The sequence below is a fragment of the Lepidochelys kempii genome, chromosome 8, assembly GCF_965140285.1.
Source record: "Lepidochelys kempii isolate rLepKem1 chromosome 8, rLepKem1.hap1, whole genome shotgun sequence".
Lineage (NCBI taxonomy): Eukaryota > Metazoa > Chordata > Testudines > Cheloniidae > Lepidochelys > Lepidochelys kempii.
The window spans coordinates 103,048,506-103,119,653 of NC_136387.1; the positions used below are offsets into that span (position 1 = coordinate 103,048,506).

The following is a 71,148-nucleotide window of genomic DNA, read 5'->3' on the forward strand; positions in this document are numbered from 1 at the left end:
GTGTCACTGAATGCTGCAGGGGAAACAGCGCACTTGCCCGGGAAGTGATGGAGAGCTTTATTTTCAAAGGCTTTGCTTTGAACTGATTGGGTCCGGTGTAAACCAGCTGAACTCTGCTGAAATCAATGTAGGGCAGTAGTGCCCAGAGCCCACAATCCCCAGGGTGTAATTGACTATCCTGGATGTTTCAGAGTAACAGCCGTGTTAGCCTGTATTCGCAAAAAGAAAAGGAGGACTTGTGGCACCTTAGAGACTAACCAATTTATTTGAGCATGAGCTTTCGTGAGCTGTGTAATTGACTTTGGAGCACAAGGGGATCATTAGATCCCAGGACTTCTGCAGAGGTGGATGGTCTGTTTCCCTCACCTCTGATTGGCTGACCGATCAATATCATGGCAACCACAAAAGCCAAACAGCTGGGTGAAACAATGACTTTAGTAAATCTTTTAATTAATGAAGCAAGGCAGGCGTGCCAGTGGGAGGTCGTACCGCAGTCCCAGGGTGGGGTGTGTGTCTGAGACACACTGGGATAAAAAAGAGAGACAAATAGCTCCAGGATTGAAAGCAGGCATTGAAAGGGGCTGGAGGGATGGTGTTTAAGAAACAGGAATGGTGGATTTTAGAAAGATGTGCTGCCATTTGCCTCTCCTGCTGAAGAGCCCAGAGCAGAGGACCCTGGAGACTGGGGGAAAGAGAGAACTCCGAGAGGGAGTTCCCCAACTCATTCTTGGAATGGGGAGCATTTCATGGAGAGCCTGGCCAAGCTGCAGAAGACTGACCAATCTGTGTTGAGACCCTAGGTCTGAGTTTCAAAGTCTTTAGGTGCCTAAAAACACAGAAAAATCAGTCCCTCTGTGCTTTCTCCACCAGGTCTGAGGGACACTTCTCATCCCTCACCCTGCCCCCACAGCTCTCAAAAACTATGGCAAATCATGTGGCAATCTGAATCAATAGCAGGGTGCACGCACTTCGGATATGAAAAGGAGTTCTTGTGGCACCTTAGAGACTAACCAATTTATTTGAGCATAAGCTTTCGTGAGCTACAGCTCACTTCATCGGATGCATCCGATGAAGTGAGCTGTAGCTCACGAAAGCTTATGGCTCAGATAAATTGGTTAGTCTCTAAGGTGCCACAAGTCCTCCTTTTCTTTTTGAGAATACAGACTAACACGGCTGTTACTTCGGATATGGAGACCCTCCTGCTAGCCACTGGGTAGGAAGGGTGACCTAGTGAACAGTATGCTGGACTGGGATTCAGGAAGTCTGGGTTCAGTTTCTGACTCAGCCACAGGTTCTCTTGGGCAAGTCACTTAACTCTACCCCATGCCTCAGTTCCCATCTGTAAAATGGGCATAACTGATTTAAGGCCACATGGGACCATTAGATCATCGAGCCCAGCGATTCTCAAACTTCATTGCACCGTGACACCCCCTTCTGACAACAAAAATTACTACATGACCCCAGGCAGGGGATGGAGGGGCAGAGCCCAAGCCCAGCCACCCCGGGGTGAAGCCCTTTGGCTTCAGCCCTGGGCCCCAGCGAATCCAATGCTGGCCCTGGCAACCCCATTAAAATGGGGTCACAGCACACTTTTTGGGATCCTGACCCACAGTTTGAGAACTGCTGATCTAGTCTGACCTCCTGCATAGTGCAGGCCAGAGAGTTTTACCCTGCTACCCCTGTATTGAGCCTACTCATTTGTGTTTGATTAAAACATAGCTTCAAGAAAGGCATCTTGTCTTATGGTACTTCCCTGTCTCCCGGACAAAACGGTTGTGAGGCATTCAGATGGTACACTGATAAAGGCCATAGGAGTACCAAGGGAGACAGAAAGGTCATTTCCTGTGGATTCTCAGTACAGCCTTGGCTTTATGTGGGTGTACCCAGTTGGCGTATATATAATAGCCTTTCAACCAAAGAGGTGAGGTGGTTGAATATTTGTTCCCCATTGAATAAGTGTTTGTCCAGCACACTGAGGCTGTGATCCCTGACTGGAACCTGTCGTTACTAGGGTGATTTAGAGCAACGTTATTAGAAGCATTGATCAGTTATGTCTGAATGCATTCATTTCTAAAGTCGTGATTTTGTTTCTCCTGGATCGACCCATTTCCTGCTTGAGGAACTCCACTAAAAATAATCGTTGAAAAATGAATCCAGGATCTTTTTTATTTATTTATGTTCATAGATAGCAATATATGGATTTCTTATATAAAATTTCCTTTCCACCCCCACACACCCCGTAAACAGACAGGGCTCAGTCCCGCTGCAATTACTGGGGCTAAACTCCCAGTGAAATCCAATTCTGAGGGGAGATCAAACGAATTTCAGGTGTGTGATCCAAATCGCTTTAAACTCAGTACAACTGACTGACTGCAGGGGGCGTTGCACCAGGCCCTCCCCACCACATGCCGCCTGTTCCAGGACTGGAAGGCATTTTAGCCAAATCCTGCGGTCCTCTCTCAGGCAAGACACCCACTGTCATCAGGTGAAACTTCCCAACGAGGGGGAAGGCAGTGGAAGACCTGCCTGGGTGAGGACTGCAGAAATTCAACCTAAAGGCTTCCAGTGGGGGGATTTATGTCTCTTCTTCCCCCAGTAACTGCAGTTCAGTTCCTCCCAGGATTACAGCATGCAGACAAAGGATTTCCGGGGGGGGAGAATCTGACACAGGGTTAGTTTTCTCCCGACAAGAAGCAGGATCTGCGCTTGTAAAGGTCTGACCCTCGGGATCCTGCTGGAATATGATCAACAGGAACACACCCACAAGTGCTAGCCTCTCTTCCCCCAGGTTTCCCAAATGATCCTCCCTACAGGAGCAGGGTTTCATTCCCTTCAAACAGAGCCAGCGTCTAGGTGCCTTTCCAGAGCTATGCATGTGCTGTGACATTGAAAGGGTTTATCTGGAGGGGAGAAGAGAGAGAAGGAAGCTGCTCATATGCCACGGATATTTATCCCCTGGCTTAAGAACCCTGGCTTGTGGGGGGGGCAGGGGTTATTCTGTCGACATCACCAAATCTCCTGGTGGCTCCGTTAAGCCTCCGAAAGGCATTCTGCTCACTGGACAGCTATATTGCCACCCGGAGCTGCTTGGCTTGGAAAAGCAACTGGAATTGTTAGAAGAAGAGCCAGAAGCAGAAAGAGAGAGAGACACACACTAGACAGCACCAGGGAATCAAATGTTATTCACAGGGACATCTGTAGGGATAGACGTGCTAAATAAAACAAGCAGGAACGCTGGATGCTTAGAAGCAGCAGGTCAGTCCCCCTGGACAAACCCGTAAAGCAAAATTGGGAGACCTATCCTCCTTCAGTTTGGTGGAGGGGCTTCCTGGTCTTTTATATAGAAGCTGGACCATGCTGTGTGTGTTTTCATTTCAGGACCACCTCCTCTGGCTGATTTTATTTAAAAAAAAAGGAATCTGGGGAGAGATTCTGCTGGAAGAAGTTGATGAAATGTTTGCAGAGTGATAACACACCTGCAATGGAGTAGACCTGCATATGTGGATATTTTTTGGAGCTCAAAGTGATCTGCTGAATTTTCCTGCTTTTGTATATTTTGTTTCCCTTTTGAGGTCAATCTCTGGGATGTGCCTATTTTGAAACTGGGGCTAAGAATGACTGTGTGGATTGTGGGAAGAGGCAGTGTTGGCTGCTGAAATGCCAAAGCTGAGTCCGGGGAACTAGAAAAAAGCGACAATCCCTGGCAATTTTTGTTCTCACGAAGGAGGGTCACCTGCTAAAAGAAGCTGGAGAAGGGGAACTTATCTTTCCTTTCCAGATGACTGAAAATATCAGGAGAATTCTCTCCTTCCAGTTTTCATCTGCTGGGAGCATCCGAGAGAAACAGTTGCGAAACAGTAATGATACAGGTCAGGTTTACTCCAGCACCTACTTCTCAGTAAGGAACTTCACAACCTCAGGATCTGACTCGGTGCATTTCATAATGTAAAGCAAGTGTGTGTCCATTTGTGTGTGGGCATGTGACTGCGCGCATGTGTGTGATCATGTAAGAACCTGCATGGTGAGTCCAGCCCAGAGAGACTTTCTCCCACCAGTTTGAGTGTATGGTTCACCGAAAGCCCATTGACTCTACCCCGGGTCACTACCTTTTTACATCTCTTGGGTTTGGAGGCTTCTCTCTCCTTTGCAATTATGATCATTTGCAACATCAGCGCAATCAAAGATTGGAGCACTTTCCTCTCGCAGATCCTCCCCAGCATCAACAAGACCCTCAGCTTAGTTCAGCAGGTGGAAGCCAGCACCAGCTCGGTGGTGAGTGTCCTGCAGGACCCAAAGCAAGAGAACTACCTGTCCGACAGCCCGTCCATGAATTCCAGCAACTTCACCACTGACCTGGACCACTTATTCCAGTATTCGTACTCGGAAAATGACCAGCTCTACAAGGAGTACAAGCCTCCTGCCCGGGATGCTATCCCTTTGCCCAAGGCGGTGCTCTACCTTCTCATGGCCGCACTGGTGGTGGTCGCGGTGGCATACGCCATTGTCGGCCACCTCATCAAGGACCTCGTTCACGATTTGATCGGTGAGTGTTGGAGTGACACGCTCACAATGCTGAGTTTAGTGCCCTGTGCCGGGTGATGTGAGTGGCCTGTGATCTACGGGATGATTTTACGGGGTCCCTTCTAGCCTTAAACTTTGACTTGAAGCCCAAAGGCCCCATTCCAAAACGCAATGAAGTTGATGGGAGTTTTTCCACTGACCTCAATGGGCTTTGGACCAGGCCCTAATTCCCCACTAGTCGAAGCATTTAGTACAGGTATCTGAGATTGTAGACAGTGAGCTCCCTGGAAGACAGATTCTCTGTGTTTGTACAGTACCTAGCAGAATGGGGTCCTGATCAAGGATCGGGGTCCTGAGGCTGCTGCCACAATAGAAAGAAAAGAATGGTGCAGAAGAGCTGTATGTTTCTAAAGAAGCTAAGCACTGCCCTTTCGTGCCTGTGAAATGCCCGCGCTTTAAACACTCTATGAAGACGATGCTATGCTCGCTAACAAGACAGCAATTCCCCTAATCCTGCTGAAAGGTTCCTTCGGAGGAGAGGTTAGATTTGGCAGCGAGCACTTGACAAAGGATCAATAAGTTATCAGGAGGGAGTTAGCTGGAAGAAAGTCACAAGTAGTGGGGACACATGCATCCCTTGGAGTCAGTGGGGTTTCCACCAGGGATGGAGTTCATTTTCTTGAAGTCCTGCTCCCCTACTATTTTTGTCTGAAGTCCTAAAGGTTCATTCTCTGGGCTGAATTAGGCAGGCAAGACAATCGCAGGGGTCCCTTCTGGCTTTGAAGCCTGCAAATTAGCCCACAATATTTTCTGATGTAACATTTTCCTGCTCATTCAATATTGTATACAAGCTCCTGGACAATATAATAAGAATATTGCCTTGCTCTTATTGAATGCTTTTCATCAGCAGATCTCAAAGTGCTTTACAAATAAGAGCTGTATCATTACTCCCATTATACAGATGGGGAAACTGAGGCACATAGCGGAAAGTAACTTGCCCAAGGTCACTCAGCAGGCCAGTGGCATAGCTGGGAATAGACTCCAAGTCTCCCATCTTAGCCCACTGCTCTAAGCATCAGGCCACACTGCCTCCTTTATTTGCCCCCCCCTCCCCCTTATTTCCTATACTGAGCAATCAGAGTGGCAATATTGCCTCTGAGGTGGGCAAGTGATGTCCCCGTTGGGCTTCACTCAAGTGACCACCAAAAGAACGGACTTTAAAGAGCCATCTTTACACTTAATGAGTACATGGGGCTGCTGTTCTGTTGCCTCGCTCCCGGATTGCTGAGTTGACACTGGTTTTCTCAGAAGCCTGCTGCAGCATTTAAAAAATATTCTGGACCTGAGCTGCTCAAAGTCACTGCATCAGCCCACATTAGTGCAGTGCCCAAAGGGTCCCATCAAGATTGGAACCTTGTTGTCCAAGGTGTGGTACTGCCCCAGATAGGCCCTGGGGAGCTCAGTCTAGAAAGCCCTTACTCAGCAAAGCACTTAAGTATGTGCTTAAAGGTGAAAGATGCAGGAGGTCAGACTAGATGATCACGCTGGTCCCTCATGCTGGGTAAAGAATGGTGTCCCTAGCCTCTGCTTGTCAGAGAGTGGAGATGGATGGCAGGAGAGAGATCACTTGATCATTACCTGTTAGGTTCACTCCCTCTGGGGCACCTGGCATTGGCCACTGTCGGCAGACAGGATACTGGGCTGGGTGGCCCTTTGGTCTGACCCAGTCTGGCCGTTCTGATGTTCTTATGCCTTAAAGGCTACGAGCCTAGGAGGCGGTGGTATGGTCAGAGGAGAGAACACCGGGCTGGCAGCCAGGAGACTGGGGTTCTGTGGCTCTTTTGTGACCTTGTAAAAGGCACTTCAGCTCTGTGTGCTTCGCTTCCCCAATCAGCATAGCCACCGTTACTTGCTTTGCAAAGGACTGTGTGACCTCTGGGTGCAAAGCCCTGGAGCAGAGCTAAGCATTATTGTTGTTGTTAAAAGCCCAGCCCAGGCCAGCAAAGCACGTGCTTAACTTTAAGCTTGCGCTCAAGTGCGCTGTTGAATTGGGGCCCAAAGCATCCTGGATCTTGGACAGTTATGTCAGTGCTATCAGAGGCAGCGAAATCTTTCCAGACCCTGTTAAAAATGCAGCTGCGTGCCCAGATTTCCCAAAATAGCATCCAGACATTCATCTTGTCAGACCCAGAGCTCGGCCGGGCTGCAGCTCCGAAGAGAAGATCTTTTACAGGCTTTAGGGTCAGACAAAAAATATGCAAGTTTCAGCCACATGCAGATGGAAATCCCCTCCAGAATCTAATACACCCCCCCACGGTAGAACGGTAGCCGAAGCTCCTACTCCTTATCACTCTGTGCACGTCTTCTCACCATTTATACACTTGAAATTATCGAATCCTTCGGGGAGAGAGGCTGAGATGGTTAACCTTGTCAAGCACATCATCCTCTAAAGAGCAGGCTTCATTTGAATGAGTTTGCATAAAAGGACTTCGGGGATTTGGGAAGGAGGAGGAATGGTAAATAAGGCTGGGTTGTATTAGCACATTTTGCACAATAACTGCTGAATTGGAATTCATTTGCAAATTGGATACAATTAACTTAGGCTTGAATAGAGACTGGGAGTGACTAAGTCATTATGCAAGGTAACCTATTTCCCCTTGCTTTTTCCTAACCCTCCTTCCCCCCCCAGATGTTCTTGTTAAACCCTGGATTTGTGCTGGAAATGGCCCACCTTGATTATCATACACATTGTAAGGAGAGTGATCACTTTAGATAAGCTATTGCCAGCTAGAGAGAGTGGGGTGGGGGGAGGTATTTTTTCATGCTTTGTGTGTATAAAAGATCTTCTACACTTTCCACAGCATGCACCCGATGAAGTGAGCTGTAGCTTATGCTCAAATAAATTGGTTAGTCTCTAAGGTGCCACTAGTACTCCTTTTCTTTTTGCGAATACAGACTAACACGGCTGCTACTCTGAATAACTGTATTGATACCCCAAGCAACAGTGCAACCTTTCCCTACCGGAGCTTCTGGGCTAATCATATTTATAACGGGGCAGATAAGGAATAAAATAATACCCAGCGAGCTGCAGTGTGGCTGGATGAGATTAAAGTATGAATAGTTAATTGCTACTTTAAATGTGCATTAAGATACAGAGGATACATTTGCCTCCTAAATACCAGCACATAAGAGAGACTCACGTACAGCTGCGTACACTCACGCATCTATCTGATGGCTTATTTTGGTTTTAAGCATGATTTAAGCTTTCCAGGGTACAAATGAGTTGTCTGGTGTGCTATGGCGCCTGTTAACAGTGCATCTTTTATAACAAACCACTGTGTCTATGAAGGAAGGAAACAGCAATCAGAAAGGGCACTAGTGACAAAAGAACTGGAACTTTAAAAGAATTCATTTACAGGGTGTTCTGGAGCTACCAGACGATAGGAAACCCAGGGAGAGAGATGAATGACTTTGGGTGGTCCAAGAAGGCGGGGGGAGGATGAAACTGGAGAACTCGGATGTTGAATACGGCGGGGGGGGGAATAGTAAGAGTGAGGGTTAGTAGAAGAAAAGTCCCCAAGAGAGAGGCTGGGAGTTCTGTCGCTTAACTCATTTCAGAGCAGACTGGACAAAGCACTCAAGAATATACGGTAAAGGACAGTTCTGAAGGGGCAGATATTATAGTCCTTACTACACTCCGCCCTGGGGAGTTTGCCTGAGAAATGACTGCAGGACGGGGTCTAAAATACCCCACTTTCTCTTGGCCAGCTCTGATTTCTATCGTCCTATTCTTACTCTGAGGGTTGGGGTTTAGTGCATCCCGTGTTTCATATTTTAACCCCTGGCATGCCCATCAGAATAAAGGCCTGTCCCACAAACCCTTGCCCAGATGAGTAGTGTGGTTTCAGTGGGATTGCTCGTGGAGTAGAGTACTTCTGAGCCTGAGTGCGGATATCCGAATGGGGCCCTATGCGGAGGCTGCCACTAAAGTCAACACGCCTGCTCACCTGAGTAAGTCCAACTTGTGTGAGTCACAGCTGGCAGGACTGGATCCCTGTGCAAGGGCAGAGCACTTGTTTGTTCACTTTAGGGTGTTCCGCTGGGCATCACAGGTCTCTGCACAATGCTGATCCCATCTGTAGAGCTCAAAGCACTTTACAAAGGAAGTAAGCATCATTATGCCCATTTTACAGATGGGAAACTGAGGCACGGGGGAGGCAGAGGAATGAGGCAAGATGCTAGAGAAAACTGTAACTTGGTGCTAAGCTATATTTAATGATGGAGAAACACTCCATTCAGCTTGAAAAGGGCAGTGCAATCAGGAAATGAAGCATGATTTTAGCATTAAAATAAGATTGCGTTTTCCTTTGTTGGACTGGGGTAACGTACCACTGTATACATTATAAATACTGCGAGGCATTCAATAGCTCCGAGCCTGATCCGAAATCATTTGAAGCCAGTGGAAAAACCTCCCCCTGACTTTAATGGACTTTGGATCAGGCCCATATCTGTTAAGGAAAATCAAGTGGTAACATTTTGAAAGAAGCTCACTTGCACTCTGGAGTAATATCAACAGAGGCTGTTGCAGATCAGATTCAGCTTTGCATATTACAAGCCTGTCTCCAACATATGAAGAATTTAATTATTGAAATCCTCAGGAACATGCTTCCCCCTCTCCCCCCGCAGATCGCCTTTATTAACAAACTAATAAAGTTTGACTTGGCACAGCAAAATGAGAGAATAGCCCAGTTACCATGGAGATACTAGTGTGTGAGAGTCCCGGCATGGAGAGAATCCCATCTAGGTGCATCACACAAAAAGGGATCTCACTGTTTGTGTCTGTGGCTTGCAGGGGATATTGCTTTCCCTGGCGTAGCAGGAACAATTGTCCTAGGGATGCAGTGGGGTCTCCATCCTGTGCAAGTCAAGGCTGGATGCCTTTCTAAAACATTTCCCTAGCTCAAACACAAGTTACTGGTCTGGATGCAGGAATCACTGCGGGAGGTTCTCTGGCCTGCTATGCAGGAGATCAGGCTTGATGATCTGATGGTCTTTTCTGGGCTTAAAAATCTGTTACACAGACCTCACCTGACATCCTCCCATGGCACCTATGGGTCAGATCGTGGGGGGGGTCCAACAAAGTCAATTTACACCAGCTGCAGTTCTGGCCTGTGAACTGTGAGACTGAAGCAGTTCTCTGAATGGAATACCACTTCTGCTTGCCCTTTTGACCTGCTCCGTGTGTTTTTATTTTTCCGGCTTCTCTCCGTACACCACATTTCAGTTGGCTGTTCGGGAATCTTCTCTTTAAAGAAAAGAATTGTGAATGGATTTAGTGCTCCAGAAAATAAGTAACTGATAGACCCTCACTCAGTCAGGGACTGCCTTAGTCAGCCCCCATTCTGAGCCACCACACCCTGGTGATGATTCAGTCCTGGGGTTTGGTCAGGGAAAGACTGCCAATTGCGCCAGGTTGGGAAGAGAGAAACATTCTGTTCTGATCTGTTCTGTCCCTTATACTGCGCCAGTCACTGTGATATCTAGGCTTGGAAGGATCAGATTTTTGTCGGTAAATGTCAATTTCACCGTACACACACAAACCAATGAAAAAATATTTTCATTGATGATCGGTGAAATTTACAGCATTTTTCTTACTTTGCCTGAGAACTTCTTAGAGTTTGATTTAAGGATATGTACTTTGTATATTTGGATGTGTGATGTTGACAATTTTTATTTTAATGGTTATAAAGCTTTGACTTGATTCTCTAAGACTCCAATCGTTAAATAATTATCTTTCCCACGCCTGTGAAAATTTAAACAGAAAAAAATTACAAATTCCTCAAACCCATAATTCTGTGCAACTGTGAAAAATGTCAATCAATAATAATAAAAAGTGCTTCATGATAAACATTGATATTATCTGTTGAAATTCTCTCTTTTTCTCTCTCTCTCTATCTATATAAACACAAATTCTGCCAAGCCTAGTGGTATGTGATCACCTTCTAGAGTTAAATATAAAACCATAGGAGATGCTTAAATTTAAGTTTCCTTTCTGTTTCTCCCCCAGTCGTGGAGTGTGAGTTACATTTTGCATTTGCACCTGAATAATAATAATTAATAATAATACATAGCTCTTATGTAATGATCATAGAATCATAGAATATCAGGGTTGGAAGGGACCTCAGGAGGTCATCTAGTCCAACCCCCTGCTCAAAGCAGGACCAATCCCCAATTAAATCATCCCAGCCAGGGCTTTGTCAAGCCTGACCTTAAAAACTTCTAAGGAAGGAGATTCTACCACCTCCCTAGGTAACGCATTCCAGTGTTTCACCACCCTCCTAGTGAAAAAGTTTTTCCTAATATCCAACCTAAACCTCCCCCACTGCAACTTGAGACCATTACTCCTTGTCCTGTCATTCTTATGGCATGCACTGGGCAGAAATCTACAAGATTCTGGCTCCTAAATCATCAACAGAGAGTACGCTACGAGGAGGATTTGAAAATGTTCTGCCATCCTAAATGAACTTCCTGCAGATATGACTGGATTATACACAGAGTGCAAAGGCAAGCATGGGGTCACTGTTGTTAGAATGCCCCCAAGAGGTCGTTGATGGATGAAAATGACATTTCCATTTTAAAATGGCATCCTACGAAGTTTTGAGGCACCACATCAACCCTGAATTCTGCTCAGGAGCCAGGACCTAGCCCAGAGCCATTCAAAAATGCTTGCTTAGCCCCCAGTGCCTTTTGGGCCTAAACTGGCTCCCGCTGACTTCATTGGAGCCATGCTGTTGCTTGCTTTGCCAACCGGGTGACCATACAGATAAGATGGTTGCTTATGAATCCTGGTCCATCCACTGATTCTTTTCTGCCTCTTTAAATATATCGGTCATCTTACAGCACTGTCTGCTAGTCATCCAGCCATCAGTGATGCCCTTCAGGGTCCACATCCTTTGGGAGAACACTCGGGAAGTTACCTCTCCAGAGTTCTGCAACTGTTCTACATTCTGCGGCACTGACCATCCTCCCAGAGGAGAGGTTGGTGAGGCAGGGGCCATCCACGCTCCAGATGACACAGCCTCCCTAGGGGTGATTTCCCCTTGGATCTCTATTTCCCATCTCATCCCAGGCCGGACAATACAGCTCTTGTCCCTGCCAAGCCGCCACTGGCTCCCTGCCAACCAGCCTCACAGCTAAGCCCCCTGTATCCACTACGGAGAAGAGTTTGCTGAGGTCCCCAGAAGCAGCAGCTGCTGTTTCCGCGTTCCAAAGGTCCCGAAGCAGCCGGTGAGCACAGGGCCCAGGCCCAGGTAGGACTGGAAGGGACCATGAGAGGTCAGCTAATCTGGTCTCCTGCATGGTGTGTGTCTTTGGAATCTCTCTTTCACACAGATCACAGTCAAACTTTCTTTACAGAAAATGTAGATAAATCTTCTTCTCTAAACCCGAATAGAATTAAAAAAAAATTGAGGCCTACTTAAATTATATATACATATACATTATTTTTAAAAGAACATTCAATAGATCCAGATTGGCTTTAAAGTTGTCAGCCGCTTTAAGGACCTAATTTATGAACGTGTGAGAAGCTCATAGATGCAAGAGAGAGGAAACACGGTGTCAGATTAAAGGGACGCTGATAACGTGCAATATGGATGACTGTTTTCGGAGCGTAGCAGGGTCCCTCGAAGCATTCAGATTTAATGCTTCTTCCGTATCACTTTTGAAGTTCCCGTAAGGACATTTATGATGGTGACAGGCCTGGATTATCTCTCTACCTGTCAATTTGGAAAGCAGGTTTTTTTAAACATTTATAAAGCAGCTCACGCTTCTCTTTAGCAGGGCCTCTCATATTAAGACAGCACAGCTGATTTGGGAGCTCTGTTCTAAAGAGGAAAGGAGACAGCCACCTTTGATTGCCAGTCGTTTAGAAAAGATCGGGGATCTAAGAGGACAAACGGCTGCTCTGGGTAGCAGGCAATTACCGTTCGAGTGGTTGAAAATGTCCCGGAGAAAATGGGTTTCCATCAGAAAACGATGATTTGACAAAATCAAAACATTTCACAAGAAGGTGTTGGGCGCGTTGAAACTTTTATCAGAATGTTTTGTTTTGATGTCAATGTTTTGCCTCACTATAATTAATTGAAATGATAAAGTTGACACAAAATCTCATGGAGAAGGTTGAAAGGAAATATGCTCAGAATATTTCATCTTTTTGCAAGAAAAATCTTAGATTTCAACTTTTTTGCCCTAATTCAGGATAAAACCAAATTTTTTAATCTCAGAATTTCCTCTGGGATGGAAAATTCTGAATTTTGACCAGCCTCATGCCATGGAATGTAGGAAATATTGACTAATTCCTCCAGCGTTCAAGGGCTTTTACTCTAGAGTGAGCAACCAGCTCAGAGCCAAATAAAATCTTCAGCTGTGTTATTGCATAGAAAGGGGCACAAGAGGTTTGGACCTGAGTGGCGGTGGTGGCATTTTTTTCCAAGTCCCAGCTCCAGGAGTCATGGGATGACGTGAGACTCAGCTGTCATTTAAAAGAGTATGTTCCGAGCCATCCCAGTTGCAGGGAAAAGCTTGTAAACCTGACCTGAGTGCACCAGAAGTCACAGAAAAAATACTCCAGGGTTATTTTTTTTTTAAATCTTGTGATTTTTTTTTAAGCCAATCTCATGATTTTGGGGCGTGATTTCGTAAAGCTTGAGCCTGACGATACTGCCCAGATGTCCTGGTGCCCAGCCCTGTGTGTCATAACCACGGACCCATCCGTTCTCCCAGCTGCCGAGATTGCGTCCTCATGCTGTTTTGCATTAGCTAATGCAGCGGATCAGAGAGCCCCATCAAATTCTGTCTCCATGTCTCTCGCTAGCCTCCTTCCCGCTAGATGCTGGCAGCATCCATAAGATCGCCCTGGGCCATGCCGGCTTTGGTCTGAATGCAGCTGGAAGGGGCAGGCCTTTGCTGCCATAGTGAAGCAGGTGTCCTCCACACCTGCCCCAGTGGGGCGCTTCCCACCCCCCTGCCCCCCGCCAGTGGTGGCTGAGCCGCTGTCACTGATTGCAGTCAGGCTCTGGCCTACCTGTGACAGGCTCTGCTAGGGAGAATCAGCCAGCTGGGCAGTAGTTAGTTAATTAAGGACCACCCCCTCCCCCCTGGGGCCTTATAAAGGATTATGGGGACTCAGGGAGGAAGCGCCTGGGGAAAGAAGCTAGGAAGCTACTCCCGGTGTGCATGTGGTGGGGGGAAACAGAGCGGGCCCCGTTACCTTCCTCAGGAGGGCTCTCAGAACAACTTGGCCATCAGTGGACTCAAATAATATGTAATTGGGTAATTACTTCACTCCTTACTTACACAGTAAAATCAGAAAGTCCTTGCAGTAAACACCTGCTAACAATCTCCTAATTACATCTGCCTGTAGATTACCAGCTAATTACATCCAGTGGTGGGGGCTCCCAAAATAATTCCCATGGAAACTGTGGTGCAGATTAGTATGTGCAGGAATTAACCCGGCCTGTGTTTACTCTATAATTAGCCAGGGATTCTGTTATGTAACTTCCCACCAGGCTCTCACAGATGCTGCGTCTCCCTGAAATTAATTCCCAGCTCTAAATGGTGCGGGAAGGTGCGATGCAGACCTTGCAACACGGGATTGCATCTTCAGACCCTCCAACTCAGTGGTGGGGAACTGGCCAGCCGGGGGTCCCATAATAGCTAACCTCACGTTTCCCTTTGTTAATATCATGCCGTTGTTCCTTGTCTCTTGTGTCTTTTGCTTTTTACACAATATGAAGAAACCACATAGGAGGGCAGTTCAGTGTGTCCATTTGCTACCTAGCCACAAACACGCAGAGCTGCGCTGGCTGGTTTCTGGTGCCTTCCAAAACAAAGAACACGGTGAGCACCACGAGAAAGCTCCCACACCACTTAAAAGGCTATTACCCAGTTCCTATACACTACACTTACTATCCTGTGAGGCCGGAAATAGTTCTTCCTCCATTTTGGACCTGCCCCCGCATCCACTGGCATTTTATCACTGACGTCAAAGGGATCATGCCAAGTCCTTTAATAGGATTTATAGGGGGTGTCTCTTATTACTCCGACCTTCACCCTCACTTCCTTTCTACTGCCCATCACTCTCACTTATTGCATCTGATCTTAGATTGTAAATTCTTCAGGCCCCAAATGGCCTATGTCTGGATGTTTGGACAGTGCCTTGCAAAATAGGGCCTCGTTGCCCCTTGGGCCACATGGCAGTGAACCAACACATAATAATGCAAATCAGCTGCTCATAATCATCTCCTGTGCCTGGCTCTTCCTTTTCCTGGACCGTTGGAGCTCGACCAGCACCCTGGCATGCAGCGTGGCAGACAGTGCAAACACTGAGCACAGTAGCTAAAAATTAAGATATCTTGGACTTGACTTGTGCATCCTGCATCCTGGGTGGCAAGGAGAGAAGCCGGTTACAGAGGCAGAAAATAAATGTCACCTTTTTCCCCCTCTCTCTTCTGCATTTCCATTTCCTGATCCTGTTGTTCTCCCCCCCCCAATTTATTGAGGAGCTCCGTTTAGCCAACCCCGCAGATAAACTCTGAGTGTTGCAGTCCTTGTGTGACTGAATAGACCAAACTGGCTGCGTTAGGGGCAGTCCCCAGCTAGATCTTTACAAGTTTCTGTCACAGTTAAGGCTGGTTGAAAATTTGCCATCAAAACTGGGGTCGGGGGAGGGGGAATGGAAAATCGGGGCTTTTTGACGCAATTAAATGTTTCACAAAAAGTACCGGCTTTCCCTGGGAACGTTTAACTTTTCATTAAAAACCGAAACAAAACGAAACAGCACCTGCGATAGTAGAAACAGCTCATCCGGAAACTGGACTAGTTCAATTTGGAAATGCTGACGCAGTGACGCCGAGTTGCAGGTCAGGTGCTCCATGAGCCCATTCTCCCCTATGGGTCAGGCTCCAGGGCCAGACTACGTCTCCCATGGTGCACCACTAAAACGGATCATTATGGACAGGTCCAGCATAGGCACTGGGCGCTTTCCAGATTCGAATCTTTCAAGAGCTTCTCATTCTGTGCGGAGAACAGGTCAGGTGCATGAACGATTCAAATCCCATCCAGCTAGGTGTCTGAAGGAAGGATGCTCTTGGGTTTAACATACAAAACGAGGAATCAGGAGATGTAGGTTTCTGTTCGTGGCGCCGCCAGACTTCCCACATGACCGTAGCCAGGTCACTTAAGATCTCCGTGCCTCAGTTTCTCCATTTGTAACTATAATATAATACCTCTCTACCTCTTAGGCACTGGGATACCATCAGCCTTTGTTGTCTATCAAGTACTTTGAGACCTTCAGAGAGAAGCTGGTATATATTATTTGATCACACTAGAGAAAAGGGAACAATTAGTGGACTTCTGTGTTTTCGCATCTAGGTGGATGGGAGAGCTAAATGGGACTGGGTGAAATTGGCTCAGACTCTGTTAGGAATGCAGTGTGTTAATCCACCCTGCTTTCCACTGAGAAACTAAGATGCCATGTGCTTGCCATAAACGAGTCATCTGGTGATCTCATCACTGCCTCTTTTGGCCTTCCTCAAACTCACATGTACAGCTTGTGACTTGCCACAAGAGTGACTTGGAAAATGGTAACGATGCTCTTTGAACCATTTAGAAAGAAGTGGACATGTTCCGGGGTTCCAGAAAGTCACACATTTTCCAGTTTCTTTGCCAAAAAGCCCCAAACCAGGGGGAGGAGTGGTTAAAATGTTCAGTTTTCACATTTTTGGTTGAAGAAAACTGGAAAATGTTGAAAGAGATGAAAAATGTTCATGTTGACAAAGTGTTGCCAGGACTAAATGTCGCTCGGTTTGAGGTGTTACCCTTGCTCTTGGGTCCTGTGTGAAATCCACAGCCTCTCTGAGGCTGTGACATCCTTTCACTGTCCTTGGAGTGAGCAGGACAACTGGGGGGACAATAATACCGCACCGCAGAGGGCATGCGTTACTTTGAGCCGAGCTATGCTACGCTGTTCACTGCTAGGCAGCCAGGCCATTGAGTGCTATGGAATTACTGAGACGCCCTCCTTCGTGTTCTTGTAAAGAGCTGCACAAATGAAGCCATTTGCAGTGCACATCCAGTGTGATTGGTCCTACAAAATCCAGGAATTATGGTGCATATTTTTGAGCGCCATCCACTGGCAACTGATCGATTAACCCAGTGGTTTTCAAACTTTTTTTTTTTTCCCGCGGACCACTTGAAAATTGCTGAAGGGCTCGGCGGACCACTGAATGATCTTCCCAAATGTTCTTTGTACCGATAGCTAACTCTGGTAAAATGCTGTGGAGAAAAGCGTTATATGAAAAAAGCTTAATAATAATTAACGGTTTTTTGTTCTACAAATAAAACCACACAACTCACATTTTAATATCAGTAGCCTTACCTTTCTAATGCGATGGATGTGCCCTCTCTCCCCCGCCATGGCAGCCCCTGAGCTGGGGCTGGGAAAGAGGGGGGTCTCTCCCCTGCCGTGGCAGCCCCCGAGCTGGGGAAAGTCAACTCTTTCTCTGGCCACCGCAGCCCTGCACCTCCCAAATTCCTCCCCCTCTTCTCACCCCACTGCCCCCTCCCACCTGCCCCCTATTCCCCCCAACGCCACCTCTTCACCTTACATGTGCATCTTCTCCAGGGTCCAAGCACTTAATTAGTGGAACCACGTCTGCCTGGCTCCACTAATTAGGTGGCTCTTCATTCTCTCATGAGCGGCCACCCAGGTGCGCACCTTGGAGGGAACTATCCCTGGACCACCTGAACGGTGTAGTCCACGGACCACAGTTTGAGAACCTCTGTGCTACCCCATCTACAGACGTAGCGCACTCCCTTAAAGGAGACAGCCAATAAAGAATCTACCTCCAGGTTATCCGCAAGCCCCAGAGCATGCTGGGTTAGATCTCTGGGAGTTTGGACTCACTACCCCAGAGCCGAGTTGAGTTGGGAAACTTTCTGTTCTGTTTACTGCGGTTGAACAGCTGCCCTCTTGCTTTGATTGCGTTCACTGGCCCTGCACTCTACCACCTCACAGCGGATTTGCAATTGAGAACTTCCAAAGGGCTGTAAGAGATGTAAAAGGCCATGAAATAGCCAGCGCCATCGAAGAGAGGGATGTTGTGTCTGGGGAGTGATGTCGTTTCAAACAGCAAACGTTCCCCAGAAGAAAAGAAAACAGGCTTGTTCTGTTTGTGTGGCTCTCGATAGTGATCTCAGCTTTATTTCATTAGCCAGGATTTCCCTTATCTGCAGCTTCCTTCTATTTCCCCAATTGCCATGGTAGCACGGTCCTGGGTTCTGTTACGGCCCATTGGATTCAGAAATAGGTCAGACTATCCTTAAGAAAAGCTAATTATAACACTCTTCGGGCTCCCACACGCTCCATGGTCCATCCTCTCTGCCGCCCGTGGCACAAAATGATTTTAAAAAAGTGTGTGTGTGTGTGGGGGGGAGACAGAGAGTGATTACAAAGCTGCAGCACTGATGCCAAAATTGCAGATCCAGCGCACCACTTAAAGCCACCCCCCATCGCCAGTTGCATCCCCTCTGGTGTCAAAAAGGCCTGTCTGCTGTGATAAGGTCTGGCCAAGGGGCTGGTGCCCAGGCACAGAGCATAAACACCAGCAGCGTGAAATTCCCCCTGCTGGTTTCCATTCTTTACTTTGAGAGTCTTGACGTCTCTTTGAGAACCAACAGAAAGCTTTGGAGGAAAATAGTCCCCAGCTAAATCCATCCCCGGTCTAAATCCATTGGCTTCGCTCCAGATAAATCTGGCCCTCCAGTTAGAGACCATTCTGCCCACGGACAGTGTGTGCTGGGGTCTCCTCTACCATCGTCATCCCCTTGAGTTCAGTGGGCTTTGGATCCGGCCCCTGGTTCTTCATCAGGCCCATATGTGAAAGAACTGTGGATGCTTGGGAAGCCACGTGCTTATTCCCGCACCTTGTTTGTGTCATAATTCTCCAGGATGTTTGCAACTCGCAGGTAACCCCCTGCCCGCCATAGCAACAGAGCTTGTTTCCGTGCAAATGTTCCAAGCAATAGAAAGGGAAAGAGAAATACATGCTCCAGCAGGAGGGTTTTCCCTACGCAGAATGTCCTTCAAGGATTTGCAAGTGGCGTCGGCATGCCTCCAACGCGCCACTTGATGAGCACGACGACAGAGCTTTCTCCCAAAGCCAAATCTGGGCTCCTTGTGGCTCTCATCATCTCTGCTCCACACTCCCCGAGCTTCCCCTTCCAGCTCATTGCAACGCCTGGTTCCATGTGCTCCCAAACCAGGGACAGAAGCTCGCTGGGGCATTTCCCTGGGAAGACAGTGGCGCAGCCCATTTAGTTTTGCGTCCACTGCTGCTGTGACCACGATTGTCAGGGCTGGGGCTAGGGATTCACTACACGGCTTGGTCTGCAATTAGTAATGTGTGCTCCTCGGTAATTGGCCCCGCTGTGCTCTGGATGTTTTCTTTCCTATCTGATTGTGATGTGTGTTGAGATTCTTCTTGCAATTCCGTTCATCTCCCCGCCCCCTCCCCAACACACACACACACAGTCTGTGCATTTAAACTCCCTCTTGGTTTTGTCTTAAAACCCTATGTGTGAAAGAACCTGTCTGAATGGGGCAGGGTGCTTTGCCCCTTTAAGAGCCAGCGGCCTGGGCTCAGCCAGTGCTGTTCCATGATGGACCCAGCTGGGAAGGGGGTCAAGTGTCTGCTATACAGATGTCATAAAAATAAAGGGAAGGGTAACCATCTTTCTGTATACAGTGCTATAAAATCCCTCCTGGCCAGAGGCAAAACCCTTTCACCTGTACAGGGTTAAGAAGCTAAGGTAACCTCGCTGGCACCTGATCAAAATGACCAATGAGGGGACAAGATACTTTCAAAGCTGGAGCGGGGGGAAACAAAGGGTCTATCTGTCTGTGTGATGCTTTTGCCGGGAACAGATCAGGAATGCAGTCTCAAAAACTCTGTTAAGTTAGTAAGTCATCTAGCTAGAAATGCGTTAGATTTCCTTTTGTTAAATGTCTGGTAAAATAAGCTGTGCTGAATGGAATGGATATTCCTGTCTTTGTGACTTTTTGTAACTTAAGGTTTTGCCTAGAGGGATTCTCTATGTTTTGAATCAGATGACCCTGTAAAGGTATTTACCATCCTGATTTTACAGAGGTGATTCTTTTACCTTTTCTTTAATTAAACTTTTTCTTTTAAGAACCTGATTGATTTTTCATTGTTCTTAAGATCCAAGGGTTTGGGTCTGTGTTCACCTGTACCAATTGGTGAGGATTCTTATCAAACCTTCCCCAGGAAAGGGGGTGTAGGGCTTGGGGAGATTATTTTGGGGGAAGTCGTCTCCAAGTGGGCTCTTTCCCTGTTCTTTGTTTAACACACTTGGTGGTGGCAGCATAGGGTTCAAGGACAAGGCAAAATTTGTACATTGGGGAAGTTTTTAACCTAAACTGGTCAGAATAAGCTTAGGGGGTCTTTCATGCAGGTCCCCACATCTGTACCTTAGAGTTCAGAGTGGGGAAGGAACCTTGACAACAGGGCTGACAGCTCGGGAAGCTGCAGGAGGCAGACTTGTCCACCCAAGAGGGACTGGCCCTGGAGCGAAAACACCTGCCTTGGCCAGGAAAACGGTTTTGTTTTGGGTCACTTTGCAAGGTGTGATTTACTCAATCCTTCCCCAAGGGAAGGGTCTGAAAGAGATCTGGGGGTGGAGTTCATCCTTCCTGGGCTGGAGAAACAGCCCAATGGTGAACTTGCTGCTGGATTTCCGAAGGCTCGGCGCTCACAGCCAGGTGTCCGAGAGAGCTCATCTCATTTCGATACCTAACTAACTAAAGGCCAGATTTTCCCAGCACCAGGCAAGATCTTCAACAGAGCCCCGCACCCAATGCACTGAGCTCCTTGGAAAAGCTGGCCAAGATTTTGATCCATTTTCAATTTGTCAGCAATGGCCATTGTTTGGGGGGGACACGACTTGCCTGCTTTGGAACTCACCTCATAAAGAGCCTTGGCAAGAAACCAACGGATTCTGCCATGTGTTTTTGAGAAGATTTTTATTTACTATGAAGTTCTGGACCCTCACAGAACTTCCTAGCCTCGTATTTATTCTTCTTCCACCTGCCTTGAACCAGGCAGGCAGATAAATGGCTGGAAAGGTTGTTTCATTTCGTTGCCACTTCTGTAAGATCTGCTGTCTCCTCTGTAGTGCAGGGCCATTTTAGTAACTTCCCAAAGTGATGTCCTCTGTCAGTTATCCCTGGTGCCCCCAGGGCCTTCTATGGCGAAAGAACAGGGGAAATATTCTTCCATTGTGTCGATTATTGGTATTGTAGTCCTGCCTCAGGACCCCAACCTAGATGCAGGTCCCATTGTACTAGGCACTGTGTGGACACAGAATGACAGAGGCTCTGTCCCAAAGAACTTATGATCAAGACAAAGGAAGGATTGTTATCCGGGTTTCACTAGGGAACAAAACACAGAGAGCTGAAGTGTTGAGACATCTGTGGGCTGTAGGGAAGCGGGGTTGGTTGGGTGCGTGCGCCCTACCAGCCCCCAATTTCTCTTTCAGAGGGTCATGCTCTGCCGCTTTGTTCCAACTCACCTTTGCTGTCCAACTTCGTTCCAGGGGATGTAGCCGACTTCGGCGTGACATCCCCAGTCAGAACAACTTCCAGCAGAGGCGCCTGAATGGCTGCCAGACTGCTGCGGAGCTTGATGCATCTGGGCAGCTCCCTCTCGGTTTGTCAGGAGCCTTAACCCCAGTGGTTGCGGTCAATGAATCAGAAGTACTGCAGGGCTCACCGCGTGGCTGTCAGTGGTTCAGATGCACATGTGCATCCTTCGGGGGATGTTCTCCCCTGTCATGTTCGATGCTTCCACCTTTTAATGGCTACGGAGGTGATATCTAGCCGCACTTCACGTTTTGGAGCTGAGGTCAGAGGCTGCAGTTTCTTTAGCGGGCAGACTGGATTTCCCCAACCCGGTCCTCTGATGTAGGCTCCAGCTATCCTGGTGCTATCTGTGAGCATCGTGGGTCCTAGTACTAACACAATATGGACCAGCTGGTCACCTCTTGCATTGGGTGAAGGCATCTGTCTTCATGGCACCCCAGAGTTGAGAGTTACCAGTTGTAAAGGCAGAAGGGGCACTTGGCTGGAGCTGGAGGACATGCCTAGAATATTGGGGAGTCAAGGGCAGATCGGGGGGAAAGCTGGCAGCCGGCTCAGATGGAGAAGGAATGAGTGTGGGGCATTTACAGCTGTGGGGATGGAAACAGGAGGAAAAAATGCCCCATGTGGATAATTTTGGGCTGTGTTGTGACCTTTTGGGCTTAACCGAGTCTTTGAGGGCCTTGGCGTGCACGGTGTTCCCGCCAGCTCCAGACTAAGGACAGAGAGTTCGAGACTGAGGCCTAGAACGGCAGGGAAGGTGCGGGATGTGACGGAGTTCGAGACTGAGGCCTAGAACGGCAGGGCAGGTGCGGGGTGAGATAGCCGAGCTGTCTGGAAGAAGGGGAAGAATCCCGTGCAAGCTTTGCCTTCCCTCTGCCTGCCTTTAGCCTGTGCAACTGACTCGCTTCCAGCAGCACAAAGTCCCCCCAGATTGAGACTGGAAAATAAATCACTGATGTTTGGGAAGGGGAGGTGTGAGCGCTTATTGCCTGTCAGGGACAGGGCTTAGGTCCTGCCATGCGGGGGGTGTGGGGTGGGGTGGAAATCATCTCCAGCCATAATGTTTGTTTGCGCCATGACCACGCTGCTGGTGGCAACTTATTCCACTTCACTCTAGCATCCCTGAGAAACCGGGTTGAGGATCCATGTGTGTCCTTGGCACGTAGGGGGATGAGAGGCGGGGGGGGGAGGGGGGATGTACATGCCTTAATGCCTGTGTTTGTGTGTCAGAACATGTGAGCGACGCATAATTTCAAACCTATTACCTGCTTCTCAGGAGCCCTTTCCAGATTTGCTCCTTATCCGCAGGGCACAGATCCAGTTTAGCTCTCTGTGGCTCGCTCCTCAGCCGCATTTCGAACGCTGCAGCCTGCCGCTGCCCCAGCTCTGAGTGGAGCGGGATTACGTCGGCGGGAGGGAGGATTCTCCTGGCTGGCTGCGCCTGCTTCTTTCGCTGGCTTTCCCGTCTCGTCTCCCCACCTGTCTAGTGTCTGGGGTTCTCCCCTTCCAGGGCAGAGAGATTAGGTGGCTTGTCTGGCCCTACGAGGGGAGTGGGACTTAGGAGTTCCTGGGCCGGGCCCGAGTCACTAGGCTCACTGCTCTCATGCTGGGAGCTGAGACCTGCGACCACAGACAAACACAGGGCTAGACTGTAACTTTGCCGACTTCACTGTGATTGGGAGATTGCCAGCTCTGCCCTGCTCCTGGCTTGCTCTGGATGAGGAGTAAGGCCCAGCTTCCCAAATGAATGGGAGTTAGGTGCCTCAGTGACTTTACCACTTTCCATGCAGCAGCTCGCTCCCCAAGAGCTCCGGCCTCTCCTGCTTACCGAGCGGTATCCTCGATCTCCCCAAAGCAGAACTGTGACGAGAGCCATATGGTTTCACCGAGCATCAGAAAGAGCAGGACGGAGCCCTCCAGGAACGTGGGGAACAGACCGGAGTGGGACCACACACTGCAGAATTAAGGAGGCTGAACAAATTAGTTTATTGAAAAAAAAAATCTGTGGAAGGAAATAGTCACCTTATTCTGAAATTTTGCTGTTGGACATAAGAACAGCCACCCTGGATCAGACCAAGGTCCATCTAGCCCCATCTCCCGTCTTCCAACAGTGGCCGGTGCCAGATGCCTCAGAGGGAATGAGCAGAACAGGGCAATTCCGCAGTGATCCATCCCATGTCGTCCAGTCCTAGCTTCTGTCAGTCAGAGGCTTAGGTATACCCAGAGCACGGACTTGCCTCCCTGACCATCTTGGCTAATAGCCATTGGTGGACCTATTCTCCATGACCTTATCTAGTTCTTTTTTGAACCCAGTTAGACTTTTGGCCTTCACAACATCCCTCCTCCTCCGGTTGAGTGAAGAAATGCTTCCTTTTGTTTGTTTTAAACCTACTGCCTGTTAATTTCAGTGGGTGACCCCTGGTTCTTGTGTTATGGGAAGGGCTAAATAACACTTCCCTATTCGCGTTCTCCACCCCAGTCGTGATTTTATAGACCTCTGTCATATCCCCCCTTAGTCGTCCATTTTCTAAAGGGAACAATCCCACTCTTTTAAATCTCTCCTCATTTGGAAGCTGTTCCATTCCCCTAATCATTTTTGTTGCCCTTCTCTCTGCCTTTTCCAATTCTAATACATGTTTTTTGAGAGGAGGCAACCAGAACTGCATGGAGTATTCCAGGTGTGGGCAAACTGTGGCTTTATTTAGTGGCATTATAATATTTACTGTCTTATTATCTATCAAAGCCCTGGCTGGGATGATTTAACTGGGAATTGGTCCTGCTTTGAGCAGGGGGTTGGACTAGATGACCTTCTGGGGTCCCTTCCAACCCTGATATTCTATGATTCTATGATATTCTATCCCTTTCCTAATGGTTCCTAACATTCTGTTTGTTTTTTGACTGCCGCTGCACACTGAGTGGATGTTTTCAGAGAACTGTCCACAATGACTCCAAGATCTCTTTCTTGAGTGGTAACAGCTAATTCAGACCCCATCATTTTATATGTATAGTTGGGATTATGTTTTCCAATGTGCATTACTTTGCACCTATCAACATTGAATTTCATCTGCTATTTTGTTGCCCAGTTTTGTGAGATCCCTTTGTAACTCTTTGCGGTCAGCCCTGGCCTGAATTATTTTAAACAATTTTGGATGATCTACAGATTTTGCAACCTCATCGTTCACCCCTTTTTCCAGATCATTTATGAACATGTTGAACTGCACAGGTCCCAGTACAGACCCTTGGGGGACCCCACTATTTACCCTGCTCCATTGTGAAAACTGACCATTCATTCCTACCCTTTGCTCCCTACTTTTTAACTAGTCACTGATCCAAGAGAGGACCTTCCCTTTTATCCCTCCAGTCAACTGCTGCCGAAGCTGATTTAAGTGATGTGTTACGCACTACAGTTCTGCCGTTTCATATCGGAGTTCCTTGAGAACTCCTGGGCGAACACCATCTGGTCCTGGTGACTGATTGCTGTTTCCTTGAGTGCTCCTTTCGCACCTCAATCATCCAGTGGCCCCACTGACTGCTTGGCCGGCTTCCTGCTTCTGATTTACTTAAAAGTTGATGTTAGTTTTTGAATCTTTTTCTAGTTGCTTTTCAAATTCTTTCTTGGTCTGCCTAATTATACTTTTACACTTGATTTGCCAGTGTTTATGCTCCTTTCTATTTTCCTCACTAGGATTTGGCTTCCAGTTTTTAAAGGATGCCTTTTTGCTTCTAACCACCACTTTTACTCCACTGTTCAGCCGTGGTGGCATTTCTTCTGGTTCTTTAACTGTTGTTGGTTTTTCAATTTGAGGCATACGTTTAGTTTGAGCCTCTCTGATGGTGTTTTAAAATAGTTTCCATGAAGCTTGCAGGCATTTCACCCTTGTGATTGTTCCTTTTGATTTCCGTTTAACTAGCTTCCTCATTTTTGTGTTGTTTCCCCCTTTTGAGGTTAAATGTTACTGTGGTGGGTTTCTTTGGCATTTGTCCCCTTACAAGGATGTTAAATTTTAATTACATTATGGTCTCAGTTACCAAGCGATTCAGCGATATTCACTTCTTGGACCAGATGCAGTGCTCCGTTTAGGATTAAATCAAGAATTGCCTCGCCCCTTGTAGGTTCCAGGACCAGTTGCTCCAAGAAGCTGTCATTCATGGTGTCGAGAACAATGCCTGCTGAGGAGAAAGGGATCAGTCTGGACTAGCCCATCTCTCAGAGGCCACAATTCTGCCGTGTGTGTGCGCGCATGATGGTTCTATCTACATCAAGGGGACACCCCAAATGTTGCCATTCTGAAAAGAGTACCTGAAACAGCAGTTTGGGCAGCTGCCCAGATCCCCTTCGTTACTTGTCTGTATAGCACTCAAAGAGGCTTCGATTTGTGGCCTGACTAGGCAATAGAGAGCATTTACATGATGGGATGAGCCCTGAAAACCTGACATGGTGCATCCAAGCTGTGTTTCACATGCTTCCTGTGGCACTGAAGCTCCTCCCATCTCTTCGGGATCAGCAGGGAGCACTTTGTCTCAGCCCACTGCAGCAGGGGGGTTGGGTAGGGAGCCATTTGCTTGGTTGTTTTGTGTGTAATTTATGTCCGTGGGGGAGCTCAGCATGTGCTTTGTCATGAGCACTCAGCAGTTTTCCAGTTGGGGTGAGTGGTAATATTAGAACAAGTAAAGGAAGATTTTTTTCCCCCATACCATGCAGTTAACCTATGGAACTCCCTGCTACGTGATGATGAGTCAAATATTGTGACTAGATTTTTTTTTTTTTTTTAAAAAGAGCTGGATAACTTTATGGCCAATGCTAACATTTGGCATGATGAATATTAGGTACGGAATAATCACCGCTCATTCTTTAAGCCACAAATTGGTTCCTAACAAGGGTCAGGAGGAAATATTGCCTTCAAGTATAACCTTGCAAAATTGGCCAGGTGCATTGTGAGTTGTTTTTCTCCCAGCTTCCTTGCAAGCATCATGTGCTGGTTACCTGCCCGGGGAGGGATAACAGAGTAGGGGGACCAGTAACCTAATAAAGGATGGCAAGTCCCGTGTACCTATCACCTCATGGAAGCCAACACAGCCCAGGGCTGTCATCCTGCGTGAGACGCTACTCTGTCACCTTGCATAATTCATGGTAAACCCAGGCTATCACTTTGCATATTTCATCGCTGCCCAGGTTTGCCAGCAGGCCTGGGGAAGCAGCCGATGCTGCTGCGTGTGACCCACACTCGTCCTCTGCACTCTGACAAAGGAGGAAGGCCAGCAATATTCATGCTTGGCTGCAGAGAGCTGGAGCGGGAAAGAGTGGATGGATGGTTAGTCTGCTTTTCCCTGGGGACATTAATTCACATGGCGGCAGGGAGCTCAGGGCGCTGTGCTAGAGGTCATCCACACGGCTTTTGTACAATCCCATAGGCTTTGAGCTGACTCGTGAATCCCGCACTGGCCAAAGAGGCCAGTCTATCTGACCACCTGGAGAGAGGTCTAAATGGCTCCTTCCACACCGACGACATTGATCCACCCTTTAAACATGGGGAGGGGCCAAAAAAGGAACTGGGATCAAACTGATTACATAGGAAAAAACCGTCACGGGCAAGGATGGAGTGGGGTCAAAAGTCAGACTGGAGCTGCTTGGCCCCAATTGCACCTGTAGAGCCTAAGAATGCATTGAAATCCTTAGGGGCAGGGCTCAGCGTATCCTCAGCCAGTCAGGAGCACCCCGGAGCTGTTGGGCTCCGGGCAGGCGTTAGTGGGTGAGGTCCTGTGGCCTGAATTAAGCAGGAGGTCAGATGAGATGATCATAAGTCTTCTAATCGATGAACAGGTGCAAGAAAGGAAGATCCACCTCCTAGATCAAAATCAGGAGAGCAGCTCTTCAGAGTCAAACAAATTCACACCTCCCCGGGAATCCCATCCCCGTCCCATGAACCCAGGAGAGCCGCTGCAGTGCAGGAGAGTTTTTCCTCTAGTCTAGCTCTGATCTTGAGGTACGTGGGAGCTGAAGGATTGCTCCCTGCACACCTGGGAATGGTTCCTTAGGAGGCGGGAGGCTGTTAGATGTGATGCGCCAATGGGGAGGCCCAGGGTCCACTCTGATGGCGGGCGACTGCAAAAGGAGCCATGTGGAAGCTCTGAATTGCTGGCCCGTGACATCTTGGCTGCTAGATAACCCATGCCTGCTTGGTGTGGTCCTCTGTCCCCCACTAGTGGCACCTAGACCATCTAGAGCAGGGGTAGGCAACCTACGGCACGTATGCCGCTTTTCAGTGGCACTCACGCTGCCCGGGTCCTGGCCACCGGTCCCTGGGGCTCTGCTGCTAGCCTGGGGTTCCAGCCGCCGGTCCCTCTCAGCCCTCTGCTGGCCCCGGGTCCCGGCCACTGGTCGGGGGGGCCTGGGGGGTCTGCAGCCACCCCCAGCTGTGGCCCACTGGCCCCAGCCTGGGGCAGTGAGGGGTGCAGACAGTGGATGGGTGTTGAAGATTTCGAAATGCAGCTCATTCAGTTCAAAAGCTCAGAATTGTGGGTATCAAAGTTTGGAGATCTGCAGAGTGTTCTTGAAGCTACCGAGAGAGATAATGGGGCCTCTATTCTGACCTGCTGGACGTCCCTGACAGTGAAATTTAACTGTTTGAAGAAAATTGCGTTTGCAATGCTTTCAGCATTTGGATCCACATACCTATGTGAACAGGTATTTTCACACATGAAATCTGTCCTCTATCCCTCTCGGAGCCGGTTAACAACTGATCACTCAGAAGCCTGTGTGCAGCTTAAAGTATCCAAATACGTGCCAGACACTGGAAAACTCAGCAAGGAAAAGCAAGGGCAAGGATCACACTAAACTGATAAGATCTGCATTTTAATTTAATTTTAAATGAAGCTTCTTAAACATTTTAAAAACCTTATTTACTTTACCTACAACCATAGTTTAGTTATATATTATAGACTGATAGAAAGAGACCTTCTAAAAACGTTAACACGTATGACTGGCACACGAAACCTTAAATTAGAGTGACTAAATGAAGACTGGGCACACCACTTCTGAAAGGTTGCTGACCCCTATCTAGAGATTGATCAGTCTGCTACAACCTTAGCTAATAGTCACCTGGCTTTTAGCTCATGCAGTAGAGAGCTACTACTCTGAGACACCAAGCATGAAGCACCTGGCATGGGTTGCGCTGAAAACGGCCAGTTGACTAGGGTTCTTTCTGGCTTCTGAACAAGAAACATATTCCACACCTGGGCACTTTCACCCTGCGGAAATCCCCAAACGCTTCTCAAATCGCTGCCTATAAAGGAGTCGCGCCTCGAGCCGTCAAGCTGCAGCCGCCTCTGGTGTGGAGCGCGGCAGCTGTTTAACAGCACTCAGCAATGACACGCGATGGGACAGAACTGATAAAGTCACACTGAGCGAAAATGGTAATGCCTGGCCATTAGGATCCTTACTTCTAGGTGCCAGATTATATCAACCCCGGAATCCATTTAGTTCAGTATCCCGTCTGCAACAGTATTCAGTACTAGATGCTTTAGAGGGAAGATTCAAGGCACCCAGCATCCGGCATGAATGAGGGTTGTAGGGTTAAGCCCTTTACTCCAGTTATGTAGCCACAGAGTTATCACATGGCTATTGGCAACCTATAAACCATAACACTGACTCTCAGCCTAGGCCACCAGGATGATACATGCTTGTTTATTTTAGCAAAGGCAGCATTTGGCTCCTGCTTGGCATCTTATCGTGCTTTGGATTGAAACACTGAAAAGGCCTTTTTAAGTGCTCGTAAAATATTGGCCCGTGCGCAGTAAAGGATATTCAGAGATGCACACTTTCTTCTGAGCTGCTTAATTTGGTTTATTTTTCCCTCAGGGATGAGCGGTGCAGTTTAATTTGCATTTTGCACTCCTTTGAACCTTTCAGAGTGGATCTAACGTTCCCTGCCAAAGCTGGGAAGTTTCCGAGCACGGGCAGGCTGAATTGTAACCCCCAGCTGAGAAGAGCTGAGGCATTTCTGCATCCCAGCCAGGGGCACTGGAACAGGGGGGACCAGGGGGCCATGGTCCCATCACTTTTTACCGGCTGTAAGGGCATCGATGGGGGAGGTGGGTGGAGAGGAGAGAGTGGTGGGTGGGGTCTTGGAGAAAGGACGGGAGGGCGGGGTCATGGTTCGGGTGCCAGTGACCCCCTGTCACTTTTAAGGAGCTCCTGGTCCCAGCTACCTGGAAATGTCCCGAATGAATTAAGTTCCCGCTGAAGTCCTACCTGGGGAGTGCGAAGCAGTCATCAGACAGCTAGTCAGGGGCTGGTGCGGAGGATGGGCACTTACAAGCTCATTTTCTCCAGGGTAGTCACTGCGAGAGGCACTGGGCTGGGGGCGGGGGGAAATATCAGCTTGTCACGCTGCAGTGTGGGGAGAAGGAGTCATTCTGAGGGGCGGCCGGGGGAGTCATAGAACTGGAATCCCTCCAGCTCTTTATCAGGACTCGGCCTCCCATCCATTTCCATCCCTGGCACTAGGCTAGGACCCAGGAGAGCTGGATTTCTGTTCCTCCCACTAACTTGCTGTGTGGCCTGAAGCTGGGAGCACTAGCGGGCTCATGAGCCCCTGCTGGGGACTAGGCCCCAGAGAGAGTCAAAAATCCCCCATGAGTTCCAGGAGCAATGGGATGGAACTATGGGGAAGGGATAGCTCAGTGGTTTGAGCATTGGCCTGCTAAACCCAGGGTTGTGAGCTCAATCCTTGAGGGGGCCATTTAGGGATCTGGGGCAAAAATTGGGGATTGGCCCTGCTTTGAGCTGAGGGTTGGACTAGATGATCTCCTGTGGTCCCTTCCAACCCTGATATTCTATGACTGTTCCTACTGCAGTCAAATCTATTGTGTCTGGGGCCTGGGGGTAGCCCACGCATCTGAGCACTTGGGCTTGATCTTGGCAAAGTTCTCCACTGAGTTGGCAGGTTCACTCTGGAGTTCTGTTCCCCCGGAGAAGCATCATTCCTTGGGAGTTTAAATCTGGTCTGGACAAAGCGCTGGAAACATTCTGTAGGGAACGATCCCTGGCCTAGGCCAGCCACCTAGGCCTTTGTCCTCTGCAGCCCGTTCTAAGAATGCGTGTCTCACTCTTTTGTTCTTTCCCTTTGGTCCCAGACTGGATATTTGGCCCCAGCCCAGATGACGACAGTAACAAGAGCGACATCAACTGCATCAGCAGCGTCGGGAATGAAATGAGCGAGATCCCCGGGCCACACCCGGACGAGCACCAGCCCCAGGACATGGTCATCTCCATCAATGAGACTTGCCACCTCCCCCAGCAGACATGATGAGCTGTCACCGCAAAGAGTGCAAAGCATGCTGGGAAGGGCTGGGGGGTGGGGGAAGGAGGATAGCTGGGGGGGGGGGTATCCTTTTTAATCTTTTGTTACAAGTCACTTTACCGCCCGTGCTGTGTGTCTCATCCTGGGAGCCTTGAACTAACACCCAGAGAAGGAGCAGCTGACTGAGAACACATGGCATTAACTCATCGCTCCCTAAGGTCTTGCCTAAAGCCAGGGGAAGGTGTGTGGGCAGCAGGGTCTGCTTCAGTGGTTGCTTGGTTCCAGGAGAGAACAAGAGCAGGAGCGGGGCCGGGCCATTCCAACCCCTCCTGCTCTGTCCTGGGCATCCTTCCATCTGCGATGATTCAAAGCCACAGGAAAAGACCGAAAGGAAACGCGGGCAAGGGACTAGAAAAGAGCCACGGTCCCAAGGAGAAAACAATCCACACCCACGCGTTGCCAAATTTCTAATAAAATGCAACTTACGCTGTTAGACTCCATGGAGTGACTCTGCGCTCATTTCTGCTGTGCTGCCTTCCTCCAATTGTTTACAACCTTTCATTTCTTCTACAGTGAATAGCAAAAACCAGATAAGAAGGAGCTAGATGAGAGGGGTGATCCTTTGCCTGTGTTTGACGAGATTGAATTGTGCGCATGGGGGTGAAGACACTTTAGAAAACCTTCTAATTTTGGGCCTCTGTTTTTATTTCTGCTCCTCTCCACTGTGCTTGGATGTCTGCGCTTTCTGAAGCGTGAGCCGGAAAGCAAGAGGTGTCAGAAAGAAAGGGAGCCAGGGGGAACTGTCTTTGCAAGCCAGTTTCACTGGACTTATCTGCTCAGCCCTGCAGGAGGAGATGAGGCCCCGACCTTCTGTATGAAAAAGGGCAGGGCTGGCCTGGTTTCTCTAGGGTGATCTTCTTTTAACCTCCTACAAGGAGATGATTGCCCTGCTGCTAACCTCCCTTGTTTCTCCTGCAGGTGGTTTGACATAACCTCTTAATGACTTACTCATGTGTCTGCTAGGATGAGTGAGCGCCATCACAGGCCATGCCAGGAAGGGTCCAGGTGGGACCATGCATCACTTAGAACATTGGGAGGAAACATCTCCCACGGCTCTGTGAATTTGCTGAAAGGTTCTCCCCTTCGACCCAACTGACCACCACCACCAGAAGGGAATTAATAAAATCTAAACAGTCCACAACATAAACCCTGCCCCAAAAAGGGAGCAGAGACTGGCTCCAGGAAGTCCACGAAGAACTTGGCTATTGCTATTGATTTTGCGTAGAAGGTGCTCAGATACTGGGAGGATGGATGGCAGGATAAAGGGTAGGCCAGGTAGAGGGTGTGTATGGGGATGGATGGAGAGGGGCATGGATGGATGGATAGATAGATAGCCAGCTCTGGTGATCAGAGGGCCTCTCTCGATCCACACGACGGGCACAGCACAGTCAGTGCTTGCTTTCTCCAGGCAACTCTCCTTAACCCACGTGCCTCAGCTCTTGGTCTCCAGGCGTGAGGGGCTGGCTCAGTTTCATTGGTGCAGTGTTTGGCCTTTCTGCTGAGCTTGCCAAGTGTGGTGGGGTACTTTGGGCTTGGGACACCTGTTCCCTAAAATGGAACTGAACCTCCCAACTTTTTTCCCCTAGTCCTATTGTGCAGCCATCAAATGTAAGAAAGTTTGGCCTCTATTCAGCTGGGTCAGGTTCTTACTCCATATATCCCATCACGCTGAGTAATCCAGTCCCTGCACTGTGGGTAGTCATAGGACTGGAAGGGACCTTGACAGGTCAATTAATCCAGGCCCCTGCACTGAGGCAGGGCCAAGTATTATCTAGACGATCCCTGACAGGTGTTTGCATAACCTGTTCTTAAAAAAACCAGTGATGGAGATTCCACAACCTCCCTGGATAATTTGTTCTGGAGTTTAACTGCCCTGACAGTTAAGAAGTTTTTCCCAATGTCTAATCTAACTCTCCCTTGCTGCAATTTAATCCCATTACTTCTTGTCCTGTCCTCAGTGGAAAAGGAGAACAATTTGTCATCCTCCTCTTTATAACAACCTTTTACGTCGTTGAAGACTTATCTCTCCGCTCCGTCTTCTCTTCTCCAGACTAAACAAACCCAGTTTTTTCAGTCTTTCCTTGTGGGTCATGTTTTCTAGACCTTTAATCATTTTTGTTGCTCTGCTCTGGACTTTCTCCAGTTTGTCCACATCTTTTCTGAAATCTAGTGCCCAGAACTGGACACAATCCTCCAGCTGAGGACTAAGCAGCGCGGAGTAGAGTGGAAGAATTACTTCTCACGTCCTGCTTACAACCCTCCTGCTAATACATCCCAGAATGATGGTTGCTTTTTTTTTTGGGGGGGGGGGGGGCGCAACAGTGTTACACTGTTAATTCATATTTAGCTTAAGATCCACTATGACCCCCAGATCCCTTCCCGCAGTCCTCCTTCCTAGGCAGTCAGTTCCCATTTTGTACGTGTGCAACGGATTGTTCCTTCCTAAATGGAGTACTTTGCATTTGTCCTTATTGACTGTCATCCTATTTACTTCAGATCATTTCTCCAGTTTGTCAAGAAGATTTTGAATTCTAATCCTGTCCTCCAAAGCACTTGCAACCCCTCCCAGTTTGGTATCATCCACAAACTTTATAATGGACACAATCCAGCTTGTACATTATCAGTTTCATGCCCTATTTAAACAAATGCTTCTAAAATAGTCACATTAGAAAACAGATTGTCGCTTCCAAGCCATTGAAGAATGAGCTGGTGCAGTAGGGAGGGACCTGGCCTTACAGTGGGTCTGAAACCAGGTCTACTTTACAAACCTACCCCACCACATGGCATGAGAGGCCATCTCTGCTCAGGCCTGGAAGAGCAGGGGAGGCTGCAGAGAGGACGGCGTACAGGGAGGGTGTGATGGTGTCCCAGGACTCTGTGCCTAGCAGATTGGGGTTGAGCAGAGCTGGTGGCTTGAAGGGGAAGAGTCCTAGGTTTGGGATGGCAAGAGTGCTTCAGGTCAGGACCGAGGGACATTTGGTGCCTCATCAGAAGGAAATGTACAGGCTTCCTTTAGTGCCATAGACCAAGCCCTCCTTGCCAGTAAGGCACTGCTGCACGCACTCTGTCCCGGGGAGTGCCCTGGGTGTCGGAATGACAGCAGACAATGCGACAGAGAGACAGAATCAGCAAAGGGAGGGGGAGCGTTTTGCCCCGGTCGTGACTCAGGCCACGATATTCATCCCTCCTCCCTTTTCATAAGCACTAAATTCACACTCACGATTGTGCCAGCCATCCCAGCAGACAGCAGGCCAATGTGGGAGCATTTGAGGACGATACGCGATGGCGTCAGCCTTTATCTCCCATGTTATCTGCCCTCGCAGGTCTTTCCCGTCGCTGATTTCAATGAGTCTGTGATTCTGCCGAGCTCCATGACAAAACGGACGTGCTTTTCCTCCTTGGTTAGCCAGATATGGGCTTGTTTCTGACATAATGGACCAAAGCCATCCCTGGTACAATGGGAGGAATTGTGCCCTGCTTGTTTGACGTTACTTGTATGTTTCCCGATGAGAAACAAGAGCCTTGGGGCTGCTCTAATTTGCCCTCAGCTGCAATGGCTCCCTAGGGGCCATTCCGGCATTTGGGGATCAGCAGAGCAAAGCAGCATGCTTGTCACACCCCTTAAGCCCAGGAGGGGTGTATGAAGAAAGCCAGCAGTGCCAGCCCCATGCCATCTGAGGAGTCCCCCAGGTTCAGGAAAAATCCAGCTAAACTGGCTTTGCAGCACAAGGGCAAGGATCTGGCCCTTTATGCCTGCAGCATGGGAGGGGCTCAGGCCCCAGCTGTATTTCCAGAGACAAAGCTCTCCCTCCCCACTAAAGCTGGGGCAGCTGGCTGAGGAGGAGGAACGGCAAGCAGACTCTATCCCAGTGACCCTGCCATCTCTGTCCAGGGGACCCTCCTCCATGGCTTGCTTCCCACCTGATGCACACCACCTTCTGATCAGCCTGCCCTTGTGTTGCTGTAACTGACTTGCCTTGGAAGTACCTGTTTATTAAACGGAACCTGTAGAAACCATCGTAGAGAAGTGTTATTTCTGCAGACCCCGGGGAGCTCCCCTAGCACCAGGGCCAATTCCTTCCTCCTGTATTGAGCAGATGCCCCCTGCTTGGTGAGAATTCCCATCGGGTCAGAGAGCTGTTTGCCCCGGTGCTCACTCGGCCCCAGGCCCCTCCGGCTAGCCAGGTCCTGAGAGTTTAAACAACAGCGGGTGAATGAGTAGCCTGGTTAATTTATCCATCTATTTCCTCAGTGGTGGCCAGTGCCCAAAGTAACTGGCCTTGCCAATCAGAACCACCCCTTGGACAAGCAGGAGGGAGCATATGCATGTGATCTGAAATAGCCCCACACGAAGCCTGCTCTAGGCCTCCTCCTTCTACTGCCCGTGGCACATGGGTTGCAGGGAGCACGTGCAGACAGCCCCATGTGTTGTCTATGTGCCCCGCTGAACTGTATTCCCGGCTCTGCACCTTCTCTTCCCGATGCCTGGCCAGAAGTCCCCGTACGTTGCAGTCCATCCGTCATATTCCACAGTTGTGAGCACAGGTGCTGGATCTATGGCTTCTCGGGGTGCTCCCGCACCCCCTGGCTTGAAGTGGTTTCCGCCATAGAGAGGGTTTACAGTTTGGCTCAGGGGCTCTCAGCACCGCCACTACACAAATTGTTCCAGCACCCCTGGTTGTGAGGTTACTGGGAGTGTTATTAATAAGCTGTCCCTCTATCTAACGATGATTTATAAAGGGCAAATGCAACTCACTGATCAGTGTTGTAGTCCAGAGAATCTGAGTCTGTTACATCCTTGCTCGTTAGCTCAAACCATAGCAGCTCACGCGTTTGATTCTGGAAGTCCCCAGTCCAATCCCCAGTGTTAGCCAAGATTGGGTCATCTCTCTCTCACACACACACACAGGTCCAGACAAGAGATGAAACCAAACCAGACTTCACCCAAAAACCAAACTTCACCCAAAACTTCAACCCCCATCCAAGCTTCTTTGAGGTTTGAAATGGTATCATTAATTTTTTTTCCTCTGTATGCAAACAGTCACGCACCACTGAATTCCTTGGCTCCACATGGAACTACAGCAGCACCAGCTAACAGGCGAAGGCTTTGCCTCTGCATGATGAGACAGGGCCTGCATGGGGTCACATCAATGCCGGCACCACGGTTTGAGACGATCATTACAGATTCTCCGTAGGACTCAATATCTTTGTGGAATTTGTGCTCATTTTCCATCGCTCCTGCAGTTTAATCAATCTCATGTTGCATCTAGCCTAGCAAACCCCAAACAGTAAAAGTCAGCCAGCCGTAGGAAGTTTCCAGCCCAGTCTTCAAACCGATGAGGCGTGGCCAAGGGGAATCCAGTTCAGCACAACTCACACAGCGAAAGTTGCGTTTAAGTCAACAGGAATTTGGAGAACTCATGAAACAGTATATATCCACACCAAAAAAAAAAAAAAAACCCTCCAATTTAGGCCTGTATTTGGTTCATGAATCACCCACTGGCCGTACATGAGTTTGCTGCCAAGACAGCAAGTTTCCTGCTTTGACGGTGAGGGGGAGCAATCGTTGGAACAAACAACCCAGCGGAGTGGTGGGTTCTCTGTCTCTTGATGTCTTCAGATCAAGACTGGATGTCTTTCTGGAAGAGATGCTGGTACAGACCAGGCTGGTTCCCCTAATGGATGATTGCCAGCCTCTTGTAGTTAGATCCAAACTTTAGAGCCCACGTGTCTCCAAGCCAGTTGGGTCTGGGCAGCATCCAGTCACTGTTTATAGCTCTGGGCCCCTGAGGCACACTTCTGGGTGCAAACCCTGAGTCCGGTCTCCTCCTTTGGGATGCAGGACTCGGCAGCCCAACTGCCCTAGGCCCTGAATCCAGTGCTGAGACACCCCCCGCTCCTCCCAAAAAAAACACTCCCCAGACAGTTGTTGTATGTACACTCCCTCCAGGGCCACCTCTGTGGTTTTCAGTTTTACTCTTTGGGGACATGAGGTAGGTAAAACACCCACCCATACCTAGTTTCTAGAGCTCAGGGTGTAACCTTCTGCAGGTTTGCAGGACCTTTTACCAGTAAAAGAGCCTTACACAGTAATGTCCTTAAGCTCTGTTCATTAACAGTTACCAAAACAGAAAGCTAAGCATACAACGCTCACCATTCCCAATAAGGCAGACAAACTTTTCCTGGTGACCAGGCAGGATCAGGTCATCCGGAGACTCCAGCATCTGCACGGTGTGGTTGGCAGGGTGTTGAAGTCTGGCAGCTCTGATCTGGGGTTTGCGTCCTGGAGTTGGTTCCAAAGAACTTCCTTTTGGACCCCAGTTTATATAGTGAAACTCAAGTCCTGCTTAGCTATACCTTAACCAATCATTTTACTAAAGTATTACAAAATAATTCTTGGACCAATCCTAACACATTGTGAAATAATTCTTCACCCAATCATGCCCCACAGCATTAGTTGCTTTAAAACTTGCAAAAATTTGTTATGCCACAGACAGAAACAATCAGAGAACCAGACAGATTAACAATAGAGAAGTGGGGACCATAAAGACAAAATACAGAAGCATTGATAAGTGATTCGGTGCCAGACAGAATTCTATCCAAGAAAGTTCTCTTTAAACATCTGAAGAAGTGTTTCTTTATCTGGTGGTGGTGGGTACTGGTAGGACAGGATCGGCTCCTTAACAGCCCCATAGGACATGGTTTTAATATCGTTTCGACGGAATGTGAGGATGGGACTCTGCTTTTTGGCTCATGGCTGCTGCTGCCCTAATGTGGCTGCAGGAAAAGATTTCGGACCTTCCACTGCTCTTAAAACCAGTGTTACTGACGGCCAGGGAAGTCGTGACGTGGTGAAAACACCTGCAGGGTCAGGAGCAACTCTGGGTCGGTGAAGCCCTACCCTGGCAGGCCGGCTGGGCATGTCCCAGGTGGAGGAAGGACTCAAGTTTCTTCAGCATAGCCGGGAGGTGGGCCGGGAGGTGGGCAGAGAGAGGCAGACCTGCACTGGCGGCCGCAGAGGGACTATGTCAGGAAGGCATTCCAAGAAGGAGATTTGCTGCACGGGGCCGGGACTCCCTACCCCTCTGAGGCCCATGCACCAGGTCTCCAGGGTCAACCGCCCGCCATGACACAGCCCAAGGAGAGGGATGGAGCAGCAGGAAAAAGCCCAGGGGAGAGCATTAGCCAAGCTACAGGTAGCGGGCTCCTGCAATCCGGTGCTTTGTGGGAGAGGGGCAGTGAGGCCGGGACCTTGGGGTGGAGCATGGGCGGGGCCACGGCCTGGGTTTGGGGTGGTTTAACCTTCCCTGGCCTATTATACCCGCCACCTAGGAATGGCCTGCTGCCTTCTGAGGACGTCCCAGCATAGAGAGTGGGAAACATCCGGGGCAGGGCTGGGGGCAGGAAGGGTATGGCAGGGCAGGGCCAGAGTACACAGGAGACTCCAGAGAGTCTGGCAACCAAAAGGGCAGCCCGGGACGCTGCTGTAACCTAAGCAGGCCCCCAGAGCTGGGCAAGTTTTGCTGGTGACCTCAAGAGCAGCCCCAGATTCAGGAGGCCGAAAAAGTGCCTTAAAGTCACCTCCAAGAGGTGCAGGTCCGGATCTCGGCCATGGTTCGCCTAGTACCAGATGTGTTCCTCAGGGTCGCAGGCACGAATTGTTAGTCAAACACAGAAGAATCCAGACTCCCAGCGGCCAAAGATTCTCCTTCCTATCGGGAGAGATTATTATTGCACTGTGTCTAGGAAATCATCAGCGTGGCCCGTTTTCTCTTAGCACGTGCCATCTGGAATCAGACCTGCCAGAGCAATAGGCAGCAGACGGCGAGGGAGATAGGTGCTTTCCTTTGTGCTGATGGTCTCACGTGAAATAAACGCTGATCCTCCCGCCAAACGGTGGTGCTACGACTTACGGATCGGTGCTGACATGACAGCGCAGTTCAACAAGAGGAGCCGTCACATTATCCTTTGAAAGACAGAGACGTCAAAGAGACACGGTCAAAGAAACTAACTGGTGGTTTTTAAAAGCGGTGGGGGTGGGTCGGCAGGCGGGGGGTCATCAAACCTCATTGGAAGAGAAACATTTTCATGATTTTTTTTTTTTAAAAAAAGCCTAAATAATAAAAAAAAGAGGTGGCTTTTTAAACATTTAGACTTTCCCCGGCAGCGCTCAGCACACGGCTGCTCCGTGGTTGTTCTGTGCTAGCAAATGTAAGCCGGAAAGCGACATCAACTAGGAACAACGTGAAACTGACCGTTCCAGTTTTACTAAATGGAAAATGTCTGTCCACTCTTCTGAAAATTATTTTGGCTTTATTAACTTAAAATGTTGTTGATTACTGTCTCTCGCTCGCTCTCTTTCCGTGCCTGGTGATGACGGTGCCTGCAGACGGACATAGGGCATGTCTAGACTGCAATCACTTGGTGTGATTGCCGCTTAAGCTGACCTACCCAAGTTAGTGTTAATCTGGCTAGCTCGGGTCCCAGAGCAATGAAAGCCGCGGAGCGTAACCCCACCCAGAACACACAGACCTAGCTCGTGCTGATGCTCACACAGCTGTATCGTCCCTGCTCCAGGCCCCGAGCGAGGCTGAGTAAAGCTAGCCCAGGTATTCGAGAGACAAGAGGGGGTGAGATAACAGCTTTTATTGGACCAGCTTCTGTTGGTGAGCGAGACAAGCTCTTCCCTCCCCCACCTTGTCACTTCAATATCCTGGGGCCAACCTGGCGACAACACCACTGTCTGCTAGCTCAGGTATGTCAGCTCAAGCAGCAGTCACAGCCGGTGATTGCCGTGTAGACACCCCCCTAGACCAGGGGTGGCCAACCTGGGCTCCGGAGCCCCATGCGGCTCTTCAGAAGTTAACATGCGGCTCCTTGTATTGGCACCGACCCTGATAAGGCAACTTTGCAATGTGCCTGGGGGGGTGCTCACTGCTCCACCCCTGGCTCTGCCACAGGCCTTGCCCCCACTCAACCCCCTTTCCCTCCCTTCCTCTGAGCCTGCCGTGCCCTCGCTCCTCCCCCCTCGAGCCTCCTGCATGCCAGGAACCAGCTGATCAGGAGGTGCGGGGAGGGAGGGGGAGATGCTGATCGTGTAAAATAGTGTAAATCAATAGAAGATGTGCCCCTCTCCTATGACTATAGAGGAGTAGGATCAACGGCCTATGCAAGGGGTGGACAACTGGGTGTACTGTGTATAAGGTGTTTTGCTGGGAATGTACATATTACTGGGGGCACAATTACACCAGCCCATAACCAAACTACACCCATCTACATGCCGCTATCTGGACTTTGGTGCACAAATGGATCTGTGAATCTTATTGCTGTGAATAAGCCAGGGCTTACTACCTGATTCCATACCAAGTGGTCAAGCTGGTTTGGACAATATCCCATTTCTCTGTGAACATTCAATGGACTTATGATATGGACAAAAGCAAGCAAAACCTGCAGGGGCAGCTTGTTGCAACTGCCAGCAACTGGACACATCAGATTGTGACCCCGTCGAAGGAGGAGAGGCAGTGTTTTGGGGGTGTCTCGGATGTTGGACCATACTGCAGTGGTCAAGACTCAGTGTTGCTGTGGATTTTGTATTGTTAACTGTACTTGTGTTACGTTGCATAGGGAGATAACCTATAAGTAATGTAGTAAGCCCTCCAAACCCTACAGTGTACTAGACAACCCGGACCCAACCTTCTCAGGCCCGCTATAATGGGAAGTCTGGAACACTAATTGGAATAGGTGTGGTATGACCGGACGAGAGAAGGTGCAGGGCACTAGACTACACAAGGGGCAGTGGGACAGATGGAGCATCGACACCTTCCACCTTGATGCCTGGCCCTATCAGGAAATGTGTTGCCATATGTCTTATGCTTTTCCAGGGATACCTGGGCAGGAGGATCCCAAAAGAAAAAGAAGGGGTGGAGTGTTAGGATATAGATATTCAGGCCTGTCTGCAAAGGCCTGTACTTTAAGAATTTAGGTGTATTCTTATCACTTGGCTAGTTCTAGAGGTATAAAAGAAAGAATCAAAATCACTGTCTGCTGGTGTAAGGGCCTTCTCTTACTGTGACGGTCTGAGGCCCTGTTCTTAGGCTAAGGCCTTTGGCTAAGCAGCAGAGGCAGCCATAAGCTAGGAAACGACCGGTCACATCCTCACATTCCAAACTAGTCACATTGAAATAAGGTGTTATTGAGCTGTTAGGCACTATCAGGACAGGATTGTATTCCTATCACCTCCAGAGAAAGGGAAGTGCCTAGAAAATGTAAAAGGAAACTTAGTTTGATAGCATCCTGTCTGGCAAGAACTCACTTATCAATAGTTGGGATGTGAAATCCTAACTTCTGTATTGTTTTGTCATGATAGTTCCCACTTTGCTATTGTTTGTCTGTATAATCTCTGTCTGGTTCTGTGATTGTTCCTGTCTGCTGTATAATTAATTTTGCTGGGTGTAAACTAATTAAGGTGGTGGGATATAATTGGTTACATAATCATGTTACAATATGTTAGGATTGGTTAGTTAAATTTCAGGAAAATGATTGGTTAAGGTATAGCTAAGCAGAACTCAAGTTTTACTATATAAGCTGTAGTCAATGAGGAAGTGAGTGAGTGGGTGCGGGAGGGGGAGATGGGAACAGGGAATGGGGGTAAGGAAATTGGAATCATGTTTGGTTAAGGGCAGGAATGGGAACAAGGACGCAGGTGTAAGGCTCTGTGGTGTCAGAGCTGGAAAGGAGGATACTAAGGAAGGAAACTGGAATCATGCTTGCTGGAAGTTCACCCCAATAAACATCGAATTGTTTGCACCTTTGGACTTTGGGTATTGTTGCTCTCTGCTGGGAGTGGGGGAGGGGAGTTGCTGGAGGGCTGCTGACTTATTACTGGGGCTCTTTGGCAATGTGCATTGGTAAATTCTGGCTCCTCCTCCGGCTCAGGTTGGCTACCCCTGCCCCAGACACATTTCGAATGCACCCAGCTCCGTAGCACGCTAGCTGTCAAACACGGGGGCCTTTTACATGAAAAAAAAACAGATAAAATGCCGGCAAATGCAGATCACACGCCCGCCAAAATCCCAGACCTGCTGAACTCCTCGCAGCCTTCCCCCTTCTGAGAAAAAGGGCATAGGTAACGACAGGCCTTGCAATGCACTTGCCGATGAGCAGGCCGCGGCCCTGTCAGATCAAGGCTGGCGAGGGGAAACTAAAATTCCAAGTGCAACTGTCTTTGCTCGGAAACTCTGCCTAGCCCCAGCCACCACATCATGCACATCGAGGGCTGGCAGAGGAATGGTAATGCAGGTTGCCTATTGAACATTAATACTTTAAATCCAAGGTTTATGTGCACATAGATATTATTCCCTTTACATATAGGTCTCTCGGCTTACAAGTGAAATACTGTCTGACTGCGGTACTTCTATAGCCCCCCCATTACTCTAGACCAGGGGTTTTCAACCTTTTTTCATTTGCCAACCCCTAAAACATTTCGAATGGAGGTGCGGACCCCTTTGGAAATCTTAGGCACCGTCTGGGGACCCCCTGCAGGCCACAGACCCTAGGTTGAAAGCCAGTGTTCTATGGTAACAGCCTTTCTTGGACCCCTTAGACATAATCTGGGGACCCCAGCCTGAAAACCACCGCTCCACCATCCAAGCCTCGCAATCTCTAATGCATTAGGCCTCACAAGACCCTGCTAAGGTAGGGCAGTGCTATTATCCCCATTGCACAGGTGGGGAAATGAGGCTCAGAGCAGGTAAGAGCCAGCTTTTAAAAGGTATTTAGGCACCTGTGACAGGGTCAAGACTCATCATCACTGATGCCTCCCGCTGGTTGCTCCAGGAATTAGCTCTGTCCAGTCATGGAGCACCTTTTGTGCGTGGTGTCTTGCCCTTCATCTGCCCTGCTGCTCTGGGGAGCCGTGTTGCTCCCCACTCAGCAGCATCCTCTTCAGGACACTGCTGCTCCGGTCTCACCCCCTTCCGGAGGTTTGGATTTATCAGCAGTCTTCAATCTACACCAGCTCTAGCGACCAACTGCAGCCTCAGAGTCTAGCCCCTTTGTCACAGGGGCCAGCCACAGCCTGTATCAGGCCACGCTCCTCCTCAGCCAGGTGAAGTACAAGGGGGGACCCAGGCCTGCCCACTGCTCTGGGTCCCAACCCAGGGACCCTCTAGTGGTGGCCTCTCCATCCTCCCTGGGTCACTTCTTCTCTGACCCCTTGCATCCTCTAAGCCCTTCTGGTCAGGGCCCACAGTCGGCCGGGGCCGTCTCCTTAGCTCAGAAGAGAGACCTTCCCCTCTGAAGGTCTGGGAGAGACTGCCTGCTTCCCTCCTGGACAGCCTTTATATAGGGCCTAGCCTGGCCCTGATTGGCTGCCCTCTGCTCGGCACTGATTGGCTCCCCCACAGGCCCTCTCTGATTGGCTGCTCATTCTGCACAGCCACTCTGGCCTGTTGTAGCCTAATCTTGCCTGGGGGTGGGGCACTGCCCCACCACAGCACCTAACAATGCAGGTAGACACCCTGGGAGGTTTTCAAAGCACCTTGTAGCCCTCACTACCAGTGCATGCCAAGGTTTTGAACGCTGACCTTCTAGTGTCGCCAGGGCAGGGTTTGGGGAATCAGCTGAGTCAAGTGGAACCAGCTGGGCTGGTCACTGGGAGGAGATATAAGCCCAGGGAAAAGGCTCACAGGGCAGAGGCTAACTAGAGGAGAAGACAGGGGGACTGCAGCTCTGTCTTTACCGACTGCAGAAAGACTCAGGGGCCAGAAGACCCAGGGAAGGGTCAGTGTGGGGATCCGTGTTGGGGGAATTGGGGCTGCACTCAGCACTGTAAATAAAAAGACACGGGTGAAACAACTGAAAGGGGCATTGGGACCCCTTCTTTGACCAGCCTAAGCACAAGAGCACAGGGACGCAAGGCAGGGAACCTGTGTGCACCCTGTGACACCAACTTAGACCTCTCCCACTGCAACTTGAGACCATTGCTCCTTGTTCGGTCATCTGCCACCACTGAGAGCCGCCGAGCTCCATCCTCTTTGGAGCCCCCCTTCAGGTAGTTGAAGGTTGCTATCAAATCCCCCCTCATTCTTCTCTTCTGCAGACTAATCAAGCCCCGTTCCCTCAGCCTCTCCTCGTAAGTCATGTGCCCCAGCCCCCTGATCATTTTCATTGCCCTCTGCTGGACTCTCTCCAATTTGTCCACATCCTTTCTGTAGTGTGGGGTCCAAAACTGGACGCAGTACTCCAGACGTGGCCTCACCAGTGCTGAATAGGGGGGAACGATCACGTCCCTTACTCGAATGCAATATAACAGTGATGAATGCACCCCAGTGAAGGAGGTGTGCTCAGGGGCTAGCTGCAAGATTTCATGGCTCTCTGGTCTGCTGGATTCTAATCTTATTGCAAGAAGTGCCGTGGGAGGAAAGCTTTTTCTGAACACAGGTTAACGCAGTTACCCAGGATTTGTTTACACGCCAGCTACCAGACACCAAGAAAAAAGCCACGTGCTTATGGTCGCCTCTTCCAGAAATGATCTGCTCTTCTGACTGGAGCCTGTTCGCCGTTTTCCCATCCCTTGTGCAAAACACTTCCCAGGCCTTGGGATCATCTCCTTGGTTTCCTTTGATCTACATGTGGCAGCATCACTTTCATCTTGAAAGAGATAAGACAGATCCTTCTGGGTTCCTAGCAGGAAGGCAGCTCCTGGTGCTTGTTATCCCTCGTTAGCATGAAAATTAGATCTCCCATTCACTCTCCCTTGTCATGACCGCCTCGCTAATTGCAGGGGCCAGAGCACCCTCTTCCCCCTTTAAAAGCAGTTATGAAAAATGGACGTGTCCTTTACCTGCAATATGAGTTTGATGTGGCTTAATGAGGCCCATTAGAAATGGGCACTTGCAGACCCCCACGCTCTGGTACTGAACAGAGATTGTCCCAATTACACTGATTCCCACTGATCGTTAGCAGTTTGTTCCTCTAATATGTTAACCCACCTGCAGCTTTTCCCTGGTGCTGGCTCTAGGAGTGCAGGCGACGGAATAGCAATGTACGGATGACTGCCCTGCTTTCGCAAGGAGTTAAAAAGGGGATTTCCCCACTGGGGAATAAAGAGCCAATTTGCTTTAACGATCCTCTTCTGTTGGAGCAATTTTCCTAGGGACTGGTGGCTGCTGCATCATTTGGAGTCTTTGAACCAGCACCGGACATCTGTCCAAGACAGATGCTGTCACTCGCACACAAGTTATGGGCTGGGTGAGGAAATCACTGGCCTGGGTTACCCATAATCCTCCCTTCTGGCTTTGAAATGCTTGAATCTGTGAAATCCTGCTCTATTTTGCCATTGAGCCCAGCAGGAGCTGGACCACAGGATCCAGGTTCCCAAGAGCTCAACCTGAGGATCCCAGGAAGGGAAAAGCTCCCAGCCCCGTCTCGCCCCCCACTTTTGCAGGCTGCTGAGCAGGCGGTCCCCACAGAGCTGGTCACAGGGGACTGAGCCTCCCCAAATCCTTCCCCTTTGCTCAGTGGGATCCAACCAAGTTCCACGGCTCAGCTATGGCTCCAGGGACATGGAAATTGGGCAGTGCCCACCAGCCCCGTGCATTCACAAGGCGGGAGCTGGCTTTTGTTGCCCATATCCAGAGGGGAAGAGGTAGCCCCATAAGTTGCCCCGTTCACCGGTGGAGGAGTTACTTCAGATTTCCATCAGGGTCATGAAGAACCACATGTGGCCCCAAACCTATTCCAGATCCTGTGGTATGGGGAGTGGAACTGGAGAGAGACAGGTTTCGGGAGGGACCGAGTTCGATGAGACACCAGGTGGATCGGGAATCCAAGCCAGGGCCAGGCTTAGGCTGCTTGCTGACTAACCCTAGAGCCACGGCCCGTAACACTGGCCTCTCAGCACGCTTGGTAAAGATCTCTCGCCTACAACTCTAGCTAGATCTGGAACTACTGGAATTCATAAGAACTCCCCTTTCTTCGGGCTGTACGGTTGTTTCCTGAGCCTCCATCCTGTGCCTACGGCATCTAACCAGCCATTTGGAGCTGCTGGCTGGGGAGCAAGGGGCTGGCCCCAACTCTGGCTGGCTCCTCTCGGTTATTGTCTTCAGAACGCTGCAGCCTTCCCCTGTCAAAGAGCTGGCCACAAAAGGCAGGAGGAGATGAGGAGCTGGCTGGTGCCCTGCAGCACCAGGGAAGAGACAAAGCGAGATGCCCTTCTCGGGGTCACCGAGCCCTGCTGCAGGCAGATGCTAACCAGGCTTCCTAGGGAACAAATGGCTCCGGGATAAGAGAAGGCGAAGATCTCCCCAGGCTGGGCAGCGAGGCGAGATCACTGCAACACGGGGCTGAGGGAGACATGGCGTGTCCCCAAGGGGAGGGAAAGACCCGACCCAGCAGCTGAAGGAGGAAATGGGCTGGCACCTGGGGTGGGCTGGGTGGCTCCCAGGAGGCTAGGGAGCCTTCTGCCACTGAGCCAGCATAGGGTTTCTGTGGCCCTTAGTGCTGGAGTATCCAAACCCCAGGCGGTGAGAGCTTCAGGGAGTGCCCAAAGCCCCTTGATTTCAAAGCCAGAGGGACCTTTATACTCATCTAATCTGACCTCAGGCATTGCACAGGTCACTCAATGGGGATCGGAGTGCCTAACTCCCTTAGGCTGCTCAGACAGCCCAATCCGAAACATCATTAGCACCCGAGGGTCTGCGTAATGAGCTGCTGACCATAGCTCCGCTCTCAGTGGATGGACATTCACCTACCTTATCAAAGCCTTCGCACAAGAGGTTCTGGCCACCCCTGTCAGAAGAGACCCAGGAGACAGAACAAGTCCCCTCCCCTGCCCCAGGGAGTCCCTCCACAGCAAGGTTGAGGCACACTGGCTGGAGAGCGTTGAGGAAGCTTGTCCTCAAGCTGCAACAAACAGCAAGTGTCCTGAGAGTAACAGTGATAGCAGCTCTCTGCATCCGTAGATTTCAGAGCGGATCAGTATCGTTATCCCCCCTTCACAGATGGGAAGACTGAGATACAGAGAGGGGAAGTGACTTGCTCAAGGTCACCCAGCAGTTTGGTGACAGAGCCAGGACTCGAACTCCAGTCCCCAGGGTCCTGGTCTAGTGCCCTACCCCCTTGGGCATGTCCCCAGATTGCCAGCATTCCGATCCAGTGCCATATCCCCCTGGGCCATGCCCCCAGGTCCCCAGCATTATAGTCCAGCATCCTACCCCCCTGGACCATGCCCCCAGGTCCTCAGTGTTCTGGTCCAGTGTCCTCCCCCTGGGCGGGGCTCTCAGAGCTCAATGGTGGGTTTCAGTCCCCATGGCTGTCTGCAGTCTGGGACCTTTCCCCACCACCAAGTTCGCTTATGAAACCTCAGTACAAAGTCTGGGGCATCAGGGGCTATCCACATGAGACAGGGCGAGGGGCTTTTCTCTGTAGATGAGGAAGGGCTGTTTTCTTAGCTCCACGTCAGAGGGATCGGGGTCAGAGGGATCGGGAATGCAATTCTCAGGGAACTAATCACCCGCCCCAGGGAGGCAGGCAGGCAGCAATCTGGTGGAGGACCACAGGAGCGCAGGGATTGCCAGCTGCTAATCCTTCTCTACAAGAGAGTTTCAATCCTCTGCCTTTTGGCCTCCCTGGAGACAGATGAAGCTTGGTTTGGAGGGCTCCTTCTTCCCGTTGCTACAAAGGCAGCCATCCTCTGCTTTAGAGGAGGAGACTTTCAGGACACATCTCTTCTCTCTGCTCTGGCTGTCAGCTGCAGGGACGGAGCCCACATCTGACATATGGACCAGCCTACAGGAGGCCAGGGAAGGGCCTGGCTATGTTTCGTTTTTCAGATCTGGTCGGCTAAAGCCTACGGGCCAGATCCTCATTAGGCCCAAATCGCTGATGTTGATGGAGTTGGAGCAGCCGAGGAACCGGCACCCTGGGTCCACAGGACTGGAGCGGGCAGCTCTTCCAGCTGGAAACCTGCTGACTTCCTTGGGCATCCAGGTGAAAGGCTTGTAGGGTCGTGTCCAAGGCAGTGGAGAATTTCGGCCCATGCTCCAGGTCCTGGTGGCCAGCGTCACTGAGAGGCAATGCTCCAGAGGATTGGGCGAGGCTACCTGCCCAAAGGACTAGATTATTTGCTGAAGCTGGTGCTTCAGCAGGGCTGGGGGTGTGGCGAGGACAGTTCCCCTCGTGAGATCGCACATTGCTCCGTGCACTTGCGAGTGGGATTCGTTCCCTTAACCCAGAGGTGGGCAAACTACAGCCCACGGGCTGCAGCTGGCCCACAGCACCGTCCTGCCCGGCCCTTGAGCTCCCGGCTGCGGAGGCTTGCCCACGGCCCCAGCCCTGCTGTCCCCCCTCCCCTGCAGCCTCGGCTCACGTGCCACCAGCACTCTGGGTGGGGGCTGCGAGCTCCTGCCGGGCAACACAGCGGTGTGGCTGGCTCCCGCCGGGCGGCATGGCTGCCAGTCCTGGTGCTCTGAGCAGCATGGTAAGGGAGTGGGGAACTGGGGGGGGGGTTGGATAAGGGGCGGGGGTCCCAGGGGGCAGTCAGGGGACAGGGAGCAGGGGGCAGTTGGATAGGCGTGGGAGTCCCGGGGGGACTGTCAGGGGGCGAGGGGTGGATAGGGGTTGGGGCAGTCAGGGGACAGGGAGCAGGGGGGGCTGGATAGGGGGTGGGGTCCCGGGGGGGCGGTTAGGGGTGGGGGTCTTGGGAGGGGGCGGTCAGGGGACAAGGAGCAGGGGGGGTTGGATGGGTCAGGGGGTTCTGAGGGGGGCAGTCAGGGCGGGAAGTGGGAGGGGGTGGATGGGGGGGGCCAGGCTGTTTGGGGAGGCACAGTCTTCCCTACCCGGTCCTCCATACAGTTTCGGAACCTCGATGTGGCCCTCGGGCCAAAACGTTTGCCCACCCCTGCCTTAACCCGATGGGATCTGCCCCACCTCTTGACAGTCTGTCCTGAGACTGGTACTCACGGTCGTGAGCCACTCCAGAGAGTGTGACAGCCACAACACACCAGATGCCGACAGCTGGTGTGGGAAGGTGTCAAGGTCCAAGCTCAAAGGGGGCTGCTCACCTGACTCCCCCAGCTGGGGGCGTGGATGTGGTTCTCCATCAGAAAGGCGTGGGTACAAAGGGGTGAAATCGGGGAGCCCAGGGAGCCGGGCGGGGGTTTGGTTAAAGATGTGTCTTCAGCTATGCCCAGAGCATCCAGAGTGAATTCATTCCTGGCGGGTTTCAATCCGTGCAGAAGCAGCTGCTCTCCCACGTCACGCGGCTGACAGAAAGACGAAGGAGCAGGATGAGTGCTTCATGGGGCAGCTCTGATACGGAGCCGGATTTGCTCGCCCCGCCCGGCATCAGGCCAAAGTACTGTCCGTGTGAGCCGGGGCCTCTGCAGAAGCACCAGGAGGGAAAGCATGAACCGAAATGGCACGAGAACGAAGGATTTGTACCCACGAGGATCTTTGCCTAGAAGAGTTGATGTGAACTTTGCCTTGCCAGCTGGCCCCTTCGTTCTCACGCCGGTTCGCTTGGTGCATCCAGATGCGGCACGGCCGGTGAAGACGCTCTATGCCGGCGGGAGAGAGCTCTCCCGTCAGCATAATAAAACCACCCCCGCCAGAGGCGGTGGCTCTGACGGCGGGAGGAGCTCTGCTGCCGACAAGCTCTGTCCACACCGGCGCTTAGGCCGATATAACTTACGTCACCCTGGGGTGTGGCTTATTCACACCCCTGGGTGACATAAGTATGCCGACATAAGCAGCAGTGTGCACAAGCCTACGATCCATCACGCCCCCGAGGGAAAGTGCCCGGCTAGTCCAAGAGAAGCTTTTCTCCATGTGTGCCCAGCTGCTGGGTCCTTCTCCCGGGGAGAGTCCAGAGCTGGGAGAGTAAGGGGCACGGGACTGGGGTGGGAGGTGAGCAAAGGGGAGGCCTGTCCAAGCAGCCCTGCTTGCCACACCTGAGCTGGCTAAAGAGGAGCAAAGAGCAGCAGGGATCTGCCAGGGAAGCGGGAGAGACCACAAAGCTCCCCAGACTGAGATGAGCAGGGGGAGGCTGCAGAGACTGGGGAAGCCTGGGGCCTTGGAGCAGAAGGAGCTGCTGGTAAAGGAAACTGAGGCCAGTAAGCTAGCCAGGGCAGGCTGGGGAGAAGCTGCATCACATGGTATTACCTCTGCTCCCTGATTGGTCGATGAAATCTTTAAGAACAGGAGAGCTGATTTAAAAACGCTGAGCAAAAATTTTTCGATGGGATATAGTTTTTTTTTTTAGGTGGGGGGCGGGCGTTTGCAGAGGGAAACGCTCTCCCCTTAAAACTAACTGAACAAAAGCCTGTTTGCACAAATGTTCCTGGATTCATGAACCAAAAAAAAAAGGGGGGGGGGGAAATGTAACAAATGGTGGCTGGCTTTTCCTTTTCGCAGAAGCTTTGCTGCCCTAGGAATGAGGCTGCCAACACTGACACACACAAACCCCTTCTCCTCCTAAATGCAACCAGCCAAAGGTCTAAGGGTTAAGGCAAATCAAACCTGAGGAACTGGGTTTCTCTCTGATTTAAGTAGGTTTTCTCCTGCAACTCTTCACAGGAAGCTGTGAGATTGATCACATGTATATCGGTCAGTTTCCAAAACTGTCTCCCTATTGTTATTTACAAATGCCAAGCTTTCATCTCTTTAAACAGATCATATCCAAAACCAACCCACCAAAGAAGGCAGCATAGTCTAGTGGATAGGGTAGTAGCCTGGGAATGAAGATCTCTATACATTCCTGATACATTTGCATTTCACCAGTTAGAAGCGGGGAACTGAAGTCGGGATCTGTGTTTGGTTCTGACAGGGAAGTCACTTAACCTCTCTCTGTTCTCCATAGCTCTACCAGCAGGGGGAGCAACAGCTGGCTCAAGAACATGGAGACAGCCAATGAAATTGAAAAGTAGCGAATTTGTCAACTGATACAAGGCAAAAAATTTTTTTTCACTCAATGCAAAAGCAGCCTGTGGAACTCACTGCCACAGGATGCGGACCAGGGTGAGAACTTAGAAAGATTCAAGGAGATGCGGGATGTTTTATATGTATAATTGGCCAAGTTAGTGAGGCCCTTACATTCAAACCTGATGCCATTTCTCTGTCTGTAATGTCAGTGTCACATCTGTTGGGCCCCCACATCAAGTCTCCTTTGCCCAAACCCCTCCAACAATTCTATCCTCTCCAGCTCACTAGCATAACCATCAGTTCTAGAGGGACCCGGGGTCTGATCCGGTCTGACGATGCCTATGTTCACATCATCGTGACGCCCAGTAATAAAGCAAAAATATTCTAAGACCTACCCAGGACCTGATTTGCAAGAAACCAGGTCAGTTGTCTGAAAAAATACAAGCTGGTCCCAAAGAGTGTCGTGTGGTCCTTTACTCTGTCTGGCAGAGAGAGCAGGACAGTTTCCCTGGGCTTGTCCCCTCTTCACTAAATCAATCTGGCCCCGAGAAAACAAAACCAACTTGACAGGCACACTTGGTAGGTAGAGCAGGCCTTGGGTACCCTCTTGTGGCCAGTGGCTACATGTTACTACTCTGTTGGCAGCCCTTCAATGAGCCCTGGGACTCAGCTTGCTGTGAAATTGAACGCACGCTCAATTAATTCTTGCTCGGCTCATGTGGGGCAGTGGGTTGATCAAAGGGCTTTGCTCTTTGCTTTGTGTGTGCATGGGGGGGAGCCCCTCCAGAACTGTATATGAGGCACTCCCTATTCCAAGCACATGTTGCTAATTTAATTCCCCCAGGGCCGGAGGAACCTGGGAAACGGTGAGTCATTTCATAACTGGGAGTCAGGGGCTGAAGATTCCCATTTGAAAGGCAAAGCCAGAAGGAGAGAGATGAGTCACTGCAGGACTGGAGGAGTCAGGGAGGGAAGAGACCCAGGGCGTTATCTAATCCACCCCCCTGCTTTTCTGTGGAAGGCTCCAGGCCGGGACAAAAGGTGTATAAAGTGGAGATTTCCCCTTTGGAAGCCGATTCCATCCCCTTGTCGACATCGCTGTTACAACGTAGAGCTGGTGGAAAAGCTTTCGGCAGAATGGATTTCCAGTGGGAAAATGCGGTTTTATCAACACCAAAACACTGCGCGGGACCGTGGCCGTTTCAACAGACTTTTGCACGGTTTGGTCTGATAACGCGGAAACATTTCGCCCCCTTTAGGTTTCACTTTAATATTCGTTTTAAGATCTCCGCAAGAGGATCCCAGGGGTTTCACTCTGTCTGGAGACAGCTGCAAGTGCGGCGGAGAGCTGGTGTTGCTTTAGAATAGCACCCGGCTGAAATCAGCACTGGGTTTCACGGGCTCTCAGTGGCCCCTTTTTAAGTTCTCAGGCATTTTGACTTGATGAAGGACCCCCGTGAGCTCCAGGTGGTTAAACATCCCTGTGGTCAACTATGCTCTGCTGCGGGAAGGAGGAGAAACCCACAGACCTTTGTCTCCAAACTGCTACCACTTGCCGTGAAGGAGGAGCTGTCAGCAGCTGTCAGGCATTTCTCTGCTGTGGGCCTCCTGCCATTAGAGGGGGAGATAATTCTCACACCGGCTTTTCCCCCAGCCGGCAGGGAGCAGAGGTGTGCACTCGTGCATTAGCATACACACGCTAATCAGCTGATCCTCACGAAAGCTCATGCTCAAATAAATTTGTTAGTCTCTAAGGTGCCACAAGTCCTCCTGTTCTTTTCTGGGGATGAGGAACCTATGTCCGTGCGTGGCATGAGTGCTGCTCCCTTGGCTGTTTGGTATCTTTTTTGCAGTACATTATCTAGCTACTAGGGGTGCCTGTGAGCTAGGTAGCATTCCAGGCAGGGGATGACGCCTGGTAAACAAGGGAGACAAAGCTGGGACTCAAGCTGAGTGGAAGCTTATTTGTTTGTTTCTTCAGTACCGACATGGATCAGTGTCACCACCCTAGAAGCAGCAGGGGGCCAGAGCTGAGAAGGAGTGAATGCCACTTTTTCTAGTGTGACCCCAAATCCATTAGTTCCTAGCTGTATTCTTGCTAACCCTTCCTCTCACCACATTCCTTCACATCTAGCAATCCTCAGCATATTAGCCCTCTCCAAGCAGCTGATATAATTCCCTTAATCTGCCCTTGAACACATCAGCGGAAGTCACAATGCTGAACGCTTAGAGCTTTGCAGCTTCAAAGCGCCTTGCAAAGCCATTAAGCCAGTTGGCCTAGAGACATTTGAAGTGATGCAGCTCTTTCTGCAAACTACCCTAGCAGTATCCATATTCCCCATATTACTGGCACTATAAGACACACGAAACCTTCCACCCAGATCTTCCTAGTCCTCTTTACGGTTTTCTTTAGCTTGTTTCAGGTGGAATAAGTTTGAACAATATATAAGTAACTGAATAAATCTCTCTCTGGCCATCAGTGTCTGAACCTTACTGGCCAGCTCCATGACTCATCCTATCCAATACTTCCATTTAATTGTAATGCTTTGGATTCATGCTGCACCTTCCATTTGAGGATCTCAAAGCTCTTTGACAAGATCGCAAAGTGGTAGCATCCCTGTTTAGTTGGGGAAACTGAGGCACGGAGAAAGGCAGCGACCATTCGAAGGGCAATACTGGGTGCTGTTCTGGTTGACCCGTCTCAAAAACAATATATTGGAATTGGGAAAGGTACAGAGAAGGGCAACAAAAATGATTAGGGGGATGGAACAGCTTCCATATGAGGGGAGATTTAAAAGAGTGGGACTGCTCAGTTTAGAAAAGAGATGACTAAGGTATGACAGAGGTCTGTAAATTCCTGACTGGTGCGGAGAACGTGACTAGGGAAGTGTTATTTACCCCCTTCACATAACACAAGAACCAGGGGTCGCCCAATGAAATTAATGGGCAGCAGATAAACATAAGGCAGTAGTTCTTCACACAACACAGAAGCCAACCTGTGGAAATCATCGCCAGGGGATATTGTGAAGGCCAAAAATATAACTGGGTTCAAAAAAGAACTACTGTAGATAAGTTCCTGGAGGATAAGGCCATCCATGGCTATTGGTCAAGATGGTCAGGGATACAACCCCATGCGCTGGGTGTCCCTAAACCTCTGACTGCCAGAGGCTGGGACTGGACGGCAGGGGATGGATCACTCAAAATCGCCCTGTTCTGTTAATTCCCTCTGAAGCATCTGGCCACTGTCAGAAGACTGGATACTGGCTAGATGGACCATTGGTCTGACCTAGTATGGCCGTTCTTCTGTTCTTACATAGCTAGTCAGTGGCAGCATCAGGAATAAGACCCAGGTGTCCTGGTTCCAGTCCTCTGCTTTAACCACTCGTAGCTTCCATCTCTGTTGCATCCTTATGCAGCACTGAGTTAGCAGGAAGCCTGTCTGGCTGGGCGTGGGGCCGGAGCAGGCCAGCCTAGGGGAAGCCAAGTATATCATCCCCTTGATCTGGGCTCTGATCCTACCTGGGATTTGGCTGCACTCTGGGGCCTGCGAAAGGTCACAAGCTTCAGAAGCATCATTTGACCCCAGGGATAATCCTGCCGCCTTCCCCGGCAGGGGTGGTATAAAGATATCTGGAGAAGCGGTTCCAGGCACAGAAGCAGGGCCTCTCGGCCTCTTCCCCGCTGCAGCCTCCTGCCGGGGCGAGGAGCTCAGAACTAGACCCAGCGCCTAGCTCTTAGTGAGGTCTCCCCAGCTACGAACAAGCCAAGGCCCTGCCTTGCCCTCAGCAGTGCCCGCAGATTACCACGAGGGGCAATTCTCCACCCTGCCCAGGCCCAGTGCAGAAGAGGGACCCGCAGGGAGCCAGCTGTGGGTCCCTGGTCCTGGCACAAGTTAGGGCAGCTCGAACTGACATGGCTGGCTTGAGGTTGTTAGGATATAGATATTCAGGCCTGTCTGTAAAGGCCTGTACTCTAAGAATTTAGGTGTATTCTTATCACTTGGCTAGTTCTAGAGGTATAAAAGAAAGAATCAAAATCACTGTCTGCCGGTGTAAGGGCCTTCTCTTACTGTGACAGTCTGAGGCCCTGTTCTTAGGCTAAGGCCTTTGGCTAAGCAGCAGAGGCAGCCATAAGCTGGGAAGCGAACGGTCACATCCTCACATTCCAAACTAGTCACATTGAAATAAGGTGCTATTGGGCTGTTAGGCACTATCAGGACAGGATTGTACTCCTATCACCTCCAGAGAAAGGGAAGTGCCTAGAAAATGTAAAAGGAAACTTAGTTTGATAGCATCCTGTCTGGCAAGAACTCACTTATCAATAGCTGGGATGTGAAATCCTCACTTCTGTATTGTCTTGTCATTATAGTTCCCACTTTGCTGTTGTTTGTCTGTATAATCTCTGTCTGGTTCTGTGATTGTTCCTGTCTGCTGTATAATTAATTTTGCTGGGTGTAAACTAATTAAGGTGGTGGGATATAATTGGTTACATAATCATGTTATAATATGTTAGGATTGGTTAGTTAAATTTCAGGAAAATGATTGGTTAAGGTATAGCTAAGCAGAACTCAAGTTTTACTATATAGTCTGCAGTCAATGAGGAAGTGAGTGAGTGTGGGTGGGTGCATGGGTGTGGTGGTGGGGGGGAGATGGGAACAGGGAATGGGTGTAAGGAAATTGGAATCATGTTTTGCTAAAGGGGGAAATGGGACCAGGGAATGGGGGTAAGGAAATTGGAATCATGTTTGGCTAAGGGTAGGAATGGGAACAGGGACACAGGTGTAAGGCTCTGTGGTGTCAGAGATGGAAAGGAGGATACTAAGGAAGGAAACTGGAATCATGCTTGCTGGAAGTTCACCCCAATAAACATCGAATTGTTTGCACCTTTGGACTTTGGGTATTGTTGCTCTCTGTTCATGCGAGAAGGACCAGGGAAGTAAGTGGGTGAAGGAATAAGCCCCCTAACAGAGGTCACGGCTCTGCTCCACCATGCTGGCTCCCTGTGCCGGCCCAGAACACCCCCTCACCCCACTGCAGCAGACGGTGGGCGGGGGGAGAGAGAGAGCAGCAGTGAGTGGCCTGCCCCATGGGGATTCTCCAATAGCCATCTCCACGCTGAGTCCACTCGGTGCCACCTAAGAATCCTGCCTCTCCTCCTCCCTGGGGGTGTGACTGTGTCAATGACCCCGAAGCAAGAATACATCAACCTCCACCTGAGTTTCACTGCTCCTAGGCAGATTTCTCAGCTGGATCTCCCTGTCCTAGCTCCCTACTTCCCTCTCCCTAAGGAGCCACTCCTGTCTCCCATTAGATCCTTGGGGGGAGTTAATAAGAAAGAAGAACATAAGAACGGCCACACTGGGACAGACCAATGGTCCATCAAACCCAGTGTCCTGTCTTCCACCAGCGGCCAGTGCCAGGTGCTCCAGAGGGAATGAACAGAACAGGGAACCATCAAGTGATCCATCCCGTCACCCATTCCTAGCTTCCTCCCTTCAAAGTCTAGGGACACCCAGAGCATGGGGTTGCATCCCTGACCATCTTGGCTAATTGTTGGATCCAGCCTTCTGGAGTGTCCCAGCACCCACTAACAGTGGGTGAGTGGAAAGGCCCTGCCCTCCCCGGTACACCGGTGCTGGGTCCATGGGACCAAGCTCAGGGAGAAGGAGGCCAAGACGAAAGATGCTCCTCTAGGATGGAATAATCTTTGCCACTAGGGGGCAGGCCAGCACTGAGACTCCTTCCGCTGCGGATTCATATCCCTCCCCATGGTGCTGTCACTTCAGAGAGGAAGACCCAGGTAGCCAGCCCAGTGCATGGTGCGAGCTGGCCTGCAGCAGGCTAATGGTGCTCTCCTGAGGGTGCACCCACCGCCATAGCCGTGACCCTCTCGGAAGGGTTGCTGGGTGCCATATACCTGGCTTTGCACCCCAGTTACTGCGCCCTCCACAAATCACCCGCGCCTTGTTCCTCCAGCAAGCCCCGAAACAACCCGTCTGGCTGAGGCTCCTTCCAGGAAGGGCTCCCAGCACTGACATGGGCTTGGTGCTGGACGGGGTCTGGCTAGGGAGCGCAGGCGGGGGCTGGGCCTCCTTCCACCACAATGCACCTCTCCACCGGAGGGACTAGCCGGAGGGGGGAGAGAAAAGATGGATCTTTAACTTCGTCTACAGAGACAACTTTGTCTAGAGATTGAAGAGCCTCTCGAGGTAGGCTGGCCTCCTCTGAGGTGCAAAACTCCGGGAGGTCCACCTGCCCCATGCACCCCCAGATACCACCTGCCCGCCCCAGGTCCTATCTCCCCAGTGCACCCCCGGGAGAGGGCACCAGCCCCTGGGGCTGCCCCAGGCACCGACCTCGCCAAGCATGATGCAGTGCCAGCTGGATCTACCCCACTGCCCCCATCAGTGACCCTCCTGCAGCTGGTGCCTGTGTGGCACTGACTGGGCACTGCCATCCTGAGCTCCCCCTGCCTGGCACACTGCTCCCGAGCTGCCCCATCCCAGCACTCCGGAGCCAGAGCACCGCTCTGCAGCCACTCGGAGCTGGGGGAGCCCATGGAGTGTGACTGGCAAAACCTGAGACTATTAATGTCCCAGGACATGAAGATTTCCCAGGGCAGCTCCCTCAATCAAGGACCAAGCCTGGGAAGACCTGGACAGGTGGCAACCTTATCTAGCTGCATCTCAACCTGTAGGAGCAATGTGGTCTAGTGGGAAGGATGCAGGGGTCTGGGTTCTAGTCCCAGCTGGGTGACTTTGGGCATGTCACGTCCCCTTTCTGTGCCTCAGTTTCCCCACTACCAGCCTTTGTCTGCCTTGGCTGTTTAGACTGTCAGTTCTTTGGGGGCAGGCCCTGGCTCTTACTGTCTGTGCAGCTCCTGGCACAAGGGGGTCGTGATCTTGGGTGAGGCCCCTGGGGGCTACCATCATCATAACCATTGTATTGTAGCCACAATCAGGCTCCGTTGGAGATCAGTGCGCTCGTTAGAAGAAGGCACCCTGAGCAAACCGAGCGGCAATGCTACTGATGTGCACTCAGGGCCTGGCACGTCCTCTTCCCCCCGCCAAGGTGCTCAGATAATAAATAAAATGGAAATAAACCATCCCCAGCATGCCCCCCCACCTCTCCAGCCATGACTCCAGACGACCTCAGCAGCAAGGCTGAAGCTCAGATGAGTCAGGGCTCGGCCAGATGGAGGGAAGAACTCTGGCTGGGAGTCACCAGTGGACTTGTCTTTCACCAGGAGTAGGGTGCTTGGCTCCCACAAGGGCCCTTTGAAAAGACATCAGGCAACGGACTGATGCCGGAGCTGCTGCAAGCCCTGTGCATCGCCCAGCAGTGGGTCCTGGCCCTGCCGCACGGCCTGTGCCCTTCACGGTGGGTCCTTCCCAGCAGAACTCCCTGCCTCCTCCATACACTGCTTACTAACCGCAGGAGGAGATTTCTTTGCAAGTCCCTCTTTCCTCCCCTAAGCGCCTTAGAGCAGTCTGGGAAGAGAGACACGGGGGCTTTTTTTAGCAACCTTAATCCAGATTGGCTGCTCTGTTTGCCATCTTCTTCCTGGAGGGCTCTCCACTAAGCCACGCACGGCCGTTTGCCGGGCTGGGCAGGGTGCCGGATTGGAGCTCCCTTCCCATATCCACGGCCTGCAGCCCCACGCTGAGGTGGACTCTGGCTGGGGGTTTTCAGAGGCCTCAGCTCTCCCTGAGCTCCAGTGCGATCTGCCTAATTCAGTCCTGCGCCAGTCCCAGGCTCAGACCACAGGTACCACCCTGAAATGGCCCCGTTTGCAGGACACGTTCGTGGGGACGTTATCTAGGCTCATGAAACACCCAGGCTACCGTCCCCTTCTTTTCGAAGCATGCGCTGCTGTCACGACTGAGGTTCGGACTCCACAGCGGGATGACTGAGGCCTCGCAGTGGCGGGGATTTTTAGCCAGTAACTTCGTTTTCTGAGTGAGTTTATTAGAGCCAACTGGCAAATGATTTCCCCTCCTCCCCAATTTATTCTCTGCAAAAATTAAAATATTTTCCCTTTCCTTGCAAATTGTTGGCCCTACACCAGTTTTCATCCTAAAATTTTAAGTTTTGGGGGAGCAGGGGGGAGAACTTGATGAAAACCAGAACATTTTCAACAAAACCGGATGGGCAGACACGATGCAAACTGCTCTGTAAATGCCGGGTACCATCTCTATTATTGCCATCCTAAAAGGCCAGTGTCACTCTGTGGGGCCATTTGTGGGGACACGCACCATTTAAAAGCATCACCGGGCTTCATCGTGTCGGCACGGCAATGGGCAGCCAGAAAATTCCAGCCAGGCCTGACCAGCAAGTGATGAGAAATGGTCTTTTTTCCCTCTCCCTATCCCCACAGTGCACCAGCTCCTGACTTGACGCAAAGTAATTCAATCCACGCCCCAGCCAAATGGCTGCAGTTTGGGTGGGAGGACTTGTACAGCAGCTCCATGGCAAGCGTGTCGCAGCTGGGAAGCAGGAGGTGGGTGGGGTGGCATGGGGGGCAGGGAAGAGACCAACAGGTAACCTCGTTGCTTAGAGCTGGCCCAGCTGCAGCCAGAGCTGAGACCCCATCAGGAACCCACACGAGATCTTAACCAAAGTGACCTTCGTGACCAGAGTAGCGGGTTGATCCCAAGGTCCAGCCCAGCATCAAAACAGGCTCTGGGGAGAGATGTGGCTGCTGGGTTGCAACGTTTGCCAGGCCTCCACCCTCGGGTGTGTGTCATGTCAGGGAAACCTGCGCCCCCAGGAGCACAATGTAACATAAGAACATAAGAACGGCCAGACTGGGTCAGACTAAGGGTCCATCTATCCCAGTCTCCTGTCTTCTGACAGTGGCCACTGCCAGGTGCCCCAGAGGGAACGAACAGAACAGGGAATCATCAGGTGATCCAGCCCCTGTCGCCCGTTCCCAGCTCCTGGCAAACAGAGGCTAAGGACCCCATCCCTGCCCATCCTGGCTGATAGTTTACAATAAGCCTTGTGGCTTGAGGAAGGAAATCACTATTGACCCCTGCTGGGGAACGGGGAAGAGTGTCCCAGAGCTGCAGAGAGTCAGAGGGACAGAAGCTCCACGGGGGGCGGGCGGGGCTCAACCAGCATCTCTTGGTGAGCCAGGAGCTTGGGCATTTGGTAGAAGCTCAGTTCATCCCTGAGGTTGGGGGTGAGGAAACGCTCGTGTCCCCGCAGAGAAACTCGAGGAGCAGAGAACTGCGCCAGATGCACCCGGGCGAGGTGTCGCCCCGGCCAAAATCCCAGCCTGGCCTCTTGGGGAAGGGAGCCTGGCGAAGGCTGGAGAGATGGTCTGACCTGGTGGTCGTGACCTCTGGGGCCAAGGACTTTAAGGGCCCTCTATGCTCTTGATCTCTCACTGAAGACCTCGGCCGGGGCTGGGCCAGCGCTGAGGCTGGTGGCGATGCTGAAGCGACGGAAGGCAGCAGCTTAGCTGAAGGGCCCCCAACCCAGCCACCAAAGCTGTCAGCACTTCAGTGGGGCTAGGCAATAGGGCAGCTCAGGCAGCCCTTCCCTGAGGGGCGGGAGATAGACCTGGCTGGACGCTGGAGACCTCAGGAGACACACAGCGAGTGGGGAGCAGCTAACGCCTCAGACGGGAGAGGAGGACTGAGGTTAAGGTTCTCCCTAGACCCCCCCCACCTTGGCTTTGTGCCCCTGTCTCTCCATCGCCCCCAAGTTCTCTTGGTTTTGAACCTGCACTTGGTGCTGGCGAGGAGGAAGTGTGGCCTATCAAGGGCGCCCTGGGGGGAGTTATTTTTCCCAGGATTCTGGGTGGAGGCACGAGCCGGTGGTAAAGTTTCCAGAAGGACCCCCCCACCCTCCAGATAACCGAACCGGGCCCTTTTACAGATGGGGCAATGATGTGGGAAGGGTGGGACTAGACTAGATCTCACCTAATAGGCTTTTCCACCGCACTGACTTCCATTTTTCTGGGTGGGTGCTCAACCCCCGCTTTGCCCCAAGGCCCCGCCCCTTCCCCCAAGGCCCCGCCCCTTCCCCTGAGGCCTCACCCTCATTCCACCTCCGCGCCACCCTCTCAACCGAGCACCTCCAGCCCACCACCGAACAGCTGATCAGCAGGTGGGTGCTGAGCACCCACTATCTTTTTCCCATGGGTACGGCCTCGGGACCTTTCCCTCTTTAATAACCCTGGGTGCAAAGTCTGCCCTCTAGTGGGGGTGGAATGTGAGCAATGGCACTGGCTGAGTCATGCAAAGCGTTAGTCGGGCGGTAACTGTCGAGTGCTTTTACCAGTTGTGGCCCCCCACAGCATCTGAGCACCTCACCATCTTTATTCTCGCACGATGACCTTGCGAGGCGGGAATTATTAGCCTCATTTTACAGAGGGGAAACTGAGCCACAAGGTCACCGAGGCCGTTGTGGAGAGAGGAGGGATTAGAACTGATGGCACCTAACTCCTACACAAGCACCCTAGCCACTGGATCATCCATCTTCCTGCAGCGCCCTGCCCCGTTTCTGCTCCATATTGGTTCCCTTTGCGCCTCACCTAACAGCCCCTTCCTCACAGGGTTGTGCAAGTGGGTTTTGCTGGCACAAATGCTCCTGATGGTTAATTTTAACTTTAGTTGCTTGACAGACCTGCTTTCCCTGTGCACTGGCCTCAGAAACCTGAGGACAGTTTGTGTTCAGCCACTCGCGGAGCAGAAAAAATGGCATTTCATCGCCAGGAACTGGGACTGGACAACAAGGGATGGATCACTTGATGATTCCCTGTTCTGTTCATTCCCTCTGGGGCACCTGGCCTTGGCCACTGTCAGGAGACAGGACACTGGGCTAGATGGATCCTTGGTCTGACCCAATCTGGCCATTCTTCTGTTCTTATGAGTTGCATGGCCGCTCGCAACACAGATCCAATGTCAGCTCTTGAATATGGAAGAGCAAGGCACAGACTTAATGAAAATGGCCAAAAACGGTGTTAAGTTTCTACCAACGAGGGCCTATAAGAAGATTACCGGGCGCCGCGTCCTGCAGACAGGAAGAGAGCCCACCTATGTAAACTCAGCTTGATTCGTGACGGCTCGCCCCCTCTCCTGGGTAGCCGTCCAGCATGGTCCTGTGGTAACTCACTTTAGTTTAGAGCTCTTCAACTTTAGATCTCTTTGCTGTATGACACCTTACTCTGGGTCGCTTCTGTTCCATGGGCTGAAAAAGTTTGGTCGGACCTTTTTCAGCAGAAAGTTGGGTTTTTAAGTGTCTGCTTTCTACCAAAAATGCAGGATTTTGCTCGATAAATTAAGTGCGCCGAAAATGAACTTTGATTCTGCAATGTGGTGGGGATGCCTCCGGGGAGTTGTAGTTCTGGTGGCCCATCTGAGAGCACCCAGCAAGTCGGCGGCAGAACACAGGTCGCCTGATAACCTGGCTTGGGCACTAGCGACTGGCCCCCTCTGCCTTTGTATAAGAGCCTGCTTATATAACTCCCCCTCTGCATAGCCAGCTGCTGGGTTCAAACCCAAGTCCCTAGGCCCCCAAAACACAGAGCTCTCCTGATTGAGCACAAACAGTGCTGGTAGCAGTCATAAGTTGTTATCCTCTACTGGGATAGGGTGGCCGTATTTCCTAGAGGGAAAACGGGACATCACGTGAGGCTAGCCCGAACCTCCCCTCTACCTCCCGCCCATGCACAGGGCTACCCCGAGCCCTGCCTGCCCCCCACGTGAGGCTGGGGCTGACAACACTGCTTGATGAAGTTGGCAAGAGCAAACGGGACAAATGTCCATTTTTGCCAAAAAAGCTGGAGCAACTTAAAAAGGGGACTGTCCCGGCCAAAATGGATCGTACGGTCATCCGAACTGGGACCCCCTGCTCCTGGAGCATGTTACAATGACTGCTCTGTCCAGCCACTGCAGCACCCCTCCCTGCAGCGATTCGGCAGTCCCTGCGGGTTTCTGTACTGTGCTCACCAGCCTTTGTGTGGGCCTGGGAAGATAAATGTTCTCCGAGCAGAGGATCGATGGTTGCCGGGGTGGTGCTGGGGTGTCACCAGGCTGTGCTCATTGAGAACGAAAGAAAGCCCCCCTCCTCGGGGGAGATGGGTCCTGTCTTCCCACGCCGCTCATTAAAGGAGGCTGATTGATGAGCGGAGAGAGCTGAAGGGGTTTGCCAATGCCACCCGCACGTTCCGGTGGTGAGACTTATCATGCTGACCCAGGATGGCACAGAATCCCCCTGTTCAGGCAGTGCATATCGCTGCAGTCAGGTGGTGTCGCGACTCTTTTGCCCTGCTGGGTCAGTGCCCATCCAGCGTGCGGGGCTGCATTCATTGAAACGCCAGCTGCAGATTCAGCACATGCAGATCCAGATCCAGACGGGCGCTCAATACCTGCAAACCCCCTCCCAGCCCCCAACTGGCAGCTTGCAGCACCATTCAGGTTCAGGCCCACACAAAGTTCCAGTCAACAAGGGCAGGGTGCCTGCAGGAAACTGTCGTTGTTAGCAGGGGATCGAAGCGACATGAAGGGGAGCGGGGTGTCTAGTCCTTCATGTTCCATAGGGAATCTCCCCAAATTGTGGGAGTGGCCACTTTTGCCTCCCTCAAACTTCTGGCCACCATCGTCTCACTTAAGAATGATAAGCGGAACTGCTTTTCCACACAGCATCTGTGGAACTTATTGCCACATGATATCATTGAGGTTAAGAGCTTAGGAGGACTAACACCACGTTTGGATAGTTATACGGATAGCCAGGGAAAAAATAGAAAGATTAAAAACTTCCTCAGAGTTCACGCAGTGATATCAACCCTCATGCTTCAGGGCACCAACCAACCTTTAACCATTGGAGGTCAGGAAGAAACTTCTCCTGGGGGCACGTTAGCCCATCACTGCCTCTGCAGAGTTCTTACACCTTCCTCTGAAGCAGCTGATGCTGGCCCCTGTCGGGGACTGGACGCTGCACAAGATGGACCATGGATCTGTCCCTGTCTAGCATTTCCAGTGTTTCTAATCTGCCCATCACTGTAGTATCTGGGCATCAAACACTCCCAACAAGATTCAGAGCCCATTCTCTTCTGAAATCTCCACTCTATGAAGCAAAGGGGTTCTTGAGTCTTTGCTGCCACCACTCCACCCCTCTCCCAATCCCCAAGGCCCTATAGAGGGGAGCTGCTGCTCGAGATGCCGGGACCCTGCTAATGAGCCAGTTTGCCAGGGACTTGGTTAAAGCACCCTCCCTTTCGGGGGATGATCTGGGATTACTGCTGCAGGCCTCTTTGGGAAACCCACCGAGATGCCTGGACCCAACCTCTGCCGTGCTCCAAAGAGCTCGTGCCCCCAGAGCAAGGTATAAGAAGCAGTGGCCAGCGCAGACCTGCTCCCACAGGAGGTCAGTTTAGAGCAGCCCTCAGAGGGCCAGGCCACCCCTGGACTGGGGAGACACAGGGACAAATCTCTCCCAGTGTCTTGGCCACACACCCCTGGGACAACAGCCTAAAATCCCCTGGCCCTGGCTTGTGGTCCTGCCCCACTGCCCTCCGTGGGCCGTGGCAAGGGTGCAGACAGGCCAAGGGTGAAAAGTACCCTCCCAGCCATACCCCAGTTCGGGGCCCTGTAAGCCTGGCCCATCCTTGGAGCAGCAGCTGGTGACGGAGAGGGTGATGGCAGAGGACCAGAGTGCCTTCCCCATCAGACTTGGAGGCTGGTGGGAGGATGAAGGGACTCCTCTCCGCCCCGCCCTGGTGCAGCCTCCCTCCCAGCCTGTGTCTCTCCAACATCCCTCCCTGTGCTCCCAGCCCCTCCTCTGCCCAGCCAGCTCATGGCTCCAAGCCAGTTGACCCATCCCCAATTTGGGCGCATCCCATTGCACAGCACCCAGGTGGGGTGGGTTCGAGGTGGTGTGCCAGGCTAGTGCATGGGGGCCCTGAGCCTTCCCCGCCTGGTACCTAGGGAGACATTGGCACCTGTGCCAAGTGCCACAGATCAGCTGTTTCCACGCACACCAGGGGCGGCATTTCACCCCCACGTAGTCCTGCAGTAAATGACAACACCAGGTGCAGGGAGAGGAAGATCAACCCCCTGGGCAGTGTCTCGTGGGTGAAGGATTAGCCCAACTCGCTCTCCTCCCCAGTTGGCCACCACGGGGTGTGGCTAGCAGCCTTTGCTCAAGAGCAGCCCAGGGCTGGAATAACAGGCTCTGTGACAGGTCAGGAGCAAGGGGCAGCCAGGCTTAGAAAAGGGGGAGCCAGATATGAATTTTGCAGCTCTAACATTTGGTCAAGATTGAGATACAGCAGCAAAGTTGTGAAAGTGGCAGAAACGGACTAGAGGGGGGGCTGTGGGTCAGGATTGAGGGGTGTTTGCCAAGCTGTGTGTGGGAAACCCAGGACTGGGCTAGCAGGGGCTGTGGGTCAGGACTGAGGGGTGTTGGCCAGCTGTGTGTGTGGAGTCCAGGCCGGGCTAGCAGGGGAGTTGTGGGTCAGGATTGAGGGGCGTCAGCTGAGCTGTGTGTGGGGAGCCCAGGGCTGGGCTAGCAGAGGGGGTGGGGCTGTGGATCTGGATTGAGGGGTATCAGCCACGCTGTGTGTGGGGAGCCCAGGGCCAGGCTAGCAGGGGGACTGTGGGGCAAGACTGAGTGCCATTAACACGAACAAAAGCCCTGCGCCCCCACTGCTGGCCTCCAATCCTCACTCCCCGGAGCTCTGCCCACTCTCCTCCAAACCGCAGGCCCCTCTCCTCTCGCCCTCCCCGTGGAAAGCGTTAATCCCCTGGGTAGGCTCCCAGAGATCTCCTGTAAACACCAGGAGGAAAAACAATCCCCTTCGGCAGCTGAGAAAGGCTGGCTCCCCACTGAACTATGCAACTTCTGCTGCGAATCTGCACAGACGCCTGGAGAGGACTTGATCCCCCTGGTCCAATTCACTGCCGGAAATGCTGGGGAAGCCACGGCCCAAGGCCCCGTGGAAATCTCATCATTAGAGTCACATTTGGAAATCCACAGCCCTCCAGGGGACTAGCGCTCTGAGCTGCAGTCATGCTGCTTAGGATGCCGGGGGGCTGGGGTGGGAGGCCGCCAGCATCCCGGCAACGGCCCCCGCTTTTCGTTCCTGGGTCAGATCCTGCCCAGGTTGACGGGGAAAGCCGGCAGAGCATGGGGCTTTGGGAATCTCTCGCGCTCCGCTTCGGGTGCAGGGAGAGTTGCCTCTCATCATAACTGGAGTTGGTGGTGGGCCCTTCGTCGTGGAATTAAAATCCCTGGCTTCAGTGTGGATCCAGACCAGGGCACGTGCTCTAGCTGACGGGAAGCCTGCACTGTGTATTAGGCAGAGATCCCCTGAAATCTGCCCTGGATACAGCGAGGGAGAGATGTGTGAATGGGGGTAGCTGCATCGGTGTCAGTGGGCCAGATCCCCCACTGGTGTAGAGTGGTGTAGAGTTATGGACTGTCACAGCAGTGGAGGAGCGCGCTTTTTTCACTCAAATTTCTCTTTCTCTCTCTCTCTCGTCTTCGCTGCTGCACCTTCCATCATGTTACTTCACAGGGGTCAGCTCCTAGCTCAGCCACAGCCTGTGTGCCAGTTCTGTAGCCTCTGTGCCTCAGTTTCCCCTGCTGTGCAATGGGAAGCATCGTCCCGACTGGGGTTGGGGGCGACAGGTGAATACAGTGAGATGAGTCCTGCGGTAACGCGGGGGAGGAGGAGGCGATAAGCACCTAGATCGAATGGAATTGGAACCGTTTGCTGTCTGTGCTTTTAAACGTTAGGGAATAGGTGGGAGCCCCCCACCTCCTCTGCCCCCGGACATCACAAACTCATAGAAAACCAGAGACTGGGGTGGAAACAGCCCACTTCTCCTCCCCCTGGCAGTTCAATCAGTCCCAGCCCTGGGAGCCCACCTCAGGCAGGGTTTGCCCCTCAATTATCCCCCCATTTCTGCAAACACAATAACGGGTGCAAATTGCACCCGGGGCCGGTGTCCCGAGACCTCAGACTGAGTGACTTGAAACCTCCCCCGCCCCGTAGGGGAAGGGCAATAAAACTGACTGGGCTGGCTCGGCCCGGTGGCTGTTGTGCCACTTCTCAGGACAGTTTGCATGTCTATTGCTCCTCCTGAGCAAGGATCTCAAAGCACTTCCTGAGTCCCTCAGTCCTGATTGACTGAGCCTGCACATGGGGCGTAAGCCTCGTAACGCACCTGTGACCACCTAGAACTGCAGGGGTGTCGCTTGGCTGGGCATAACGACAGCAGGGTTAGAGCTCATATCCTCCAGCACCAAAAGCAACCCTTGAGTTCAACAGAGTCGCTCCTGAAGCTGTACAGGGCCCATGACACACAGCCAGGTCGTTCTGATACCGTCCAGTAGAGGGCAGGTAGGCACAGATAGACACAGCAGCCAGTTCATTGCACCGTTGTTGTTATGCTGGGGGCTGGGTGAAACCTCGTTGAATCTGGTGGGTGTAACAGCTGGCCGTCACTCAGGATAAATGGAAGAAGCAGTTAAGCTCAGTTCATAGATCATAGAATAGATCACAGAATATCAGGGTTGGAAGAGACCTCAGGAGGTCATCTAGTCCAACCCCCTGCTCAAAGTTGCTGGAGTAAGATAGCAAAAATACAGGCCACATGCAGGACCAGTCCAGAGCTGTGTTATGTGGGCAGAGGGGGTTTCACTGGAGGGGTTAATGCAAACGCAGAGGGCTGAGTATGGCTTTGAGGGAGTTGTGCATGGGTGAGCAGACACCGCACAGACAACATTGGAGCAGACAGAGAGAGGGCAGCAGGAAGCCGAGGACAGCCATAGAAGCACTGGGAGCGTGACCCTGAGAAAAAGCTGAGGCAGAGAGAGAGCACTTGTTGAGCAGAGTGCTGGCTGAAAGAGGCTTGGGGATGGGGGCACAGAAATGTCCTGCTGTTTGATTCTTGCTGTGTTCAGGGAAATGGGACCTTTTTGTACATTCTTGGCAAATAAACAGGATTGCATTCAAGGAATACTTGCCTCCATCATCACTTTCTCCTCCTTCTAGTGGAAACAAACCCACAAGACCCCAAATACTGGCTAACCACTTGGGCCAAAAGTGTGTGTGTGTGGGGGGGGAATTATTATCCCCATTTTAAAAATATGGAAACTGAGGCATAGAGGAAGCTGGCACTGATTCCCAGAGCCACACACAAGCCACCAGACCACCCTTCGCTATGGACACCATAGTCCCATCTGGGACTGGCACAGCTGAGCTGTCCCTCTGTGGAACGTTTCATAAGCAGATGCATATTTTAGAACCGAGCGAGGGCGGAGGTGCAGACAGCAGCTATCTCAGCCTGGGATCATCACCTCCGAGGCCTGCGGTTTGCGTTTGATAAATTGCCAGATGCGTCTCGGAGCAGCCGAAGACGGAACAAATCGTGTCCAAATAGCCGTCGGGCGCTAATTGCCCCAGTTAGATTTCATCAATGGCTAACGAACACGGCTACGCGGCCATCCACCTCCACCGGGGCAAGGAAAGCTCCGAGCAGAGCGTGGCAAAGACACCTAATGTGTTTTCTGCACCTCTGGCTTTGTGCTGAGGCTGGCATTGAATCTGTGCTATGATCTCTCGGTGAGAAGCTGGTTCTGGGTCTACTGATTGGCGCCTAAACCCCCCACCCCCAGGCCTCCTCACGCCAGTGCCGGGGAGGGGGAAAGCAAAGCTGGGGGGCGCTCTGAGGTGCTAGGGGGTGAGACGGGCGCAGCTTAGATGAGGAGATTGCTTAACGAGCTATCCGCCTCCTCCTTCAGCTGCTCTTGGCCCATCCCCAGAAGTGGACATGCGCTCATTTTGCATATGCAAATGAGGCATTGGTCCCTAATTTGCACATGCAAATGCAGGGGGGTGTTGGACTCCAAATGGCCCTGTGTGCACTGGGCTGGACAGAAAATGTGGGAGGGGGGGGAAGTGCCATACCCAGGGCACAATCCAGCTGTGTCGCCCCGGCCCTCCCTTACACTGCTTCCTGCTGTCGCCTCCAGCCTGGACTGCTCCCAAACAGCCTCCGGCTATGTCTGCGTGTGAGCTGCAGCCTGACAGCTTCCCACGGGCTCTCGCTCGGGTGCATTGCACTGTGGGGTGAGTCCCGCACGCTCCCCACTCCAGCCTCCCCCCTGAAATGCACATCTGGTACTGCCCAGCCCTCTCCTGGGCAAGGCGAGCACATACACACATCCTGTGAGCGCCCATAGAGCTTCCCGGGCAGTTCAGTTCAAACATGCGGGATTAGATCGATCAATAAAACGAGTTTCTCAACCACAGATGGATCAACATAGCGCTGGCCACGCCCGGGGGTAAAGGTCGGTACAAATACGTCGCGCCAGGGTGTGGATTTTTCACACCCCGGCGTGACGTAGTTACAGCGATATGTCTGTCGTGTCCACCGGGCCATAGTCCTCTCCAGCTGGGAGCACAGCCACAGGCAAACTGTGTGGACGGGAACCCCAGGCTGCTTCTTTGCTCAGATGCAGATTTTTCTGCCCTGGCCCCTTTTCCTGCCAATGAACAGCCACTTAGCAGGGGATGGCCCATTTGACCTTGGTTACACCTGACTAAGGGGTCCGCTCGGCCTTTGTCTCTGAGCAGGGCGACGGATTCTTCCTTAAAGTGGGGAGGAGGGGTCACCAGGCCCCGCCCCCTCCCTGGCCCCGCCCCGGCCCCGTCTCTTCTCCCTGAGGCCCCACCCCCTGGCCAAGCTGGAAGCCTTAGGTGGGCCAGGGAGCCCGGGCCCCTCCATGTGCCTGGGATGGGGAGGCTTGAAAGCAGCCGCCCTGACCCATGTCCCCAACCCCCGGGACGCCCCGCCCATGGCAGGTGGACCATCCACAGCTCCCCACAGCTGCCCTGGCTCCCCGTGCTGCTCTTACCTGGGTCAGGCTCCAGCTTCCAGCATGGCCTGGGGCGGGGGGCAGAGGAGGGAAGAGGAGGCGCAGGGGGCAGGCGAAAAGTGGCGAAAAGTGGTCACCCATCCACTTTCAAAAGTGGGAAGGCCATGGACCCTTTGTCCCCCCCTGTTCCGGCACCCCTGTGACTCTGAGGAACTGGTTTGGCCACTCCCCAGACTTGAAACATGTTTTAGTAACGCCATCTCGTGGAATCTTATAACTTTATATATATTGTTGCCCCACATATTTTACCAGGACAATAATGACCAGGAAATTATGAGTTTTCAAATGATACCTCACAAGGCATACTTTCTACAAAGATTATTATAATAGTGTGCAAGGGGCGAATACAGGGGTACAATCTGTCAGTTGCAACTTTATGGCAAAAAAAAATCAAATCCCCAAATATTTCTATTTGGAAATACCGCAATAGTGTCTCATGGGAGTTGTAGTTCTGATGCCTCATGCTCCCATTCTCCTCTGTAGGCTCTGGAGTCCCTGGTCAGACTACATCTCCCACGATGCACCCTCTTGGAGAAGGGAGGCAATGTCTCATGGGAGTGCCATGGCCATACTGCATCATAGGAGATGAAGTCTGGCTGGGCGAAGAGAAGAAGAAGGACGTGAGGCACCCAAACTACAATTCCCATGAGGCACCGTGATGGCATTTCCAAATTGAAATATTTTGATTTTCAGACAGTTTAATTAACCTCCCCAATTAATCGGTGATAGCGCCCCTGTGAAAGCTCTTTGCTTAGACAGAGAACCCAGCCCAGATCAGGGCCCCCTGGCACTAGGTGCTGTACAAACAGACAGCCCCCACCCCAAAGAGTTTATACTCTAGTAGACAAATGGCAAATAGACACAGCGAGGGCACATGACTTACTCAAGGTCCCACAGCAGAGCTGGAAAAGAATGCAGGTCCCATGACTTCCCAGTCCAGCAACCTACCCACTAGACCACACTCCCTCTCAAACAGCAGCTGCCTGTTTCTTGAAGAGGGGATTCTGAGAGACACATGCTCTTCACTTGTGGCCTCCCCTGTATGTTTTCTTCCACCAAATGCTGTGAAATCCCAGCCCTGGCGTAGTCCCAGGGCCCCAGATATTGCAAATAAACAGGAGCTTTTAGACGAATTAGTTGGTTTTGAACGCTCCACATTGCTCACTGGCTGTCCCTTTGCCAAGGGAACAACTCAGAGGCTTGGCTAGCTCTTCTAAGCCGGGCATTCACTTTGCCAACCACATCACAAAAAGGGACTACTCTGGACGAGGCCCAGGATTCCCCTCCCCCGTGCCCTTAATGAGCCCCAAATGTCCATTTCCCATATTGTCTTTACTGCCATCTCCAGTCTTGCCTGTTTCTTTGCTTTGCTTAATGGTCCCATGGTGGATGTAGATAAATCTCTTGTTCGTGGGGAGCTCTGCAGGGAGGAAATGCGGGCACTGAATGGCAGGGGAGTGGGATTAGCTCTGCTCATGCCTCTGGGCTGAGCCAATTGATTCTCATTATTTATTTATTTTAGAGGCGGCTCCTGGCCATTTCGGGCAACCGTACCTGTCGGTCAGGTGTTTGCCGCTGATCTCCAGCCAAGGCAACATGCAGTAAAGGCAAGCTCAATTGGGAGACCCCAAAATCGTGAGATTGGCTTAGAAATCATGAGATATTTGTGGGGGGGGTCTTTTTCTTTGCCTTCTGGGTCCTGAGCCTGGAGGGGCATACCCAGGTCACATTG

At 51.3% G+C, this 71,148-nt stretch overlaps 1 protein-coding gene across 1 annotated transcript; it reads left to right on the forward strand.

The window, feature by feature from the left end:
* The first annotated feature begins 2,847 nt into the window (after positions 1-2,847).
* LOC144930822 (uncharacterized) lies at positions 2,848-30,592 on the forward strand. The gene is made up of 2 exons (XM_078854179.1): positions 2,848-4,543; positions 30,374-30,592. Exons 1-2 carry the CDS (start codon positions 4,153-4,155, stop codon positions 30,544-30,546), a joined length of 564 nt encoding a protein of 187 aa, XP_078710305.1. The 5' UTR covers positions 2,848-4,152; the 3' UTR covers positions 30,547-30,592.
* The last annotated feature ends 40,556 nt before the right edge of the window (positions 30,593-71,148 follow it).

What these genes read in the sequence shown, in the direction of transcription:
- LOC144930822 (XM_078854179.1), top strand. Translation starts at nt 4,153, where the DNA reads ATGATCATTTGCAACATCAGCGCAATCAAAGATTGGAGCACTTTCCTC. An exon ending in CCTCGTTCACGATTTGATCG is followed by an intron (nt 4,544 to 30,373) that starts GTGAGTGTTGGA and finishes CTTTGGTCCCAG; the next exon opens with ACTGGATATTTGGCCCCAGC.